The 67092-nt window shown below is 37.4% G+C and overlaps 1 non-coding gene across 1 annotated transcript; it reads left to right on the top strand.

Annotated features, from left to right (window-relative positions):
* The first annotated feature begins 34122 nt into the window (after nucleotides 1-34122).
* Nucleotides 34123-34228, top strand: LOC118489895. The gene has a single exon (XR_004887908.1). It is a non-coding gene; the product is annotated as a small nucleolar RNA R71 (small nucleolar RNA).
* Nucleotides 34229-67092: the final 32864 nt, after the last annotated feature.

Here is a 67092-nt window from a genome sequence, read left to right on the forward strand (position 1 = left end):
TATTTTGCAACAAGGGTTGATTGTTAATTGTTTAATTCTAAATAGGTAATTTAGTTTTAATTATGTGATATTTTCAAAGAAAGCCTGATTATAACTCGATCCTAAAACCCATGACAATCTTCAGTTTGTTGATCATCTTCATCGCAACAACATATCAATCCATAAAATTTATAAAACAAAATCGCTGATATTTTTTTGTTACTTGAGGTGTCTAATTAAGTTATCAACCGTGGGAATGGTAAGTTTAGTGTGTTTTCGGTTTGTTGACATGCAATACCTGAGTTTATTTCTTCGCATAGTGTTTTAGCTACATGTATTAGGGTTTATTTCTTCGTATGGTGATCTAACTGCGTGTACTGGAGTTTATTTTTTGCATAGTGTTTTATCATTTCAGATTTGGTAAATATTGTTTTATACGTATTTGCAATTATCAAATCGTGTTTTATTAGATATGGTAGAACACACCATTCAAACTAGGGTAAATTAGACTTTTCGTCCTTTTTGTTTGTATCGAATTGAAATAGATGCCCTTTACCTTCAATAATTACAATCACAATCCTTTATTTGGAAAACTCATTATACCATTCATCCTTTAGCATTAACTAGGTTAAAATGTGAAGTTAAGTCAGAGCACATAATTATCACGTGAGGGAATTACCCGAAGAATTAAGTGGTATACATAACACTTTCCATGTTTCACATCTTTGAAAGTGTTTGGCCGATGAAACGGCCTACGTACATTATGACGACATTGAAGTAGACGATAAACTAAACTATATCTTAAAGCCTATCGCAATTCTTGACCGAAAGGTCAAAGGCTTGAGGAATAAGGAAATCGACCAAGTGAAGGTCAAATGGGAGCATCGAAAAGGATTGGACACCACTTGGGAGTCTGAAGAAGAGATGAAGCGGCTCTACCCTTCGTTATTTGGTACGTATTCTAGTTTCGAGGATGAAACCTCTTTAAGGGTGGTAGACTTGTAACAACCCAAAAATATTAAATCATAATTAACCAAGGTTAACTAACTAAGTTAAGTTAACTAACATATTAGGATTTATGAAATTCTCTATTTGAAAAGAATGTAGGGACTAAAATTGTAAATAAATGAAACATGGTTTTTATAAAACAAAATTTTCAAAATCCTAAACACACAGAGGTGTGTGTGCGACCAGGGATGAACAAGAACTTCCCCAAGACCTAATTTCTGCAAATTGGTAAATTAAAAGTCAATTAGGAGTTCAAATTCGTGCATGAATCAGTGATTGTGATCATCTAATCCTAGGGATTAAAAGGTACGTCACAATTTGATACTTGGTGATAATAAGAATGATTGTTGTAAATTGAAATTCTGATTTCTTCACGAATTAATGATAACTAAGTAAGCTAGATGATGTAAACAAACTTAGAAACAAACTATTAGGATCTGAGTTTGGATTGATTGTGATTTGTGTTTGGATTTAGATGAACAAATGAAAGAGTAGTGCAGCGGAATTTAAGTGGAAGCAAACTTTTCACAATCAAACAGAAGAAATGCTTTCAATCATACACTTTCAACACTGAATCAAATGATTAAATTTATTTTCAAACTCTGATTACAATGCATGTATGATATGCAAACTCCTCCTCAGCCCGAGCTCAGTGTTTGTTCGTGCAGAAAGAAGATGGTGAAAGAGCTAAACAGAACAGTACAGAGTACTGTTCTATTTATAGGCACTTGCAAACCACTGAGCATCTAAGCTGACGTCACCATGAAAGTGACATCTAACCTCCTAACAAACTCTAACCCCTGATCTATACAAACACTGCTATGCTAACTACTGATATTACATTTCAATACATTAAAGAAATATAAACTGCTGCTACATCCTTCCACTGCTGTGAACCCAGCAGTACTTGTCATGATCAGCAGTGCTTGAACCAAGGCAGTAGATGTTGTAGGTCAGCAGTTTGCATGATCACCAGATAGGAGGTCAGCAGATGTTGAAACCACTTTCAAGGGGAGAGACTTACAACCAAACATCTGCTTATTCTGGATCCATTGCTCTGATCCAGTTTTGGCTTTCATTATCTGTTCCTCTGGTAGGGTTCAATCCCAACAATCTCCCCCTGGAACAGATAATGCCAAAACTCTTCATTATTGTAGATCTTTATTACCTCAACAACAGTTCCCTTATTTGCCCTTTGAATTGTAATTCAAAAGTTAAGGCATCTGTATCATCATCATCCCTGCTAAGTGGAAGATCAAGGAGATCCTGCAAATCTTCAAGACTCAGGCCAAGAGCTTGTTCCCTTGTTAATTTCTTCACTTCGCCATCAGACCTGATCATAGTCAATACGTGGGTCTGTTTGTCAGTTTTCCACTTGTGTACTTTTGAGCCTGATGGGTTTCTTGGGAGATTTTTATTTGTTGAGGAGTTTGGTGATGCTGGCCTATTCATGACTGTCTGAGCAGTACTTGTAGATTTTTCCAGTTCAGATTCTTCTTTCATCATTAACATAAGGCCCTTTTTCACAATGTCATTTTCGGCAATTAGATCTTGAACTGTTTCAGCACCCAACTGGTTTTAACTCCTTCTTTTGTAGATGGCAGCACCAGTAGGAGCAGTGGTTCTCTTGACTTGCAGCTTTGGTGGTCTTTTTGAAACCTCTGCTTTGGAGTAATCAGGTTTTTGTGGAGCTGTTGGATCTTTCTTCCTAAGTTCCTCCAACCTTTTATAGGTGGCCCTGACCCTTGCTTCTTCCCACTTAGACACAGAATTCCTTGACCTATAATCAGCTGTGATTAGCTCTTCTTTCATTCTCTTCAATTCTAGTGCCTTTTCAGCTTCAACCTGTTTGAATTTTTCAGGGGGAGTCTGCTGGACATTATCTTTGATCATTTCATGAATCCTGGCTACTTCTTTTTCAACCTCAGGAATGGTCCAGTTTTTGTACATGTGTTTCTCCCCCTTGTATTTCTTGTAGGTCATGATATTTTCAATGTAGTCTTTTCTTAGGGACTCATTTGCCCTTTCTAAAATTTGTTGACTAACATTTTTGGCAAATTGTTCCATTGATCTTACATGTGTAAGAAGAAACTGATAGTTTTGCTGAAATTCCCTATCAGATTTCCCTTGTTTGTTTTTGTTAGCAATATCCTCTGCTTGCTTGGCCTTGATTTCCAAATATTCTTCAATGTTGTTTGGCCTGGGATATCCTCTAACTGAAGGCAAGCTCCTTTTGGCAGGGTTGTCCTCATAGTAGAAAGATTTGATTTCATCTCTAACTGCTATGAGTTCTAAAGGAAACACAACACCTGCAGGAGGTGATGGCTTTTGAATTTGAGTTGAAGAGAGAGGAATGGGTTTTGGAATTGTGACAAGTGCTTAGGATTTTGAAGCTGTTGGTGGTGGTGATGGAGAATCATCATCTGATATGATAACCCTTCTCCTTTTTATTTTAGGAGAGGCAGATGATGTTTTAGGTGGAACAGTGGAAGTGGTTTGAGTGGCAGTGGTTTGTGACTGACCAACAGCTGTTGAAACAACTGGTGTTTCAACCATTGTTGTCATTACAGCAGATGTTGTAACACCTGCTGTCTTCTGCTTTATGGCAGGAAGTGATGGTGGAGATGTTGTTTTTGGTGGTGATAAGGCAGTGGTAGTGGTGTGTGTTGAAGTGGTGTGTGTTGAAGTGAGAGCAGTTGTTGTAACAACTGAGGTACCAGCAGATGTTGGTACAACAGAGGTTGCAACAGCTGTTGGGGTGGAGGTTTGATGTTGGTGGCTTTTGGATGACGGTTTTGGAGTATGCTTTGGAAAACTGGATGGTGTGGATTTGGGTTTCCTTACTTTTCTAGTAAGATTTCTTTTTGGAACAGGATTTTGATCATCCTTTTCACCAGAACAACCCTGCTCATTCACCCCCATGAAAGCTCTCTTCTCCTCATTCCATCTTGATAAATCCTTTGCCGCTCTATCCCTTTTTACACTTATGACTCCATCATCAAGTGCATTCTGGGTAACATCAACCTTTTTGCTACCATCTGGCAAGGGAATATTTCTGAGCATTGCATCCTTTTCTGGATCAATATACAACCCATTATCCATCCCTTTCCTTGTCCACTCCTTAATTTTCTCCCCCTTTTTGGCATTATCTGTGGGGATTTCATCAATAAACAGAATTGTTGGAGGAGTAGTGCCAGTGGTTGCTAACAGATGGGCCTTGATAGACTTGATGTCATCTTTTGTATCTTTGAACCTAGTCTCCATTGTATTTTTCAAATCTTGAACATGTTTTTCATGTTGCTGCTCAGCCAGTTGATGTTGTTGTTGGAGAAAAGGTTGAAAAAGATTCCAGAGCTCATTTGTAACATCTGCTGGTGGTGGAGCAGGTGCTTGAGGTGGAACAGCAGTGGATGGTACCATTTGAACTGTTAACAACTGTTGCAGCATTTCTTTGATTTCTACAACAGATGTATCCAGTTTTTCAACTCGTTCCGTCAATTCCTGGTACTTTAAATCATCACCCAATTTAATGGGATCATCTGATTTCCCACTAGCAGTGGTTATATCAGAGGTTGAGGTAGGGAGTGTACTCCTAACATCAACAACTGATGCCCCTTTTTCTTGGTACTGGGGTCTTCTTCCTTCAACACTTGATAATCTTTTGATGGAACCAGTGGTTAATACAAACTCACTAGCAGATAACAGAGGTGTTATGGAAGGAATTGCCTCCAAGGAAGTCTTATTGATGTAACCACTGTCCAAGTGTAAACCTGTAGGTTCAACACTTGTAGTGGCTGCTTCTCTTGGAATACCACCAAGAGTTACTTGTAACTCAAGGGGTGTAACCTCCTCAGGTTGTGTTGGTGGGTTAGCAAAGATTGATACATCAAGCCCAGTCTCATGTTGAGGTATTTTCTCATGAACAGGTGAGTGAGAAGGACTGGTTTGTGCTAGGTTCAAATCAATTGCATCCAACAGTAGTTTGGTGTTTGGGGGAATTGGGGATGTGAAGGTAGGTTTAGAAAACGGAATTGCCTCGGGTATTAGGCTGTGGATGATGGAAACGAGTGCTTCCAGAGCATCATGATGTGGTGACCCTATGTGTACAACCTGTTCTTTTTGTGAAGAGACATGAGGAGTTTCGGCTAAGGTTTAAGATATTTTTACCAACTGCTGTGAGGAAGTAGCAGCAGTGGTTTGTTGTCACTTTTGTGCTGTCACAGGCAGTTGCTCTGGTATCTCACCCTCCAGAGTTGCCTTTTTGATGGGTTTGGGGGGTTTTTGATTTTTCTTTTTCTGTGGCTTTTTAGTGATTTTAGGTGTGGGTTTCAAGGCAGTTGTTTGGCTACCTTGATCACCTTGAGTAGTGGGCTCAGCAGCAGATACCTGAGGAGCAGTGTTTGCTGCTAAAGTCTGCTCAGGCACCTCTGCTTTTGTTTTGCAAGGTGTTGGCATTCTTGTAAAAGTTTCAGAAGTTAAGCTTTTTATTTGAAAAGAGTCACCTTGATTTATTACCGCAATATCATTCTTACTGAATTTTTTCTCAAAATAATAACTTAAAAATCTCGGAAACAGTAAGAATGATTTCGTTTCAACATTTTTAACCAAATCATTGAAGATTACCTTGGAATAGTTGAAATTTTCTCCTTGTAAAATAGCATATCCCAAGTTTTGAATCTTCAGTGGTATTTCATTAAAAGAAGTGGTTTTATTTGAAACACACACGATAAGGGTATGGAATAAAAATCTTGTTGCAGGAGGAAAGAAACCTTTTTCTAAGGTATCCCTCTTCATCATTGTATCTGCATACCCTCTCTCAATGAAGTCAATTTTTAACTCGTTTTTAGGGAAAGAATCTGTACCTTCCTGATCAGCGAGCTGAAAGACCTCAGATATGGATTGCGGTGTTATTCGGACTGCTTTTTTCTGCAGAGTAGAGTTAATGGCTATGACATTTTCACCTTGTTTTTCAAGGGTACAATTTTTCCAAAACTCTCTCTGAGTTTGCTGGTAAATGGGTGCATCAGCGGTTAACAAAGTTTTGTACTTTGATGCTTTGATCATATCGAGAATGGAATCAAATGTATCGATGTGGCCGGGTTTTGTGAGAAGACCCAGTAGATTATGAGACGGTTTGTATGGGATTTCTGTTGAGGTAGCCTTTTGAGAGGCCCCTTTGGAAGATTTTGCAGTAGATTTCGATTTTGTCATTTCGAAGATGAGAATCGAAGATGAGTTTGTGAAGAAATTTGATGGAATGTGATGGAAGCTGCTTTGAGAAGAGAACTTTTGAGAATTCAATTCGACAGTGAAACCCTGTTTGGGTTTTGAAAAGGGGTTTTGTAGAGGAAAAGTGAATGCTGACGTGGCAGCGGTTACAAAAGGTCTGACCACTATGTACTGTCCGCATGCCATCCCCTGGTGAAATGAAGGACAGTACTTTTAAACAGTACAATTTGTGAAAACAACTGGTGAAGACAGTTGTTGTAATGGTAATGGAGGACAGTGGATGCTTTTTACTATCAGTAGATAGCTCAGCAGTGGATATGACACCGATTTTGACCATCAGTGGTTATCAAAGGAAAATGAGAGCAGGGGATGACTTTCAGTAGTGGACAGACTTTTGAAGTAGCACATACTTTTGAACCCATCAGTGGTTATGGCAGACTTTTAGGATTTTAATGAAAAATTCATTTTAGCTATTTTTAAGGATGGAATTTTGATTTTCTGAAAACATTTTAATGGTTTTATTCATAGAAAAACAGGATTTTGCCTGTTATTCCATGTTTAGCATGCCAATCCTAGAGATCAAGCTTTCAAAGGTGGATGTGTCTAATGCTTTGGTTAGCACATCTGCCAGCTGATCCTTAGTTGGAACATGATGCAGAGAAATCAAACCTTTTTCATAGCAATCCCTCACAAAGTGATGTCTGATGTCGATGTGTTTGGTGGTTGAATGGGAAACTGGATTTTTGATGATATTTTCTGCTGCCTGGCTGTCCAACATAAGTGGTGTCTTCAAGGCAGTGATACCAAAATCCAGTAACTAATTTTGAAGCCATAGCAGTTGGGCTGTACAGCTTGCAGCAACTATATATTCTGCCTCAGCAGTGGATGTGGAAACAGCTGCTTGCTTTTTGCTTTGCCAAGACACTAAGCAGTTGCCTAGGAATTGGCACCCTCCTGAAGTGGACTTCCTTGTTTTATCACATCCAGCAAAGTCACTATCTGAGAAACCTGAAAGCTCAATTTTACCATCAGCTGGATACCAGATACCAAGTGTGGGAGCACCTTTGAGGTATCTGAATATCCTTTTTACAGCAATAAGGTTTGACTTTCTAGGGGCTGATTGGGATCTTGCACAGACACATGTTGCAAACATGATGTCTGGTCTAGATGCAGTTAGGTACAATAAAGACCCAATGATGCTTCTATATAAGGTCTGATCAACCAAATCATCCTTTTCTTCAGACATGACCAGTTTATTGGTTGCAATGGGTGTACTACATGGCTTACAATCATCCATATCAAATTTCTTTAAAAGTTCTTTGGCATATTTGCCTTGATGGATGAAAGTACCATTTTGCAGCTGCCTTACTTGGAGACCAAGAAAGCACTGGAGTTCACCCATTGCACTCATTTCAAACTCAGCTGTCATGAGTTGCCTGAACTCTTCACACATTTTATTACATGTGCTTCCAAAAATGATGTCATCCACATAAATCTGGACAATCATCAAATCCTTCCCTCTCCATTTTAAAAACAGTGTTTTATCAATCCTGCCTCTGGTGAAACCAATGGAAAGTAAAAAGGTGGACAGAGTTTCATACCAGGCTTTTGGTGCTTGTTTCAGGCCATACAAAGCTTTGTTTAGCTTGTAGACATGATCTGGATTAAATGGATCCTCAAAACCTAGAGGTTGAAAAACATAAACCTCCTCTTGAATCTTACCATAGAGGAATGCACATTTGATATCCATTTGATACACCTTGATGTTGTGGTTGACAGCAAAGGCCAGAAAGAGTCTGATAGCTTCAAGTCTTGCTACAGGGGCAAATGTTTCATCATAATCAATGCCCTCTTCTTGTCTGTAACCTTGAACCACAAGCCTGGCTTTATTCTTGACAACAATACCCCTTTCATCAGTTTTGTTTTTGAAGACCCATTTTGTGCCAATAAGACTTACATTCTCTGGCAGTGGTACAAGGTCCCATACTTGTTGTCTTCTGAACTGTTGGAGCTCCTCTTGCATGGTTTCTACCCAGCTGTTGTCTTTCAGTGCCTCTTGGTACTTGACTGGCTGATGGAGTGATAGAAAGCCAACAAAAAGACAAATGTTTTGGGACTGCTTTCTTGTGAGCACCCCTTCATTGATGTTGCCAATCATTTGATCTGGTGGATGAGATTTCAAGAAGATTAGATCTCCTTGGTATGGAATAATGGCATTGAGTGGTGAGGGCTGCAGATGTGTATCATCTGAGCTAACCACTGTTGGTGACTTTGATGACCCAACAATGGCTTCAAAAGGTGGTGGCATTGGGGGTAAAGGTGTGGACACCTGCTGACTTTGATCCACTGTTTGAGGACTTTTGTCAGCAGTGTTTGATGAGGTGGAAGCAGAGGTTAAAGGGCTACTTTGGTCAACAACTATTGAGGTAGCAGTGGTTGAGCTTTGACAACTGTTTTGAACAACTGATGCTCTTCCTGTAGAAGCAGACTTTTGAGGAATGATGATCTCATATCCATAGTCTGGTGATGAATCTTCTGATGGACCTGCACTGTTAGTCTTGACAGCAGTATTTTCAAAAGTGAATTTTTCAAGATCAAACAATTCTGCAGGATTTGCAGGGATTTTCATTGAAGAAAGTTCATTGAACTTTACATTCAAAGTCTCTTCCACTGCTTTGGTCCGTGTATTAAACACTTTGTAGGCCTTAGCAGTGGTTGAGTATCCCAGGTGGTATCCCATATCAATTTTGGCTGCAAACTTTGAGATAGAATCTTTTAAATTTAGAATGAAACATGGGCAACCAAAAACTTTGAAATATGAGATTAATGGCTTTATTTTATACAGAATTTCATAAGCAGTCTTTTTGTGCCTGGGGTTGATCAAAACTCTGTTTTGGACATAGCAAGCAGTGTTTACTGCCTCTCCCCAAAAAGTTAATGGCAAACCTGAATCTTCAAGCATGGTTCTGGTAGCCTCAATCAATGTTCTGTTCTTTCTTTCAACAACCCCATTTTGCTCTGGTGTTCTAGGGATGCTGTACTGCCTTACAATCCCTTTCTTCACACAAAAGGCATCCAACTCCTTATTTTAGAATTCTGTGCCATTATCACTCCTGAAGACTTTTACTGGAAGGTCAAATTGCTTTTCAACCTGTGTAACAAAGTCTTGCAAAATGCCTGCAGTCTCATCTTTTGAGTGTAAAAAGAAGGTCCATGTAAACCTAGAGAAGTCATCAACAATAACCAAACAATATCTCTTCTTTTTGAGACTCATGACTTGCACTGGGCCAAACAAATCCATGTGCAGCATTTGCAAACACTGGGTTGTTTTGGACTCTTCAATGGACTTGAAAGAGCTTTTGTGTTGTTTTCCTTTTAGACAGGAAACACAGTGTTCAGGACATGAAAACATTTTTTGTGGTAAGCCTCTCACTAAGCCATTTTTTGAAATTTCATTGATTGTTTTGAGATTTGTGTGTCCCAGTCTTTTGTGCCATAACTCTGTCTCTTTGTTGGAGGCAGCTGAGAACAGACAGGCATCAGCTCTGGGACACTCTCTTGACATGTCAACAACATAAACATTGCCACTTCTTTGAGCAACAAGTTTTGTTGTACCTTTCTTGAATATTGCTTCAATCTTACTAACCATTTCTGGTCCAACAATCCTACAACAATCCTTTGTGAAGAATGAGCCAAACCCTTTATCACTCATTTGAGATACACTCAGGAGGTTGAATTTTAGATTGTCAATAAGATTGACATTTTCAAATTTTACATTTCCAGATTTTACTGTACCAGACCCCAGAACGTTTCCCTTACTATTATTACCAAAGGATATATCACCCCCTCCATGAATTTTGAAATCTTGAAGAAGGGCTTTACATCCTGTCATGTGCCTGGAGCCTCCACTATCTACATACCAAAGACTATCTAAGCATGCAGAAGCTCCCTGCACATGAAGTAAAAGGATTAGTTCATAGAGGTCTCCAAAGCCAACAGGGCTTTGGATGGGGTCTCAACAGTGTCTGGGATGGAAGCAGATGCATGGACAGTGGTTAGCACAGGGGTTTGAACATTTTTGAGAATGTTTTTCTCTAACCACCGTTGGGGGTCTTGACCCATCATCTGTTGATAACCAAAAGGATGCCTGTTCACTCTTGGTTTAGAGGGCTTTTTGTAAGCCTCATAAACATGTGGAATCCTTTGGTATGATGCTTTTTCCTTGCCCTTTTTGAATTGATTGGCAGGGGGTGCATCAGTCACCTGTACATCTCTTTGGACAGACGTTTGGTTCAGCTATTTTGTGACAGCAGTTTGGACAGGGACAAACAATGGTTGTTTCTTGGTGAACTTGACAGATGATGTTGATGGACTCAAGGATGTTTTTGCAATGTATTCATTCTTTTTTATGTCAAAGTTTTTGAGATACACACATTCTTGAGTTTTGTGATTATCTTTTCCACAGATGGTGCAGCTTTCAGCAGGTAAAATGATGCTTGTTTTGTTTATATCATATGCTTTTAGATGAAAACAATCTTTTGTTAGATGATTCTTCTTTTCACAGAATTCACAAAACAAGTTTTTGATCTTTTCTCTTTTTTTCCTTTTCTCAGATTCCTTTGCAACAGAGTTTTGAACCTCTGTTGGGAAATCTTTGATAGGAATGACCTTTGCTTTTGGAGCTTTTACACCATCAGTGGTTGTGAAATCCATTGGTTTGAAATTTTCAAGGATATCACACTCATCAGACCATGTGGGTTTAAATTGGTATTTCTCAATTTCTTCAAAAGTTGAAGATCCCACAGATCTTTCCAGAGTAATTTTGTTACCAAGTTTGTCAGTTATTTTAACTTCTTGGCCACTTTTGTTGGTTGGTATGATTTCAGAAGAAACAGCTTGTACTGCAGCAGTGTTTACAAGATCATCATATTTTCTACGTCCTATACCAAACTTGACATTGCTTTTAAGCTGTTTCTCAAGCATAACCTCATACCCTTTACAAGATTCAACCCATCTTTCACAGGTGACCTGTGTAGACTCTAACTCCTTTTTGCAAACTTGGTATTTTTCTACCATACTTTGGAGTTGAGTTTTGGTTATGCTTTGCTCTTCTTTTAAGCTGCTGATTTCTTTATCTTTTTCAGCCAATTTGTTTCTAAGTTCTTTTAATGACTTTTCAAATTTGACCTCATTAGACAAGATTTTATCCCTAAGATTTTCATTCACCTCTTTAATGTTAGCAAATGCAATAATACAATTGTTTGAACACAGTTTTTCAAGAACTTGAGGTGATACCTTAGCAGCAGCCATCATGGCACAATCACATTGATGATTTTCTTCTTCATCAGCTCTCTCTTCTTCCTCACCAGCTTTCTTCAAATCTTCTTTCTCTTTGCCATCTTTGGACCAAGGGTCGGTCAGTGGTTCAACCAGGATTTCTGAATTTTCTTCCAGCAGTAGTTCACCAGCAACTGCAGTAACCACTGCTTCAGCAACTTCATCCACTGTTTCAGCACTTAGCTGTTCATCTTCAGTTTCAACCCCTTCTGGTATTGACTCTAATACCATCAAACAAAATTCATCATCAAAAACATCATTAGAAGCATAGAGAGCAAAATTTTCATCACCAAGTTCATCAGGCATGCTGCTCCAATCAACAAAGCCTTGTGTGAAAAAGCTTTGCTGATCTGGTTGTGTCACTGTTGGAGCAGCTGGTTGAGGTGCAACAGGTTGCACTTGTGCCTGAGGAACAGGGGTTTGAACATACTGAATTTGTGGAACAGTGGTTTGAACATAATGCACAGGCACAGGGGTTGCAGCATAATGAGCAGTGTTAACATGTGCTGCAGGGGCATATTGGGTATAGTGCACAGTGTTTTGTTGTTGTGGTCTAGGGTTTGAGCCAGGGTGAGTAATTATGGGACCAGTGGTTTGACTCCTACATTCCCTAGCAAAATGACCTAGCCTGTTACACTTGAAACACTTGATTTTTGATTTATCCAACCCCACCCTTAAATTCCCATGAAGCCCTGGGAATTTTCTCCCTGTTCTTTTGTAGAATTTGCTTGTTCTAACACTAAGCAAAGCCAATTGATGCAAGATGTCCATCTCTTCTAAGTCAGTGGGATCAAAATGTTGCAAATCATTCAGCTCAAAGCACAAATTATCTGACATCTGGTTTTCAGTATTTGCAGTGAAAGCATAATTCGCAGAGTGAGAATCAGAGTTGGCAAAGTTACCTCCAGCAGTTATGTCAATAAAGTGATCATAACTCTGATCCTTACTACTGCTACCAGATTCTTCCTGACCAAACAGAGCTGTGCTGCCAAATGAATAGTCATTAGCAACTTTACCAGACTCTTGCAACTTCCTTTTCTGCTTTACTCCCTTTCATAGGTCAGGAGTCTACCATGGAGTTGGGTCAGGGTCAGATCTTTGAATTCAGCTGAATTTCTGGTGACAAAAGCAATTGTGTCCCATTTTTCTGGCAGTGATCTAAGGAACCTGCTATTTTGGGTTGCATTCGGAAATGTAACCTTAACAAGCCTTAGTTTACTGATGAGACAACTGAAACGTTCAAATTGTTGGGTTAGTGACTCCCCTTTGATATGACAAAATGTTTCATACTGCTGGTTTGGAATTTCCCTGTTGTTTTCAATAACCTCTTTCGTTCCTCCGAATTGTTCCTTCAATGCATCCCACAATTCTTTGGCACTGTTACAATGTAACAGCCCAGCATATATTTCGTTGGGTAGTCCAGAGGCTATGATGCTAAACGCTTTGGCATCAAGTTCGAACTTCTGAAAATCCGATTTAGTGTAATTTTCAGTTGGTTTAGGAACGAACTTTTTAGTGTCCTCTGCGCTTGGCACCATAGGAACATGAGGACCGAAGACGACAGACCTCCAACATCCAGTGTTTTGTTGAGCGAGGATGTGACACATCCTTCGCTCCCAGATGTTGTACTCATTTCTTTTAAGCATAGGTGGTTTAAACGAAGAGCCAATGTTATTTTTATCATCTTGTGATTGCGACATCTTTCCGGTTGTTTTACAGGCACTGATTAATCAACTTTATCGGTGATTAAACCTTACTCTGTTTTTCAACACAACAAACAAACTATCAGTATCAACAATTTCGAGCTGAACTATTTACGTCAAAATGATTGTTAAATCAAATTTGACTGTCCTAGCTCTGATACCAATTATTAGGATCTGAGTTTGGATTGATTGTGATTTGTGTTTGGATTTAGATGAACAAATGAAAGAGTAGTGCAGCGGAATTTAAGTGGAAGCAAACTTTTCACAATCAAACAGAAGAAATGCTTTCAATCATACATTTTCAACACTGGATCAAATGATTAAATTTATTTTCAAACTCTGATTACAATGCATGTATGATATGCAAACTCCCCCTTAGCCCGAGCTCAGTGTTTGTTCGTGCAGAAAGAAGATGGTGAAAGAGCTAAACAGAACAGTACTCTATTTATAGGCACTTGCAAACCACTGAGCATCTAAGCTGACGTCACCATGAAAGTGACATCTAACCTCCTAACAAACTCTAACCTCTGATCTATACAAACACTGCTATGCTAACTACTGATACTACATTTCAATACATAAAAGAAATATAAACTGCTGCTACATCCTTCCACTGCTGTGAACCCAGCAGTACTTGTCATGATCAACAGTGCTTGAACCAAGGCAATAGATTGAGCAGCAGAGCTTTAGTTCTTCAATCAGTGTTTGTCTTGAGCAGCAGTTGTAGGTCAGCAGTTTGCATGATCAGCAGATAGGAGGTCAGCAGATGTTGAAACCACTTTCAAGGGGAGAGACTTGCAACCAAACATCTGCTTATTCTGGATCCATTGCTCTGATCCAGTTTTGGCTTTCATTATCTGTTCCTCTGGTAGGGTTCAATCCCAACACAAACCCTAAGTGAAAGAATTTGAATCAAATGCCAAAATTACAAGTATTTGAATGAAACACTAGGTGTGTATAAGTGGGTTTTGTGTTTATGTAGAATACATGAACTATAATGTTGTGAGTAAGGTATTTGGTGCTTGATACTTCGAATTTTTGATGTTAGTTAATGTGCATTAACCAATTTGGTAACAAGGAGTATGTATACTTGGTTAATTGATAATGTCTAGACCTAAAAGGATAGTATATAAATCTTGCCCGCAAGATGCTTGATGAAATTCCTAAGTAATCATATGTCGTATTATGAGTTCTAAACGATAAATTAGATTGAACTCTTTGGGAAAAATGTGCGAATCATCAAGTGGTCAAGACGGAGCGGACACTCGCTTGAAAGGAAAGCTTTGAAGGTACGTAGCTCATGCTTCGTAGAAATCTTTGTTTGTTTTGTATTAACATATGATCAATTATAATAGATTAGTTGTAGAATTCGGTTTGTACATATACGAGGCTATTCGTATGTATGATCAGGGAAGTTTAAATAATGAACAAATGATAAGTTTGAATGTTTGAATGTTTGAAAGTGATGGATTCACTAAAACATTTTAATGGGTCAAAATGAATAGTGTTATGGGTGAAATTCTGAGCCCATATCCTGACTTTGTATCTTGATTTTTTATTAGTTGTATATGATCAGGATACCGGATCAGGATACCGGATCAGGATACCGGTCAGGATATTGGTAATATCCTGAGGCAGTATCCTGACTATTACTAACGATTGGCTTGTAAAACGTTGGTTGCAAGGTACCAACGTTAAAAGACTTGATCTACCTGAAGATTCGCTCAAGGTGGTTGAAAAATGGACGTTGATGGTGGAAGAATGGGTCTTGTAACGGTCAGAAAGGCATATTCCGCGAGAATATCGGATGTTGGTCAATGTTATTGACATTGTAACGGTTATATGAGCTAAAGACCCGGTTTTGTAGTCAATAAGCACGTGGAAAATGAGTAGAAGCGGCCCCCAACGTTCAGAATGGAATATTCCAAAGTATCCCGGAATAATAGGATAGTTTGTTGGTTTCTTTTACTATAAATATGGATGGCCAGATCTCGTAGGACACTTCACTTCAACTCACTCCACTTCTAACTCTCGAATTCATACACAATTCACTTGTAATCGCACACTAACACTCATCACTTGCAATCATTGTAACACTTAGTAGAGATCTGAGCTTTATCCTGCACTGTATCCTGGTTATTCAAGCAATAAGAAGAACAAGGCAGCTGCGATTGTCAGCTCCCGAGGTTTTATGCCGGCGATCTAGATTGATCAAGGGCTTTCCTCGTACATTTCGTATCATTTACTTTACTTTTTTGCTCATTGTTTGATCGTAGATACAGCTCAATATCCTGAGCCGTATCCTGAAACTGTTTTAGCAAATAACTTAACTTGAATATTTTTCACACATATTTCTAGCACACTACCTCACTTAACTAATTTGATCACTTAATTACTTCGGTAATTTTTGACCAAAACAATTTGGCGCCCACCGTGGGGCAAGTGGTGCTCTCTTTACTAAAAATCTTTGTGAAATCGTTAATCGGTTTTCTGTTTTCAAAACTTTTTGCCACATTGTTTACAACGGCCTCAAGATCAAACATGAGCTCTTCTACTGTGTCTGCTACAACTTCTGCAACAGTTGGTTTGGTGCCTCCCTCACCTTCACAAGTTCAGACTTTTCAAAGGAGAAATGAAAGCCACACACCGAGAGAAATTTCTGCTGCTCAGAATGTTTCTAGATCCGGAAATTCAGGGAGAACCCATATCCTTGCTTCTAATAACGAAATCCTGTCTTTGTTTGGTAGTATACAGGAACAAATGAAGAGGCAACAAGAAACTAACCAGACAATCATGAAGGATATACAACTCTTGAAGTCAAACTCCAGGAAACCTATGGAGTATACAACTACTCCTCTATAGCCCAGGATGCTAATCTTTAGTTCATCAACATTTACCGAGGATAATCAAGGCAACATGATACCGAGTCTGTCCCGGAGCAACATGCTGGAGATACCATCATCCGCCAGGATATCGACCGTGAGGGATCCAGGATATGGCCCAGGATATGGTCCAGGATATGGCGAAAGCCGACAGGCTGGTAACATGTTTGCCAATATCAGTATCCCTGCTACTAATAATTCTGATTCTTTGCAGGATATAGGTGTAACACCAGTATTGACCAGGGAACTTCAAAAATTGAAGGATATGATATCAAGTGTTCCTGGAGCAGTGCAGCCTATACCGAAAGTATCCCAGGATAGTCACAGGATATCCCGATTTGCTCATCCAATTTGTGATGCTGAAATTCCAAAAAGATTCCAGACTCCCAGCATAAAGTTGTATGATGGGACGACATATCCTGAGGAGCATATTGCCCAGTATAGGGAAAGGATGGAAACAAATCCAATCCTACCAGAACCTAAGGAAGCATGCTTATGCAAAGGCTTCGGTTCAATTTTAACAGGACCGGCCTTAAAATGGCTTTTAAACGTTCCACCTTATTCAATTACATCATTTTCTCATATAGTTAATTTGTTTATCGGTTAATTTTCTTATAGCAGGAGCTTTGAGAAACTAACAAGTGATCTTTACAGGATAACACAAGGATCACAAAAATCCCTAAGGGATTATGTTAAAAAATTTAGTAGAGAATCCTTGGATATCCCGAATCTTGATATTGCTACGGCAGTACAAGCGTTCAAAATGGGGTTACAGAAGGATCGTCAATTTTATCAGGATCTTGTAATGAATCCTTGCAGGAACTTGGACGAAGCTCGAAACAGGGCCTTGAGATATATCAGGCTGAAAGATGATAAGAAAATGCAAGAGAGGATGAATGCATCCTCAACATATGAATCAACTAACAGGAAGTCAGAATCCTCGTACAAACCATACCGCTCTAAGCCGTATGGTAGAAATGATAACAAGAAAGTGAATGCTGTTGAAGACGAGGATCCTGAGGAGTATCCTGAGTTATCTGAATATTGTTTTTCTGAACTAATGTATGCTATGCAGGGTTTAGGAGACAAAGCCAGGTGGCCTCGGAAGAATCAACAAAAGGCTGATTGGAAGGATAAGTCCAAGTGGTGTGCCTTCCACGAGGATTTCGGACATGTTACTGAGGATCGCATTGCTTTAAGGAAAGAAATAAGCTATCTCTTGAGCAAGGGATATTTGAAGGATCTCCCGGGAAGAAAGAAGAATAAGGGTCAGGATACTGAGAAGGATCCTGAACGAGCAGCGTCACCTCCTGCGAATGCCAAGATAATCAACTTCATTTCGGGAGGATCCGACATTTGTGGGACTTCGTATTTAGCAGCAAAGAGACATGCAAAGGAAGCTAAGGCCGAAAGGGGAGACAAACATGTCAGGATGACTACCCTCACAACTGACAAAGTGATCACTTTTGATGCAGATGACAGGGATACTATCCAGGATCCTCACCATGATGCTCTGGTAATAACGTTATATGTGGCTAACCATTTTGTACGCAGGATACTGGTTGATAATGGCAGCTCCGTCAACATAATCCAACTAGAAACTCTGAAGAGAATGAATGTATCTCCAATGGATATCACTTCAAAGTCTACCGTGCTTGTTGGGTTCAGTGGAGAGGCTAGAAACACAGTGGGAGAGATAAAGTTGCCAGTATACGTTGAAGGAGTCAACTCGATACAACGTTTCTGTGTGATGGATTCTCTATCCTGCTATAACATCATACTGGGAAGACAGTGGATTCACGATATGAAGGTCGTGCCATCAACATATCACCAATGCATCAAGATACCTACCCCTTGGGGAGTTGTCAGAGTTGATAGTGATCAGCAGGAGGCAAAAGAATGCTACTCATCCTCGATGAAATCCTCAACCGAACCTAGTGCAGCATAGCAATTAAAGACGCGGGCCCAGCATATCGTGGAAGATCCGGAGCAGGATGTGAAGAAAATTATCCTAGACCAGGATAATCCCGATATTTCGGTGCTCGTGGGAACCAATATCCCTCAGGATATTGAAGAACAATTAATTAACTTTTTGAAATGCAGGATGTCAACGTTTGCATGGAAGCATGAGGATATGACAGGCATATCCAAAGATATTATCACTCACAAGCTTGGAATTGATAAATCATTCAAGCCTGTGCAACAAAAAAGAAGGAAGTTTGCTCCTGAGCGGAACACTATTATCCAGGAGGAAGCTGAAAGACTATTAAAGGCCAGAATGATCAGAGAGGTTAAGTTCCCAAGATGGCTAGCAAACGTGGTTGTAGTACAAAAGAAAAATGGGAAACGGAGAGTTTGTGTAGACTACACAGACTTGAACAAAGCCTGTCCTAAAGACCCGTTTCCTCTTCCCCACATTGATGCAATGGTAGATGCCACTGCCGGGCATGAAATGCTGACTTTCATGGACGCATCTTCAGGATTTCAACAGATCCAAATGGAGCCTTCTGACCAGGAGGATACTGCCTTCATGACACCAACAGGTATTTATTGTTATACAGCTATGCCTTTTGGTTTGAAAAATGCAGGTGCAACATACCAAAGATTGGTAAACATGATGTTCAAAGACAAACTGGGGGATACCATGGAGGTATATATCGATGATATGGTGGTGAAATCTAAAAAGGCTGAGGATCACCTCCAGGATATCAAGGGAGCATTTGATATCCTGGATCAATACAACATGAAGCTAAATCCTGCTAAATGCCATTTCGGAGTGGGGGCAGGAAAGTTTCTTGGATATATGGTGACAAAAAGGGGGATAGAAGCAAGCCCAGAGCAGATCAAAGCTATCCTGGACATAAAATCACCCTCAAATATGAAGGACGTACAAAGATTGACAGGCCGAGTAGCAGCTTTAAACAGGTTTATCTCAAGATCCTCAGAGAAGTGCAAAGACTTTTATGATATCCTGAAGAAGAACAAAAGATTCGAATGGGGGGAGAAGCATGAAGCAGCCCTGCAGGATTTGAAACGATATCTCTCAACCGCACCTCTATTGATGAAGCCTGAAAATGGTGAACCACTATCCCTATACCTTGCTGTATCAGGGAATGTTGTAAGTGCCGTTCTTATAAAAGACCATGAAGGTCAGCAATATCCTGTTTATTATGTTAGTAAAAGTTTATTAGATGCTGAAACTAGGTACTCTCACTTAGAAAAATTAATACTAGCATTGGTCATGGCATCAACGAAGCTTAGACATTATTTCGAGACACATAGGATACATGTTAAGACAAATTATCCTGTCAAAAATGTGCTTAGGAAACCAGAAATGTCGGGCAGGATGGCCAAGTGGTCAGTAAAGTTGAGTGCTTATGATTTAGTATATGAACCTAGAAATGCCATAAAGTCTCAGGCTTTAGCTGACTTTGTGGCTGATTTTAGTAGTGACATTCAGGACAAGGTAGACCTAGAAGTTCAACAGTTAGGAGAATCCTCAGGATCCTGGACATTATATACTGATGGTGCATCTAATGTAAGAGGAGTAGGATTAGGAATACTACTAAAATCGCCACAGGGGGACATATTACCCCAGGCTATTAGGTGTGAATTTCCTGCTACTAACAATAAGGCAGAATATGAAGCTTTAATTGCAGGATTAGAATTGGCTAAGAGTATGAGTATCAAAAATTTGCAAGTATATGTTGACTCTTTGTTAATTACTAACCATTTTATTGGATCCTATGCAGTTAAGGGTGAGAAATTAATCGAATATCTCGATATTCTCAAAAAATTAGCAGGATATTTCGATGTTTTTATACTTGAACAGGTACCAAGGGAGGATAATGCTGAAGCGGATGCCTTAGCAAATTTGGGATCATCGATCAGGATACCTGAAGGGACCCAAATACCAATATTACATGTCTTATATCCTGCAACGAATCCTCAGGATAAAGAAGTAGTGGATATTCAGGATCCTGGAGCAGAGCATCCTAAAGAAGATCCTATATCCTGGACGGCTCCAATCATGAGATATCTCAAAGAAGGACACATCCCTGGAGATGAAAATCCTAAGGCATTTAGGATGAAGGTATCACGATTCACTATTATAAATAATATTTTATACAAGAAATCTCTTGCAGGACCGTATTTGAGGTGCTTGGAGGATCCTGAAGCCAAAAAAGTACTTCAGGATATACATGAAGGGGATTGTGGTAACCATACTGGGGGCAGGTCGTTATTCTCAAAAGTATTAAGGACAGGATATTATTGGCCAACAATGAGAAAAGATGCCGCAGAATATGCTCGAAGATGTGACGCATGTCAGAGACATAGTAACATACTACATCAACCAGCTGAACCACTATATCCTGTAGCGTCCCCTTGGCCGTTCATGAAATGGGGGATGGATATAGTAGGGAAGTTACCAAAAGCTCCGGGAGGAAAAGTCTTTATGCTGGCAATGACGGATTATTTCTCTAAGTGGGTTGAAGCTGAAGCATTTGTTCAAGTTAGAGACCAAGAAGTAGTATCCTTCATAAAGAGGAATATCCTGACCAGGTTTGGAGTACCAACTGAAATTATTTGTGACAATGGATCTCAGTTTATAAGCAAGAGGACTACTGACTTTTGCAAGAGTTGGGGAATCAAAATGATCAAGTCTACTCCGGTACATCCTCAAGCAAATGGACAAGCAGAATCCTCAAACATGATAATTGTCAATAACTTAAAGAAGAGACTTGGAGCCAAAAAAGGAAGATGGGCAGAAGAATTACCCTTTGTTTTGTGGGCCGATAGAACAACAATTAAGAGTGCAACTGGCCAAACCCCTTTCTCCTTAGTATTTGGAGCAGAAGCGGTGATCCCAACAGAAATGGTGATACCTACAGCAAGATCCAATCTTCAGGATCCTGGGCAGAATCCTGAAGCAATGTGTGAAGAATTAGATACTGTGGATGAAATAAGGGATGCAGCAAAGCTAAGGATGGCAGCATATCAACAGTGGATATCCAGGGCATATAACAAGAATCTAAGGACTAGAAGGTTCCAAGTCGGAGATTGGGTGTTAAGGAAAGCTTTTCAGAATACTACGAATCCTGCTGATGGAAAGTTGGCTCCAAAGTGGGAAGGACCCTATGAGATTGAATCAGAATCCGGAAAAGGAGCATACCAGCTTAAGAATATGGAGGGGGGATATACTACAAAGATCCTGGAATGTTATACATCTCAAAGCCTATTTCAAGTGCGTTTAGAAATTAATTTCTAACTCGGGATGGTATGAATTCTATCTATTTTAGATATAATTCTATTGTATTTGAACCCAACACTGACTTAAGCATCGGAGAGGTGCTAGCCAGGCTAACACCCACTTTAGTTTAAAGTTGTTTTGCAGTATATGCCTCGGGATATAGCTCCAGGATACACACTCAGGATACTTCGGAAGATTAGAGGATTGGCCCCCTCTCTCACGTTTAAGGGATCCTGATCCCTTCAAAGGTTTAAAGGTATTCACCTTTCTCACGAATTGGGTTTAAACACCCCGCCTGGAGCGCAAGTTATCCAGGGATAGTTCAAGGTGGCGGGACCAGTTCATGTAAAAGTGGCTGACAATTTCGTTACTGTTGACTATACCCTGGATCCTCAAGGTATATGAGGATTGATCACCCTCTCTCACGAAAGGGTATTTTCATACTCTCTAAGGTTTAAAGGTTTTCACCTTTCTAAGTCTTGGAGTTTATACACTCCCGCCTGTAGCGCACGAAAACAAGAGTGTTTTCGCACTCTTCCAAGGTTTAAAGGTTTTCACCTTTCTAAGTTTTGGGGTTTCCACACCCTCGCCTGTAGCGCACGAAACGTGGGTAAAATCCCCAGTAAAACTCAAAGACTTAAAGGTTTTCACCTTTTCAAGTCTTGAGGTTCTTATACTCCGGCTTAAATGCGTGGAAAATGGGTTTAGTCCCAATAAAATACAAAGTTTTTGGATAATCCCAAAGTATATTTTCAAAAAAAAAAAAAAAACATAATCATTTACGAGTCTACATAAATTTTTGAAAAAAAGATTACTAAGTTTAAACAACTGGTTGAAGAATTGCTAAAGGATCATATCCCGGTACAACATACTAGTCCTGCACAGACAGGGGACATCCGTGATGGAACATGACGTATGCTGATACTATATCCTACTGGGGACATTTATGCTGGAGCGAGAAGGAAACCTATGCCAACATTATATCCCACTGGGGACATTGCGAATGATTCAAAGGTTTACGAATGAAGATTATTGCCTAGGTGTTTCTGGTATGGATTCTTACTTTTCCTAAGTTTGAAGGCCTTATCTGAGTAAGTTAAGTTTTTATGAAAATTTGTATTTAACTAAGTTTTTGTCAAACATTTTGAACAAAGGTGACAAAGCAATTAAGTGTCATACCAGTATCCTGATCAGGATATTCAGAACAAATTTTTCAAAATAACATATAACACGGAGATAAGGTCGAAAAGGTTAGTTTATTGTTATTGGTCCAAAAAATTGTATTCTTGGTTTCGTCTCAAAAAGCGACCCATTCACCAAGAACACAATTAAGTTTTTAAAACATATTTACATAAACAGTTGAAGGCTTCGTCCTGAAAACACAGGATCCCTCCACCTTCAACTGTCAAACTATTCTACTTGCAGGAAATTAAAATTGTTCTAAGTGCAGGACGACCAGATAATTTAGACCCTACAAAATAAAAGTATCACTAAAGACAAACTAACCAGGATACATGTTCAGTATATGTGTACGGGATACAGGATCTGGATACTTACCTTATTAGGGAAGGAGATCATGGGCTCGATGGATTCCATGAAGCCAAGGTCACCATTAGAGAAACCTTCGGCGGCAGCAGCAGAGGGCTTAGAGCTGATGGCAACATATGGCTCCTTTTTCACAAAGGCAGGCTTAGAAAAGCTACCAAGCTCCTCTGGATCAAAAGTAGCAGGGTCCTTGATGGAATTTGCGTAAAAGGGAGTAATTCTAATTTCATTACATGATAGTATTTTGAAGTAACCAAACCTATGCAGGAATATTTAAAATAGATATCCTTACCAAGACATGTTGGAATGACTAAAAAATATATCCGTTGGAATCAGGATATCCAACAGTTATATTTTTGGGGACAATTGTTATGGGTGAAATTCTGAGCCCATATCCTGACTTTGTATCTTGATTTTTTATTAGTTGTATATGATCAGGATACCGGATCAGGATACCGGATCAGGATACCGGTCAGGATATTGGTAATATCCTGAGGCAGTATCCTGACTATTACTAAAGATTGGCTTGTAAAACGTTGGTTGCAAGGTACCAACATTAAAAGACTTGATCTACCTGAAGATTCGCTCAAGGTGGTTGAAAAATGGACGTTGATGGTGGAAGAATGGGTCTTGTAATGGTCAGAAAGGCATATTCCGTGAGAATATCGGATGTTGGTCAATGTTATTGACATTGTAACGGTTATATGAGCTAAAGACCCGGTTTTGTAGTCAATAAGCACGTGGAAAATGAGTAGAAGGGCCCCCCAACGTTCAGAATGGAATATTCCAAAGTATCCCGGAATAATAGGATAGTTTGTTGGTTTCTTTTACTATAAATATGGATGGCCAGATCTCGTAGGACACTGACGTGATGTCGTGGGTCACGCAAATTTAATCCCCAAACAACTATAGTTAGTGGTAGTAGGGTATCGAACTCAGGGAGTATGTGGAAGATGTGTTGATTGTATAGCTTTGTACTTAAACTAATATTAGACTAAATTGCAGAAATTAAAATTCAAGAGTTTGGATTGTTGATTTAGAAAACTAAATTAAAAACTAATTCAAATCAAAGTTGGTTGTAAAACAAATTAGGAGAGAACAATGATCACCTTAGGTTTCAGTTTCTTTAAACAATTGTGTGTAATTCAACTAGAAAGAGTTACATAGACATAACTCGTGTATAGATGATTGAAGTGATAAAAGGGAACAAAGTACTCGGATTATATAAACGCGAGGTTGTTTCCCGATGACCAATTAATCAATAACCAACCCTAACCCTTCTCGTGATATCTCGATTGCCAACGGCACCAAGAACGTACGATTAAGACTAGAAATTGCAATATTGATTAACAAACTACAAACAATCAAACATACACCATGACATTCAAGCAACGCAAGTTATCATTCTAGAAATTCAGAAATTAAACACACAAAAGTTCAAGAAACATTCACCTAAGATGATCACCGAAGAGTTTAGCCGGACATGGCTCGGTGAATCATCATCATAATCAAACTAGTGTTCATACGAATCGAAAATACAAACCGAATGATAAGAAATGTTCACAAACCAAGCAAGTAGCCAAAATTCGCCCCAATGTTCATCCCCAACCGTCCAATGATGAAAGATATCCAAAAGACACTCAAAAACTGATTTAAATGAGGGCAGTTACACTTTGGATCGCAGCCTCCACCGTAAATTACGGCTCCACCGTAATTTACGGTGAACATGGTTCTTTTACGGCATAAACAACCTGTGTTACGGTGGAGGAGAAGGTAAAATCCAGGTCCACCGTAAATTACGGTAGGACCGTAATTTACGGTGGTGAGCTGCCTTGTTTTCTTTGTTGTGTCTCTTGTTCCACGCTCGACCCGTTTATCACCAAAGCCTCCAAAGCTGCGTTTTATCCATCTTTTAACTCCTGAATTGCACCTGAAACATAAACACCGTAGTTATCTAATTCAAGATAATTACACGATTAAGTGGAAGATTATTTCATCTTTTAACACATTTAAGGGTTGTCCAAAGGACCACCCGTCACATCCCCACACTTAACCGTTGCTTGTCCCAAGCAACTCATCAAAATGATTTCAAAACAAGTGATCAAATCAAACCAAGCAAAGCATGCAATCTCTTTACCAACCCCTTTTTTAACACCCAAGCAATGCACCCCTCTCAAATTCTCTCCTCTCGGCTACAAGTGAAAACTAGCAAAGATAAGCTAGACACACACTAGGCAAACGGGTGGTTGCACAATCATAAGCTTGTACCTAAATCGATCATTCTCCTTAAATGGGTCAAACATGAATGCAAATCAAAGGGACTTCAAGGTTGTAACGCGGCTAGGTGTATAGGTAGGGAATGGGATATATATGAAGTAGCGAAAATTCGGCACGGTCTTTTTATTACAAACATAGCAAACAAACAAACAAACTTAACTACTATATACAAGACAATAAACTTCTCTTTTTTTTTTCTTTTTTTTTTCAAGACTAGGCAAACAACTAAACAATAACGCATTAACCATATTTTCTTCAAACTAGCAAACTACTACTACTATCACAAAACACTATAAGACCGGGCCAAATTTGGGTAAATTTTTTAAGTAAGTAGCTAGGGGGAACAAATGATAAGCTTTAAAGGCACAAAATGGGCAACTAAATGTCCAAACCCCCACCCCTCTCACTACCATGCTCATATATATACTTATGAGGTCCAACCCCCCAAATCCCACACTCGCTCACACCAACAACGAGGCTACCTAATGCCCTTATCCTTTCTACATTCATGTTTAACTAAAGATTCAAATCGCATTCAAGCACAAGTTCTAACGCACCCCCACCCGTAGCCACTCTCATCAAAGACAATCATTATTTATGTACAAGTGTGGCTACAACTCTCACCAAGAATGAAAAAGGTATCAAGGGTTGCCGGTGCATCAACTTGGGGTTAAGTTAGGGCGTTCAAAATTTCACATCATTTCGCTTGGCTCAAAATTTTTCAAAAACCTCAAAATTTCCCCCCATCCCCACACTTGGGATACATTGACCCCAATGTATGGCTTTGGGAGGCTTTGATCACTAAACTCAATCACCATCAACAAAAACTTGTTTTCTCAAACCCCAAATTTCTTTTTGTATTTTTCTTTTTATATTTTTTTTTATGTTTTTCTTTTTTTTAAACACGACACCACCAACAAACACCAACCCAACAATCAACCACATGATCAAACACCACCCATCCTCCCAACCATAACCAACATAAAATCAACAAATATGTACAAACTATACACAAGAGAGAATACCACCTGATTAATAGTAGCGCGGTCCCGGAGGTCCAAAGATGGATGACATCATATCATTCCACTCTCCAAATCCGAATGCGCCGCTGCTACTCCCCGCTTGTTGTTGTGCTCCCTCCTGTTGCCTTGGGTCAAGCCATTGAGAATGGTGGAGTGGTGGAGTCGGATATGAAATGCTACCATCATAAGGCGGCAATGAAGCATAATCCACATGTTGTGGATCCTCAACAACCGGCCTTCTGGCATGCCAATGCGCATGCATCCGCCTCATTTGATCATCATGATATCTATTATTAGTATCCACCTCTCGAGAATATGCGAAGGTACGGTTCCATGCCTCATGGCGATCGAAGCTATGTTTTAACGACCGCTCTATGCTTGCACTATTCCTCGTGTTTTGATCATACAACGTCCTCTCCGACCCCGACCATGTATCAAAAATAGATGTCGGCGGACGTTGACTTTCGATCACCTCTTGCATTGAACCACTATAAGCCCACCCCGGCTCATAAGGTTGCTGCGCATAGTCGTAGAACATACCACCATGACCTCCACCAAAACCCCCTAGACCAACATTTGCACCACCATGCGGCTCGTCCGCATAATCCTCGTCCCCACTCGGAACCATTTCTACATCACTTTCCGGCTCATCCGGCTCTCCCGGTAACAACTCTCTTGCACCAAATTTTAATGCCCTCCACCGTTGACCTTCCGATTTCAACTTATGATAACGTTCCGACTGAGTATACGTCCAAACATTCCCCAACCTATCCAATGTAAAAGGCTGGTGCCTTTTTGTCAAACCTCGGTCTTCGGATGTTAGCGCTTTCTGTTGTTTCATCAAACCCGTAATTATGCGGCAATACGGGACGATGTCTCTTCCATATTTGTTCCGGCAGATCCATAAATGGTGCATGATAAGGTAACGTATCGGGAAGCGTGGGGACCCATGCATCAACGAATAAAGAACGGGTATCTCTGGGTACCTCACCTGTTCTTTGTCTCCCCTTCTTGGAATGACATTGAGAAGGCAGATTGTATGCAGCAATTTAGCTTCAATCTTCAAGTTCTTCCGGTATAGAATACCACTGTATCTACCGGGCAAAAACAATGCTGCCAACATGTCGTTCCATCTCACATGCTTTTCTGGTTTAAGCAATAAGTCATCAAGTGTGGGAATCATGTACTCCTTAGCCGGGAGACTGTCATACTTCCCCAGCCTCTTCAACGTGTCGAATGACATCTCCACCGGTACCCCATGTACCTTCCCAATCAACTTCATCTGTGATGGCTTGTTAAAATTGTGACATTGTAAGGTTGCCATCCACTCTTGAATCTCTGTCATAAACAGGTTACTCTTGTCTTTGTCGAAGCATTTAAGCGCCCCTTCCCAACCTAAAGCGCGAAACTTAGCAAACACCCCGAACTGGCCAAATTGGGGCTCATCAACTTCTTTCTCACAAATAAACGCGGCTGCCTTGTTTTTCAACTTATTCATGCAATCATTGTAAAGTGTTGGCTGCCAAATCTCGGGTTGATCATCCAAAGACCCCGAGTTCCATACCGGCTTTTCACTCGGGTCTAACGCCCTCTCTTCTTCGCCTTCACTTTCGCTTTCACTAACCCTACCCATATATTGCCTCTTTCTTGGTGGTTGCTCCTTTTGTTTGCCTTTGCCTTTTGATGATGATGAACTTGATCCCGCTTGTTCCTTTGTCTTAGCCATTACCTACACACATGAGACAAGCAACAAAAGCAAACACCAAATTAAACCCTCTCTTCAAAACATCCCCACACTTGCTTGTTATCATGGTTGTAGATGTTAGTGAACCAAAAGTATCTCAAAAATTTTTCAAAAATTGGGCATGGTGTCTCTACAATGTAGAACATCCCAAAAGTTCACTACTTTAACCACATATCCTACATCTACAACCAAAACCATGCTCAAATAAGCAATTTCATATTCATATCTAAGAACAAGCAAGTGGGCATGAGCAAATAACCTAAATCACCTTACTTTTCACAATGTAGCACCAAAATATAACAAAATAAACTTTCATACCATGTTTAAAGATGGAAGAGTGCTTGTGAAACCAAAAACTCCAAAACCCCCAAATTATCTCAAACTAGGGTTTCGAATTCGGACTCCAAAAGTGCGTTTTCTTTGAAATCTCTCCTCACAATCGACAAGGTTGTGAGAAATTAGTCAAGTTAGACCAAGATTTCACTTGATTTGGACAGGAATTTGGAAAGTTATGGAGGATGGAAGGTTTGGGAAGAAGAAGAACTATGGAAGTTGTGGTGGGTCTTGAGAGAAGGAAGGGATGATGGTAAAGTGAAAGAGAATGGGTGGATGGGGAAGTATTCACGTGACTAGGTTTTGTTTTATTATATTTTATTTGTTTTTTTTATTTTTTTTTTATATATATGCGGAACCCCAAACGACCGACAGCAAGATTCTGCGTACCGTAATTTACGGTCTCACCGTAAATTACGGTGAGACCTGAACATCAATTTTCACCGTAAGTCAGTAGACTTACACCGTAAAACCCCAATAATCCCAACTTCCACCGTAAATTACGGTATGACCGTAATTTACGGTAAACACTGAACCACAATTCTCTGCCGTAACTCAGGAGAATTTCACCGTAAAGCTCAACTTGTTTCAACCCCCACCGTAAATTACGGCCGTACCGTAATTTACGGTGCATACTGGGCAGTTTTGGTTCTCCAAAATTCGAGTTTTTATGTCAAACTTTTTAGATTTTTGTAACTTTTTCGACTTTTTTATGATTTTTAATTTTTTCAAAAACTTGTAAAAATTACCCTACCCCCTCAAAAATCCCGTGTTGTCCTCAACACAATGTAAGAGCAATTCGTGACCCGAACATCCCCACACTTGTTTCGAACACGGACTTCGAGGAACTATGGCAATTGTGCATTTATACAAAACAAAACAGAACAAAATACTACTATGTACACTACCACCAAACCTGGGCCTCTCATGGTTGTTCCTCATCGACCGGGCGTAAGATGTAGCCCGCTTTGTCAAGCTCCAAGTTGTTGATGTCATTTCCCTCCAAGTACGGCTTCAAGCGGTGACCGTTCACCGTTTGTTGTTTCAATGTTTGCTCGTCTTGGATGTCTACATCACCAAATCGCCCAACTCTTCGAATAACATACGGACCCATCCATTTGCTTTTAAGCTTGCCCGCGAACATCTTCAATCGTGAGTTGTACAACCAAACTTTCTGCCCCACTTCGAACGTTTTCTTGCGCAATTTCGCATCATGCACTTTCTTTAGTTTATCCTTATAAGCCGATGCACATTCGTACGCCTCATCTCGAATCTCTTCTATCTCGCTCAATTGCAACTTTCTCAACTTACCCGCCTCATCGTAATCCGCGTTGACTGTCTTGATCGCCCAATGTGCCCGATGCGCCAACTCCATTGGCAAGTGACAACCCTTACCATACACCATCCGGTAAGGTGTTGTGCCAATAGGAGTCTTGTAGGCCGTACGGTACGCCCACAAAGCATCATCCAACTTGCTCGACCAATCCTTTCTATCCGTTCTTACCGTCTTCATGAGGATCTCCTTGATTTGACGGTTGGACACTTCGACTTGTCCACTCGTTTGCGGATGGTAAGGTGTGGCGACTCGGTGGTTCACGCTATACCTCTTCAATAATTTTCCGAAGTTGAAGTTCTTGAAATGTGAACCACCATCACTTATAATAACCCGCGGGATTCCAAAGCGAGAGAAGATGTTGGATTGAACAAATTTACAAACAACCGAGTGGTCGTTCGTTCGTGTTGCAATAGCCTCAATCCACTTCGAGACATAATCCACTGCCACAAGAATGTAAAGAAAACCATTAGAATTCGGGAACGGACCCATAAAATCTATACCCCATACATCAAATATCTCTACAACCAAAATTGGTTGTAGTGGCATCTCATCCCTCTTCGATATGCTACCCATCTTTTGGCAATTTATACAATTTCGGGCGAACTCAATTGCATCCTTGAAAATAGTGGGCCAATAAAACCCACAAGAAAGTACCCGATAGCCTGTTTTATGCCCACTAAAATGACCCCCGCAAGCGGACGAATGGGCATGAGTTAAGATTTCCAACACTTCCGTCTCGGGCACACACCTCCGTATAACTTGATCCGGTCCGATCTTGAAGAGATCCGGCTCATCCCAAATGTATTGCTTTACTTGGACCATAAATTGTTGTCGACGCTTTTTGGTCTAATGAGTTGGAATGGCACCCGTGGCTAAATAGTTGACATAATGAGCATACCACGGTGCAACGAAAGTGGACACGGCTAACAGCTGTTCATCGGGGAAACTTTCATTGATTTCACTCACATCATCGGTCCCTTCCACCGGAATCCGAGACAAATGATCCGCTACTACATTCTCGCTTCCCTTCTTGTCTCGGATCTCTAGATCAAACTCTTGTAATAATAAGACCCACCGAATCAAACGCGGCTTTGCATCCTTTTTCTCCATCAAGTACCGGACCGCACTATGATCCGAATAAACCACTACCTTGCTCCCCCAAATATACGAGCGAAACTTATCCAAAGCATACACCACCGCTAGTAATTCCTTCTCGGTTGTGGTGTAGTTAAGTTGCGCTTCGGATAAAGTTTTGCTTGCATAGTAAATAGCCACCGGTTTCTTGTCAACCCGTTGACCCAAAACTGCACCAATAGTGGTGTCGCTCGCATCACACATTATCTCGAACGGATTTGACCAATCGGGTGGTTGCAAAATAGGCGCCTTGACCAAGTGTTCCTTCAAAACAGTGAAAGCTTGCATACACTCGTTAGTAAAATCAAACGGGACATCTTTTAATAACAAATTGCATAAGGGTTTGGTGATAACACTAAAACCCTTAATGAAACGTCGATAAAAACCCGCGTGTCCCAAGAATGACCTTACACCCTTAACATTTTTAGGAGGTGGCAAAGATGATATTACCCGTATCTTTGCCTTATCCACCTCCATCCCCCTTTCCGAAATCACATGCCCCAACACAATGCCCTCTTGCACCATGAAATGACTTTTCTCCCAACTTAGTACTAAATTTTTCTCAACGCACCTTTTTAAAACCTTTTGCAATTCGTTGAGACAATTATCAAAAGTAGTGCCAAAAATGGAAAAATCATCCATGAATACTTCGAGCGACTCTCCAACCATGTCCGAGAAAATACTCATCATACATCGTTGGAACGTTGCCGGAGCATTACACAAGCCAAATGGCATTCGCCTAAACGCAAAGGTGCCATATGGACATGTGAAGGTGGTCTTGTGTTGGTCATCCGGGTATATGACGATTTGATTATAACCCGAATACCCATCTAAGAAGCAATAATATTTTTGACCCGACAATTTTTCAATAATTTGGTCAATGAAAGGTAGCGGGAAATGGTCCTTAGAAGTGGCGGCATTCAATTTTCGGTAGTCAATACACACCCGCCACCCGGTAACCGGTCGGGTGGCAATTTGTTCACCACTTTGATCCTTGACTACTTGAATGCCGGCCTTCTTAGGCACAACTTGAGTGGCACTTACCCAAGCGCTATCCGAAATCGGATAGATGATTCCCGCATCCAACCATTTAATTACCTCCTTTTTAACTACCTCCCTTAGGTTCGGGTTCAACCGCCTTTGAGCTTCTCGTGTCGGTTTGGCATCTTCGGTCGTGATGATTTTATGCATGACAATGGATGGACTAATTCCTTTGAGGTCGGCAATCGTCCATCCAATAGCACCCTTGTTCGCTTTTAAAACCTCCATCAATGCTTGCTCTTGTGCCAACTCCAAATTAGAGGCAATAATGACCGGTAAAGTGTCATTATCCCCTAGGAATACATACTTCAAATGGTTAGGCAAGTCCTTGAGCTCCAACTTTGGTGCTTCCTCCAATGATGGTTTTGTACCCGAATCGATCTCCACCGGTAAACCCTCGAATTGATGGGTCCATGGTGGTCTACCTTATTTCATTGCCATAGCATCTTGTGCTTCCTCTTCAACCCGTAGTGCATAAGCATGTACCTGTTCAGAAAAGTCACACAGGCAAATATCCAAACCATCCTCCTCATACTCATGCGGGTTGCATCCATCTACTATGTCTGCCATGAAACACTCATCAACACCGTTAGCATTAGAATTGTTAGTAAAAACATTCAAACGCATTTTTCGATTTCCAAACGCCATATCAACTGTACCAAATCTACAATCAATAATAGCATGTGCGGTGCTTAAAAATGGCCGACCCAAAATTATATTTTGTTGCTGCTTAGGGTCCGCCGATGAGTAATCCAAGACTAAGAAGTCCACCGGGTAATAAAACTCATCAATTTTTACAATAACATTTTGAACCATACCCCGAGGCAACTTATGAGACAAATCGGCCAAAACAACCGTCGTCTCCACCCTTGCTAATGGACCAAAGTCATATTGGTCGTATAAGCCCCCCGGTAAAATGCTCACTCCGGCTCCAAGATCTAGCAACGCCTTAGCCATTTGAAAATTACCAACTTGTACATTAATCAATGGCGTACCCGGATCTTGGAGCTTAGGAGGAAGCTCTCCATTCAACACCGCACTTACTTGCCCGGTCAAATCCACCCGCTTAGGCACTTTCTTCTTGTTTTGCCTTTTTTGTGTACATAATTCTTTTAAGAATTTTGCATAAGCGGGGACTTGTTTTATTGCATCGAGGAGTGGGAGATTTATTTTTACTTGTTTGAACATATCCCACATCTCCTCTTTTTGAGGACCTCTCGACACAATAAAATTTTTCTTTCCCGGGTCAAGTAGGGCCGATGGAAATGGAACTTGACTCGGTTCACCCTCAACTTTTTCATTCTTTTCACTTTCACCCAAACCCGGTTTTTTAATAATTGTTTCTTTTGGTTTAACCGGTGAAAGTTCATCATCACTTTCAATTCCCGTGATATCCTCAACCACCCCCTCAACCAATTCGGGTGACAAATTGGCTTTAAATTCTTTCCCACTTCTTAAAACACTAACATGATTAATATCAACATTACCTCGTGACGAACCATGTGAAGGGTTTACCTTAGTGTCGCTTGGAAGTTGACCCTTTCCTTTCTTCAATTCCGCCACATCGGTTGCTAATTGACCCATTTGGGTTGTTAGTGATTGGATGCTTTTATCACGAACCTCATCTTTTTGCATTCGCACTTCGTCAAGTTGGTTCCGTTTTTGCATCTCCATTTGCATGCTCTTTAGCATCTCCATCACCTCGTTTCCACCCGAAAACCCCCTTGCTCTTGACCCGTTTGGTATTGCTTTTGATAACCTTGTTTATTTCCGCCTCGGTATCCACCTTGATTATTGTAAGATGGCCGTGAACCAAAATTACCTTGGCTACCTTGAAAATTTGGGTTTGCTTGATTTGAAGGGTTCCCATATCTAAAGTTCGGATGGTTCCTCAATCCGGGGTGGTAGGTATTAGAATTCATGTTGTTGTAGTTCCTACCACCTCCTCCTTGACCTTGACCTTGAACCGCATGGACTTCCTCGTATTTCCCGTCCAACATCCCTTGGCAATTTTCAGCCGCATGACCTATTTCATTACACAAAGCACAAACATCATATATTTGGTTAGTGGTTTGAACATTACCATCATCTATGGCGTGCACTTGCGGTCGGGTAGTGGTCGGTCGGGCTCTTCTTGAAGCTTGAGCTTTCCTCTTTGACGTAGTTGCCATGCTTTCCAAGAACTCCCAATCTTCATTCTCATAGTTTGTTCCAAAAGTCCCACCGGTGATAGACATCAAATCGCGTGCGTCTTCGGCACTCAACCCCTCATGAAAGGCATTCATTAACTCCCACAATTCGATTCCATGGTGAGGGCAATTCTTTATCATCATATTGAATCGTTCAAACGCTTCATGGAACATCTCACCATGTTGTTGTTGGAAGCTCCTCAACCCCTTTCTAGCATCATTAGTCTTTTGGGCGGTATAGAATTCGTCTAAGAAGGTTTGTTGCATTTCCCCCCAAGTGTAAATAGATGCCGAAGGCAAAGTGTAGAACCACTTCTTTGCCTTATCCTCCAAAGAAAACTGAAATAAGACCAACTTGACTTCATCGGCCGAAAAACCTTGACTCCCAAAAGTGTTGCAAATTGAGTCATAGGCCTCTAAATGGAAATACGGCTCCTCCGTTGCTAACCCTTTGTACTTCGGTAAACTTTGCAACGAGTTTGTTCTTACTTCAAAAGTTCTCCCTTGGTTATTGTGAGGGATAACTACCGGTGAAGGGTTTTGAGTAATGATTGGCCTGAAATGTGCCTCTATTCCCCTTGCTTGTTCCCTAAGATGCCTTCTTGGAACACCCAATCGACCCCTTGGACGAATAGGACCCATTGGTCTTGGTATAGGCCCTTGTGGTGCAATTGGTTGTTGGGGCATCGGTGGGTATTGAATCGGCCTTTGAAATTGTGGTTGTACATGTTGTGGCCGAACTTGTTGCAATGGAATAGGTTGTTGTATTGGTGGCCCTTGTGGTCTTGGCCGAATGTGTTGTGGTATAATTTGTTGTTGTGGCATTCCACCAACACTTGCCATCCCTTGAGATTGACTTTGCAAATACCCAAACTCCCCTTGATCACCATAACCTCCATAACCGTACCCATCATCTTCATAACCCTCATAATCTTCAAATCCCTCATCATAACCATCTCCTTGAATTCCCGAGGTCTGCCCAAATGGGATGGTCGAATACTGAAAGCCCGATTGTTGTTGTTGTGGTCTAAAAGATGAAGTAGTATGCACGATAGTTGAATTGGGTGCAATTGTGAAGGTGGATGATGATTGAACCGTAGTTGGGGGAAAGAAGTGGGATAATGGTGGGATTGTGGTGGATGGATTGTAGGTGATGGTAGGCTCAGTTTGAGTGGTGATTGGTTGGGTAACATTGGATGGTGTAAATTCAGCGGTGGTATTAGGTAATGTAGTGTTTGGTGATGGTTGAGTGGAAGTAGGTATAAAGGATGAGGATGATTGACTGGTTGTAGGTGTAATTTGAGAATCAGCCATTATGTTTCTCGGTGTGATGGGTGAAGTGGGTGAACCAATGATTTTGTTTTCTCGCACTAAAACTCGGTTTTGTCTTAGCGTTCTTTCAATTTCCGGATCAAACGATAGCGGTGATGACCTGTGAGAGCCTCTAGTATGCATACACCTGAAGTACCTGCACACTAAACACAACCAACGTAAACCCGAAAATAACAAACAAAACTATTAAACTAACACACGTTGCACACTACTCCCCGGCAACGGCGCCAAAATTTGACGTGATGTCGTGGGTCACGCAAATTTAATCCCCAAACAACTATAGTTAGTGGTAGTAGGGTATCGAACTCAGGGAGTATGTGGAAGATGTGTTGATTGTATAGCTTTGTACTTAAACTAATATTAGACTAAATTGCAGAAATTAAAATTCAAGAGTTTGGATTGTTGATTTAGAAAACTAAATTAAAAACTAATTCAAATCAAAGTTGGTTGTAAAACAAATTAGGAGAGAACAATGATCACCTTAGGTTTCAGTTTCTTTAAACAATTGTGTGTAATTCAACTAGAAAGAGTTACATAGACATAACTCGTGTATAGATGATTGAAGTGATAAAAGGGAACAAAGTACTCAGATTATATAAACGCGAGGTTGTTTCCCGATGACCAATTAATCAATAACCAACCCTAACCCTTCCCGTGATATCTCGATTGCCAACGGCACCAAGAACGTACGATTAAGACTAGAAGTTGCAATATTGATTAACAAACTACAAACAATCAAACATACACCATGACATTCAAGCAACGCAAGTTATCATTCTAGAAATTCAGAAATTAAACACACAAAAGTTCAAGAAACATTCACCTAAGATGATCACCGAAGAGTTTAGCCGGACATGGCTCGGTGAATCATCATCATAATCAAACTAGTGTTCATACGAATCGAAAATACAAACCGAATGATAAGAAATGTTCACAAACCAAGCAAGTAGCCAAAATTCGCCCCAATGTTCATCCCCAACCGTCCAATGATGAAAGATATCCAAAAGACACTCAAAAACTGATTTAAATGAGGGTAGTTACACTTTGGATCGCAGCCTCCACCGTAAATTACGGCTCCACCGTAATTTACGGTGAACATGGTTCTTTTACGGCATAAACAACCTGTGTTACGGTGGAGGAGAAGGTAAAATCCAGGTCCACCGTAAATTACGGTAGGACCGTAATTTACGGTGGTGAGCTGCCTTGTTTTCTTTGTTGTGTCTCTTGTTCCACGCTCGACCCGTTTATCACCAAAGCCTCCAAAGCTGCGTTTTATCCATCTTTTAACTCCTGAATTGCACCTGAAACATAAACACCGTAGTTATCTAATTCAAGATAATTACACGATTAAGTGGAAGATTATTTCATCTTTTAACACATTTAAGGGTTGTCCAAAGGACCACCCGTCAGACACTTCACTTCAACTCACTCCACTTCTAACTCTCGAATTCATACACAATTCACTTGTAATCGCACACTAACACTCATCACTTGCAATCATTGTAACACTTAGTAGAGATCTGAGCTTTATCCTGCACTGTATCCTGGTTATTCAAGCAATAAGAAGAACAAGGCAGCTGCGATTGTCAGCTCCCGAGGTTTTATGCCGGCGATCTAGATTGATCAAGGGCTTTCCTCGTACATCTCGTGTCATTTACTTTACTTTTTTTGCTCATTGTTTGATCATAGATACAGCTCAATATCCTGAGCCGTATCCTAAAACTGTTTTAGCAAATAAATTAACTTGAATATTTTTCACACATATTTCTAGCACACTACCTCACTTAACTAATTTGATCACTTAATTACTTCGGTAATTTTTTACCAAAACAAATAGAGTATTCAAGGTTTGGTTATATAAAAGCGACGGATTTCGCTAATTAAACTAAATAGGTCAAAATGCATAGAGTATTAAAGGTTTGGTTATATAAAAGCGATGGATTTTGCTAAGTAAACCAAACGGGTCAAAATAAATGGAATATTAAAAGTTTAGCTACATGAAAGCGATGGATTTCGCTAAGTTAGCCAAACGGGTCAAAATGAAGTCTTAATGCATACCGGAATGGTTGCATGATTAATGACTTCGGATTGATACTCGGATAATGAGTAGAATTACAAATAATTGTGTAAACCGAGAAACGAGACGCGGATTAATAGTCAAAAGACTCAGTTGTGAGTTACGACTAAATGATGCACAGTCCCGCATATGGGAAGTGAGCTAAATAAGTTCAACTATTGTAAGTTGAATGGGTCGAATGAACAAATCACATGTTGGATAAAGGACGCACAAAACCCGTAAATAGAACCTCGGATAATAGGAAACCTTATAGTTATGATGCTCATGTAAATTGGAATGTAAACAAATGAGTTTGTTTGATAAATCATGAACGGGTCAGAAATTTTGTAAATAAATATAAAGCCGAGAGTTTGAAAATTAGAGATTTTGATAATCCGGGTATTGGACTTCAAGTCCAAATGATAGAAAATCAAACTACGATCATGTAGGAAGAAACGGGAGGTTAAACGGGTGAACGGTTTAAAAGTTATGCAAGATTTGGCGTTAACGGACAATTTAAACAACACAACAACAAAATTGTCGCAATTGGGGCATCGCCGACGGGATTTCCGTCGTTGAACCCTGCCGACGCCCAAACACCCTGTCTACGGACTTTGTCCCGATGCCACAATTTACACGGCGTCGCCAACGCGGCTTGATGCCATCGTCGACGCGGCTTGATGTCGTCGCCGACGCCACCTCAAATATTGCCTTTCAAATTTTTGTTATTTTTACAAAATTAGTTTTGGTGGTTATCCATTGAACGTTATAACAATGTCTAATTGAAAGTTTCTCAGTTTTAGGATGTTAACAAGTACTTGGGGATGAAGATTAAGCCGAACAAGGAACCAAACACGATGAAGATCTACTTCCGCACCTTTTGTAAACCATGTGTTTATAATTAAAAATCTAAGTTGTTATGGAATTACTTAATGAATCTAAGTGTGTTTTAAAACACTAAACTTATGTAATGACTGTTACTTATATTAGTTTGGAAATTTTGTTTAAACTTCATAACTTAGTTTAAATACTAAGGTTAAAGTTTGTTTTAAATTATGGGTCTTATAACCGGTAACTTCATCGTCGTGTTTACGGGCGGGTGGGTTACCGGGTTTTCTACGGAATTGGTAGTGGAACCGGGTACTCTCGGATTACTCCGTTTGGTCTAGTGGGTGCCCCAAGAGTGCTCGGGATTGATTTTGTTGGTCGTTCAAAAAAAAGTAATGTGTTGGTAGTCCCATATAATAATAACATTATGTAACGGTTTAATCCTGATCCACATAAAGTGGGGCAACTAGATTAGATGCCATAACAATAAGAATAAGGATGACGCGTAATTGTGTCTTAATTGCACAATAACCTCATAAATTCGTATATGTCACGTCTTAATTTGTAAGCCCCTAGCCGTATCGCGGCGGGGACTTACATCTAGTTAGTATTAAATGGAAAATGACTAAAATACCCGTAGATCTTATTATATAATATAGTAATAGTTAATGATGATCTGTAATCAATCTTAGCCCTTGATTCATTTAATCAAAAATCAAGATCTGTTTTCATTATTTTTAGATGAGAAAAATGCAATTTGCGTCCCTGTGGTATGTCCCAAACATCAACCTGAGCCCCTAAATTAAATTTTTGGATGTTTGAGCCCCTGACCTTATAAATTCATAACAGTTTGAGTCCCTGCCGTCAGTGTTCCGTCAGTTTGACCGTTTGACAGTTGTGAAAAGTCCTTTATGCCCTTGAGCCTTAACATCTTCTATACTTAATCTCAGTTCATCATGATTCGAACAGTTTCATCACACTTCTCAATCAAATCTCTCCCATCTCCCAACACCGATTATCACCATCATCATCTGCATCTTCCGAACAATACATCTTCATCATCTTCATCTTCATCATCTTTATCAGATTCATCAGCTTCATCATCTTCATCGATAACAATCCAAGGTAAAATCACATACCTAAATCGCATCGATAACATGATTCTTGTGGGTTTTTGTCTCGGATATCAAAACAGAGGTTTGGTTTTGTTTGATTCTTGTGGGTTTTTGTCTCGGGTATCAAAACAGAGGGTTAACAGAGGGTTATCTTCTATACGGTAAAATCACAAACCTAAATCACATAGATAACATGATTCTTGTGGGTTTTTGTCTCGGATATCAAAACAAAGGTTTGGTTTTGTTTGATTCTTGTGGGTTTTTGTCTCGGGTATCAAAACAGAGGGTACTAAATGGCTGTGTTTTGGTATCAAAAGGTTTGGTTTTGTTTGATTCTTGTGGGTTCTTATAGGTTTTTGATTCTTGTGGTTTTGTTTGATTCTTGTGTAGTTATTTAAACACATCAATATTGATACTTGAAATGTGTTTTGGTGTTGATTCTTGTGTAGTTGTTTGAGAACTGTTTAAAAAGAACAGTTTCGGATTGATGTGTTCCTCAATTGAATGTGTAGGTTTTTGATTATTGTGGTTTTGTTTGATTCTTGTTTGATTCTTGTGGTTTTGTTCGATTTTTGTTTGAATGTGTTTTGGTTATGAATACGGTACTAAATTCAAAACATAGGTTTTTGAATGTGTTTTGGTGTTGATTCTTGTGTAGTTATTTAAACCCAATGTGTTTATATTGCATCAGATTGTGAATACATTGTTCCTCATTTGAATGTGTTTATATTGGATCAGTTTCGGATTGATGTGTTCCTCATTTGAATGTGTTTATATTGGATCAGTTTTGGATAGAATGTGTTCCACATTTGAATGTGTTTTATTGTACAGAATGGCTGTGGACGTAAAGATACTACGCAAAACACCAACTATGAAGGCGAGAACACTTGACAACCTCCTAGAAGATGGCGCGGTGCACATAAGGAAGTGATTAATATGAATGAATACAACCCCAGTGGCAGATACGTAATTAGCGAGCTCTGGAATTTCATATCTACCACTTGGGTTCTATTCATTCATATGAATGAATACAACCCAGTGGCAGATATGTAATTAGCGAGCTCTGGAATTTCATATCTACCACTTCGGTTATATTCATTCATATGAATGAATATAACCCCAGTGGCAGATATGTAATTAGCGAGCTCTGGAATTTCATATCTACCACTTGGGTTATATTCATTCATATCTGCTACATTCCGAAGTGCACCCGTCAGTAAAGATCCACAATTGCTTGTGGATCTTTGACGTTTTGTCTCTGTATTGTATGTTTCGGTCTTTTGTTATCGAGTCTGTAAGTTACGGTCTTTTGTTATCGAGAATTTTATTATGAATGAATATAACCCAATTGCTTGTGGATCTTTGATATATATAGGATACATTTAGTTATTATATTGCATTTATTTAAAAAGAGTTAATTATTAGATTGCATTTTTTAAAAAATAAAAGAGTTAATTTAATTTGAATTATTAGATTTCTTAAGAAAAAAGCAAAAAATGAATTTAGGGGCTCAGGTTGATATTTCACTCATACCATAGGGACGCAAAGTGTTATTAATATATGTCAAAAGACGGTCTTACCCCTGCCTCAAACAGTCAAACTGACGGCAGGGACTCAAACTGTTATGAATTTATAAGGTCAGGGGCTCAAACATCCAAAAATTTAATTTAGGGGCTCAGGTTGATGTTTAGGACATACCACAGGAACGCAAATTGCATTTTTCTCTTTTTAGATAACATGAGGTTTGTACCAGATGTTAACTCTAAAAATTAAAATGCATAATTTGAATTATAATTTTGAATCAAATTGAGCTGAAAATCTCAAATTCGAAATTCAATTCAAGTTGAGTTTTGATTTCGGTTCTCGTATATTGCACACCCTTAGTTAAGGTATTGCATTAACACCATATATACGGTAAAAGATTTGAGTTAAGCATATCAAGACATTTAAAAAATAAATTTTATATATAGCAATTCCCATTCCTTGGCTACATGACGAAATTACGATTTTACCCCTATACAATTATAATACTGCCTTTTATGTTATATTTTTTATTATTTTTCTTTACAAATTCTATCTGCAGTCTACACACACAGATGTCTTGCCTAACGCAACAACCACCGTCGGTGCCGTCTTGGGAACAAGAAAAAAATGTTTACGATTTGACAGGGCATCGTCGTCGCTTGCATCGACCGGTTTTCTGGTCGATTGATGTTGGTTGATCTTACCTTCACTTGTCGGTTGTCGCCAAACCCAAGGTTAAAATCGCCGCTGGTGAGTCTTAATCACTCCATTAGACTTGTTAGTCGTTATCATCGATAAACCCTTTCACCATCGTCGTTGGACGGTTACTCCGCTGTCAGAGTCGGGTAGGCGGCGTCGAAGATGGCAACGTAATCCCCTTCCTAAGTGGGATGCCGGAGATATGGTGTGACGTTGGGAATGGTGGACATGTGATCTGATGGTGGAGATGGGAATAAGAAAGGAAGATGGACAAAGAGGTCGTGTTCTTTTAATCAGCAAAATTAATGTTTGATTTAACACAAACCATTTCCTAATATACTTTAGAATGCGTGAATAATTATTAAAGCCTAGGTGTTTATAAAAAAAGAATATTAATGTAAGGTCCAATCTTACATCATCTAAACGAAGTATTGTTTTTATTTTGATGTACAACTTGATGGGAATTATTCAACTTAGGGACGTTGTTTATATTATTAAAAAATGGGTATTATTACGTTACCAATGACCCTTATTTTGTTGTTACATTGTGGTGTTGTTTATTTAACCATTACTAACATGACCAACTTGTGAATTTTGACAATGTGTGATTTAAAGTCAAACCAATACAGAGTTTTGACTCATAGAAGTCATTTGTTTTCTTAAGCGGACTTCAAATCCATGTACCAATACAGAGATTTGACTCATAGAAGTCATTTGTTTCCTTAAGCGGACTTCAAATCTATGTGCTTATTAATAATTTAAACTTTATAGAACTCTTTTAGTATTAGTTTCTTAAAAATAACTAATTATTATAATCGATTTCCATTACTATCTTAGTCTTTATTTTCCCTTAAAAATGTCTAGATCCATTAAGTTAACTGTAACTTTTACATAATAACTGTAACGTTCACCATGTTTTCCTTGCTTTTGTTTATACTTGGATCTTTGTAAATCCTGTATTAAACGATATACACACACTTTTAATCTAGGGTGTAAAAAAATGGGGGCAAAACTCGCACGAAAAGCAGAGTTCTCTAAATTCTCACAACTCGAAGTGGTTTTCTCTTGATCTTCATTCTCAGTGGCGTCTCTGAGAATTTATGTATCCCGTTCGAGTTTAAAAAAATGTGTCTTTTTTGTAATGTTTTATTATTATTATTATTATTATTATTATTATTATTATTATTATTATTATTATTATTATTATTATTATTATTATTATTAAATCAAATGGGTATTTGACTTACTAAACCTAATGCTAATGGGCTAACTTCGAAACCATAAAAATTGTTTTGTAAATGGGTCTATCTTAGAATTGGTATGAGTACACTATTTTTAAAAAAAAACTAACATATATATATCGGATTTAAAAAAAATAAACATGCCCCTCGAAATCACGGGCCCTGTGCGGTTGACCTCGCCACACACCCTCATCACCGCCCCTGTTCATCATATATATATATATATATATAGGGGGCTGCTAGAATGAGAACCACCCCGAGTTGTAAGAACCGCGAGAACCACACCATCCGGATCGCCGTTTACCATGATTTTTTTTACAACTAGATGTGTGTATTATAAACACAGCCGTAAAAAAAAAATTTAAACGCCGCGGCCGAGGGGGTAGTTTTTTACAGCACAAGTTTGGTGTTTTTATTTTTTTTTCTTTTTTTCTTTTTTTTACACCAAACTTGTGGTGTAAACAACTACCCCCTCGGCCGCGGCGTTTAATTTTTTTTTTTTACGGCTGTGTTTATAATACACACATCTAGTTGTAAAAAAAAATCATGGTAAACGGCGACCCGGATGGTGTGGTTCTCGCGGTTCTTACAACTCGAGGTGGTTCTTATTTTAGCGCAATTCTATATGTATATATATATATATATATATATATATATATATATATATATATATATATATATATATAGGGGATCGCTAAAATGAAAACCACCTCTAGTTGTAAGAAACATGGGAACCACTTTCTGGCCCTTAGATCAACTAGATGGATGGATGTGATTAAAAGTAGTTAATATTAATATTAAATTTTTTATCTTATTATGTCTTTAATATTATAATCAAAAAGGGTATTTAAGTAAAATCACTCTATTTTGTCTTTTTATATATATTAATTTTAAATTACATTTTTGTCCTATTCATTAATTAGTTTTTTTGACTTAATTATTTTTTATTTATAAACAGATTTTTTTGTTAAACAATTTTTTGAAATCAAAATTTTTAATATAATTTTTTTAATTTTTAAGATTTTTATATTAAAACCATATTTTAAATTCAGATTTTAATGATATTTTTTTAATGATTAAAAAACAGATTTTTATATTACGTTTTTTACGCCCCGTTTTTTTTACGAGCGTTTTTTTACGGAACGTTTTACGCCCTGCTTTTTACGCCCCGTTTTTTTACGAGCGTTTTTTTACGGAACGTAAAAAGTTTTTACGTTAACGTTTTTTACGTTTTACGCGCCGGTTTTTTACGTTTTACGAGCCGGTTTTTTACATTTTACGCGCCGGTTTTTTACGTTTCAAGCGCCGGTTTTTTAAACGCGCCGATTTTCACGCCGGGCTTTTTCAAGAATCGTTTTTTTTACGCGCCATTTTTACGATAATTTTTCTACGTTTTAACGCGCCGTTTTTTACGGAACGTTTTACGCCCCGTTTTTTTACGAGCGTTCTTTTACGGAACGTAAAAAGTTTTTACGTTAACGTTTTTTACGTTTTACGCGCCGGTTTTTTTTACGTTTCAAGCACCGGTTTTTTAAACGCGCCGATTTTTACGCCGGGCTTTTTCAAGAATCGTTTTTTTTACGCGCCGTTTTTTACGTTAAATTTTTTACGTTTTAACGCGCCGTTTTTTTAAGTTTTACGTTAAAATTTTTACGTTTTAACGCGGCGTTTTTTTAAGTTTTACGTTAAAAAGTTTACGTTTTACGATAAAAAAGTTTACGGTTTACGGTTTATGTTTTACGTAAAACTTTTTACGTTTTTACGGGTTTTACGTAAAACTTTTTACGTTTCACGTAAAACTTTTTACGTTTCACGTCAAACTTTTTACGTTTCACGTCAAACTTTTTACGTTTCACGTCAAACTTTTTACGTTTCACGTCAAACTTTTTAAGTTTCACGTTAAACTTTTTACGTTTTACGTTCTACGTACAACGTTTACGTTAACCTTTTTACGTTTTACGTTTTACGTTTTTTAGTTTTACGTTTTTTACATTTTACGTTTTTACGTTTTACGTTTTTTCGTTTTTACGTTTTACGTTTTACTTTTTACGTTTTACGTTCTAGTAAAAAATTTTACGTTTTTTTACGTTTAACTTTTTACGTTTTACGTTTTTTACGTTTTACGTTAAACTTTTTACGTTTTACGTAAACTTTTTACGTTTTAAAAAGTTTACGTTTTACGTTAAAAAGTTTACGGTTTAACTTTTTTTTTCACAAAATTTTTTTACGCAAAAACGAACGCACCTAGAAAATCGCAAACTCGGTAGGTGTCTCAGATAGATTGCTATCATCATCGACGTCTCAAAAAAAATAAAAACCCAACAAACAAAAATCATAAGAACGAGTGGATTCTTGAAAAAAACGGGGTTTTGGCTCAGATTTTCAGATAATCAGAGGCTGCAAAGTGGGGTTGCGGGTTCAAAAACCTACCCTCCACCATCCTTGCCGCGCCATCGTCATCAAAATATGCGTTTTTTTTTTTCATCATCACCGCCCAAATCCAAAAACGAATCAAACCCCACATAGTTCACTGTTCGAAAATCTACCAAAGAGCACCAGCAAAACCCACAGATTCAATCATTCAAAAATATCCCAGATTCAAACATTCAAACAATCAAAAAATCACCAGCAAAACCCACTGTTCAAAACATTCAAACATTCAAAGTCACCACCAAAAACCCAGCAAAAATCACTGTTTGAAACATTCAAAACCATTCAAAAAGTTCACAGATTCAAACATTCAAACAATCAAAAAATCACCAGCAAAAAACATTAATAAAGCATACCAAAATATCTAACCAAACACCACCACCGTCGCCGTGAAAACCCCACCACTGCCACCACCGTCTCCGACAGTCCTCACCACCACCGTCTCCGTTTCCATCAAAAACCACCACCCTTTTTCTCTCTTGTTTTTAATCATCATCATCAGCTGCAAATTGCTTCAACCGAAAGTTTCTTCATTACTTTCGGCACCGTCTCCCCACCAACCACCTGCCCTACCACCGAATTCCGAACACACCACCCCCACCACCGTCTTCCGCCACCGGCACCACCTCTACCCACCACCTGGTTGCCCATTTGTTGCTTCTGTTCACCACCGCCATGAGCGACGACGCTTCTGCCGGAGAAACAAGGTGGTGAACGAGTGTGAGAGAGAAACAGGGTGGGTGATGCCGTCGGCGAGTTCATCGGGGGTCGGCGCGCGAGTTCATCAACTCCAGGGTCTGGTGCGGCAGATTAGCTTGTGTTTCAGATCTAATTGTGCTTTGAAGATGGTGGTGGTGAATGTTTTAAGAGAGAGAGAATAGATGAGGCAATTAATTTTTTGAATGTTGATGTGAAGAAAGTCTGATGGCTTTAATGACAGACAAAGTAATGGGACTTGACATTTGCTCAAAATGTCTAAAATACCCTTTAGGGTTTAAAATAATACTGCATATATGGCATGATCTGATTAGTGGAGAGCGGTTCTCATGGTTCTTACAACTGGAGGTGGTTTTCATTCTAGCGGCTCCCTATATATATATATATATATATATATATATATATATATATATATATATATATATATAGGGTAGGGACATGGTAAAAAGTGTCTAAAATGTAACAAGGGTAAGAAGTGTTTTAAACCATTGGATATTTGATCTAATGGTTGAGATCAATAGGATATAAAAATGTAAATTGTGTTTTAATTAGAGGGACCTTATGTAAAATTAAAGGGCAATAGTGTCTTTTTCAATGTTTGAAATATGGTAACCATATCATACACGACCAAAAAACTCCTACATTTACTCCTTTTTCCTTAAATATCGGAATTAATGATTCACCTTAATTGTAGGAGGTCTTTGGTTGCATGTTCGTCATACATTATCATAACGAGAACTTTAATCAGATTCATGGCATGGTGTTTTAAAACAACTGGGTAGATTGACTATGATTCAAGTCATGGTGCTTTATCTGGAGACATTGTTCATGGCGTGGTGTTTTAAACATCTATGATTCAAGTCATGGTATTTTATCTGGAGACATTGTATAAAAATCGTAAACACCATGACTATGATTCAAGTCATGGTGTTTTATCTGGAGACATTGTTCATGGCGTGGTGTTTTAAACATCTATGATTCAAGTCATGGTGTTTTATCTGGAAACATTATTCATGGCGTGGTGTTTTAAACATCTATGATTCAAGGCATGGTGTTTTATCAATACAAAACATTCCCAGATTTTAAAACACCATGACTATGATTTCAAGTCATGGTGTTTTATTTGGAGACATTGTTCATTGCGTGGTATTTTAAACATCTATGATTCAAGTCATGGTGTTTTATCAATACAAAACATTCCCAGATTTTAAAACACCATGACTATGATTCAAGTCATGGTGTTTTATCTGGAATCCAAAAAACATTGTATTGTGATTACATCCATGGTGTATTAACATCTGGATAATCAATACAAAACATTCCCAGAATTTAAAACACCATGAGTATGATTCAAGTCATGGTGTTTTCTCTGTAGACATTGTTCATAGCGTGGTGTTTTAAAACATCTGGATACATTCTGGAGACATTGACTATGACTCAAGTTATGGTGTTTTATCTGGAATCCAAAAAACATTGTATTGCAATTTAAAGATGATGAAAAGAAGATATGAACAATATACGATTAAAAGATGTTTCGATTAAGATGATGAAGAAATGATACGTAGGTGAAAATGGAATTGGATCTTGCAAAAAAATAAGACGACAGTTTTTTTTTTTCAGTTATCTTGAAACTCATTTAATTGATAAGAAAGGTAAATTACTAATATACCCTTTTGAATTAATTAAGATAGAGGACACTTGTCATCACCAAATTATTTCTCACACTTCTTACAAAAGTATGACTTTGTACAGGATCCTTTACATATATATATATATATATATATATATATATATATATAGGGTTAGGTTAACGTACAAGAGCCCTTATCCTACATTACGCACGCGATCATCTCAGCCGTCAGAGCTTCATCACACATTGAATTCGCATGTTGGTTTTTTGTAACAATTTCGCATGCTGGTTTTTTAACATGCGATTTCATCAAAATTACCACATGCGAAATTGTTACAAAAAACCAACATTTCATCAAAACTATCACATGCAAAATTGTTAATAAAAACTAACATGCGATTTCATCAAAATTATCACATGCGATTTCATCCATGCTATTTTATAACATGCGATGTCACTATATCGTACGTATTGTACGTTAAGGGATATTGTATTTTACATTTTCACTATATATATAATCATCTAACTTAAGAACAAAAGTCGATGGTATTTACACTTTTTATTCGTCAGTATGCTTTTTACATAAGGATATATAAGAAAATATGTAAGAAAATATGTCATTCTAGCTTTGGTTAGGTGGTAGATTGGTAGAGGCTCTTGTTTCTTATAGAAAATATCATGGTTTAAATCCTAGCATGTGATATAATTAGTATTTGTTGGTGTATTAGGAGTAGAAAATAATGTAACCTTTGTCGTTAAAAAAAATATAAGAAAATGATCTTTAATTATATCCATAGAATGGTGAAAGGTTTATGTAATATATTATAAACTATAAGATTAATTTAAATGTTTTTATATAATATTTAACTATAAAATAAATACGATACAAATGTTAGTTAATAAATATTTTAGGCAGATATAATACATTTTCATTCGACGGTATAAATTCAAATTATTATATGTTTTGTCGCCGCTAAGTCTTGATGCAAAAGTAAGGGTAACGTAGCGCTTAGGTGAAATCCCACTAAACGAACCAACTAGGTTCACTTCCGTCTCTTTTGTATGGTATAAATTCGATTTACTTTTTTTCCAACCGCAACTCTTATATATGTTACATTAAGTTAGATCGGATATGTTGAGACACACATTTTCATACAGTTAATGTGTAAGATTAGGTTTGGACTAATCAATTCGATGTTTGCAACGGGCCTGCAACCCATTACCCGTGCATCATATTACTAGTATACATATATATATTGAACACACACATGCACAAACACATACACAGGTGTAGAATCCGATACAATCAAAATTAACTTACTAAAATACAAATAACTATAGTAATAATTATTACTATAAACAAGCCAAACTCAAAACGAGTCGAGTTTAATTGAGTTCGAGCCCGAGCCTAGAATAAGCTTATTTGGTAAATGAGTATGAGTCTTAGCTTCACTTATTGAACTCGAGCCGACTCACGAGCCTAGACGAGTCTATTATATATAGGGTCAGAATTTAGGAAAAACGGTGAAAAGTGTGAGAACAGTGAGAACGCTTATGGATCATCAGATAAAAAATCCATAGACTAGATTGGCCCGGTGGCGTTTTCGTAAATAACATCAATTTTATTACGTGGATGCGCTTCATTAAGGGTAAAAAAGTCTTTAGACTTCTCTACACAAAACGCCAAACTCATTAATAAAACGCCATTAAATTCCCCGCCCTAAAATACAATGCACACATCATCCTAATCTAAACGCCATTAGATATAAAACACCAAACTTTGTTTTTAAACGATAAAGCAGAACAAACAGTAACTGAAACGACGGAACTTAATTACTAGAATTTATTAGAATAAAATCTCGCCTAAAATACGCGCCAAAAATATCCTACATAAACAACATCTCAGACTTTCCATTAAACACACCAAACCTAAAACGCCATATTTTACTATATACCATTCATCTTAGAAACGCCAAAAAACCCAAACATCAAATATTCCAATCGACGTTTCTTTTAGATATTCAACATCTTAGTAAAACGCCAAAAAGTTAAAAAATAAAAAATGGCAAACATCGTTTCTTAGATATTCAATATTGTTCTACGCGAAATTTCGCCGAATGGATTGTTAGCTGAGGGGTGTTATTCTTTTTTATTGACGAAATTTAACGTTTTTTTATTAAAAAATTGAACATAAAACACCTTTGCACATGTGCATTCGCAGGCACATATGCATTGGTGCTGTTGTTCAATTTTTTTAGTGACGAAATTTAACGATTTTTAATAAATATATAAAAAAAACTTTTTTAGCATTTAGTTGTGATGTTTATCGTTATAGTTTAGTTTTTAGCATTTAGTTTGGGTGGGGTGAGTGGGGGTTTAGGTTTTTAGGGGGTACGGGTAGGGGTTAAGTTTTTTTTTTTTTTAGGTTTTTGGAGGGTGGTAGGTGAGAGGATTAGGTTTTTTTAGGCCTGTGGGAAGTGATGGGGTGTTAGTTTTTTTTTGGGTTTTTGTTGAAGTATAGTTTTTTTTAGCAGAGGTGGGTGGTGGTGGGTGGGTTTATTTTGTTGCGTTCACATTATTTCTCGTGGTTCTCGCAATAAGAGTGGTTCTCAAATGAATCATACCCTACACACACACACACACACACACACACACACACACACATATATATATATATATATAGGGTTAGGTTCATTTGTGAACAACCCCCTTGATTGTGAACACTAGTGAACTAACCTTAGCTCTTGATTATCAATACACAAGTGTAAATCAACGGCCAGGATTTGATGATGAAAATACACTGGTGTATTTTATGATTTGATGATGTAAATTAATGGTCAAGATTTGTTCACTCAGATCACAAACACAATTTGTGAATACCCTTGATAGTGAACTGGGTGAACTAATCATAGCCATTGATTATCAATACACAAGTGTAAATCAATGGTCAGGATTTAATGATAAAAATACACTAGTGTATTTTATGATTTGATGATCTAAATCAATGGCCAGGATTTGTTCACTCAGTTCACAAATACACTAGTGTTCACTCTATAACCTTCACCCTATAAATATATATATATATATATATATATATATATATATATATATATATATATTAATAAATAATAAACGAGTCGAGCTGAGCATAAATCGAATTTGAAAAACAACCTACGAGCCGAGCTCGGGCTTTTATAAATTAAACTAGCTCGAGCTCAGGCTCAACTCGTTTATACCCCTAGTTATTATTCTAGCCTTAAAGTAGAGTATTTATTATTTATTATATATAATAAAAGAGGTTGTTTCTGAATAATGACTTTCTGTGTTCTAGTGTCTAATTTCGTTTACCCACATGATCTTTAATAATTGGAATATTGTATTTTATTAATCTTAACTATTCGTTATTGGCCGCTAACATTCCCAACTTTGAAAATAATCATTGGCAGTCCTAACTTTTAACATATTGGCCTCCAATAATTGGAGTCCAATGGACACTGACTAACAGAACCCTAACGCCGTTAGTCTCCGGTCGCTGGAAAAACGTTTTTTGGCTGGAAAACTTATTTTTGGCTGGAAAACTCAACATTTTTGTCCCGAACCTCTTTGTAACTTATTATGGACCTTTGGGAATCTTTTTCTAGTAAAAGCCCAAATTATTAAAGTCGTCGGAAAACTCTTTTTTCGCCGGAAAACTTCTTTTTCGCCGGAAAACTCAACTTTTTGGTCGGAAAACACAAGAATTTCGTCCCAAACCTCTTTGTAACCTTAGATCGGACCTTTAGAAACCTTTTTCTAGACAAAAACGGTTTTCCGGAGACTAACGGTGTTAGGGTTCTGTTCGTCAGGGTCCACTGGTGGCAAATATGTCAATAGTTGGGACTGCGGTGGTTATTTTTTAAGTTGAGACTGTTGACGGCCAACGACGAATAGTTGGAACTATTAAAATACAATATTCCTTAATAATTTCAACATTTGACCTTTGAAATTTAATAAAGATATATTTTCCTCTTTTTACTGTTTTACACTACAAGCCCTAACTTTAATAAAGTTATATTTTCCTCGTTATAGGTTTTGTTTTTTATATTAATGCTCCACACGACTTATTTTTATCTTTGTTTCGATGCAAATTTTCGTAATGTTGTTTTCTAAGCTGACCGGTTGTTTTAAACCGTACGGTTTTTTAAGCCTCTTGACGCTCATCTCTAAATACACCAGTGTGACATGTTTTTTACCTACATTTAAACCGACTTGCTCTAATGCAAGGTCCTTGTGTTTATCTTTATTTACGTCTTGGTGTAAATTTTGTTCAATTAACTTGCTTTGCGTATATAATGACGTAACTATTCTGCAACTTTCAAATATACCGTCGCTAAGTGATTTTTTTATCATTCAATCACGAGTTGCTTATTTTTATCTACGGTTCAAACCCGCCACGGAGCGCGGGTGGTAACCCACTAGTGTTAGCATGATTACTTTTGATATAAATAGTAAATGTAGCTCTTTTTGAGCGCGCCATCTAACCCGACCCGCCTTAAACACTAATTTTATTTGAGTATTATTATTGTTATTATTAATAATACTATTGCTATTACTATTTAAATATTTAGTAATTATATACCAATTTACATTCGGTATAACTCTTGATGTATAAAGAATCTGCCATAAATAGTTGGAAATTTTATATATTAAATTAGTCGGTGTGTTACGGTAATAACTTTTGTACGTTATTATTTGTTTTTATAAATTATACTATGAATTTAAGCATTTTTTATCTTTGATTTAAGTATAGTAATGCTATATATAAAAAAACCACTCACATGTAAAAGATTAAGTTTAGTTTGACACTCATGTATAAAAGACCATGTGTATTTGACACTGATGTGTAAAAGACTATGTGCAAATTGACACGAAGATATTAAACACTATGTGTAAATTGGGTATAGTTGGAAAACATCATGTGTAAATTCGCACACAAGTGTAAGAAAACACTAACAACTATGCCATTTTAATTAATAATTTCAAAATACGGTTCACATGTTTGACCCGTTTCATTATAGGTTGCTATATTTGACGTATTTAATATAGTGAATTAGTATAAACAGGTCACATTAATATTAAACATCTCAAAATATAACAAAACAATTATGGATGGAATGGGATATAAAAAATATAGGGATTAAAAGTTGAAACCGGTAAATTTGGTACTAATAAGAATTTTATTCCAATAGAAGAAAATGAACCTTGGTTGTATTTATTCACTTGGCCTGAACATGAATTTAGCAAACAAGTAACCACAACAGAAGTAGAAACCCACACCACAAAATCACCCAAAGCTGGAAGCCTAGAAAAAAAAAAAATAGTTCAAAGATAAGGCACACAAAATCAGAATTTAACATGTGGATAGTATTCAATTAAAAAAGTAGACACTAAACTTAAAGATGGAAAGAAAAAAAAAAGACTAGTCAATTAAAAAAGTAGACGCTTAATTAAAGATGGGAAAAAAGACCCGGCAACTTAAAAGTAAAGAAAAAAAAAAAAAAACAAACAAATTATCCATCCACTTTACAACCTATTCAATGCTTTGATAAACAAAACTTGTCAAACTAAAATTGTTGAAACGTAAATGAACAAAACATACATGACCATCATATGGTCACTTGTACAAACAATATATCAAAATGTACACAGATCATGATCCGTTTTCGATCTTGATATCCCATTTCAAATTAACATGATTTAGGGTATGTTTGGCTAAGCTTTTTAAAACAACTTATTAACTTATTGGCTTTTTGCAAAATTATAAGCTCCAAAATGATGTTTGGCAATAAGGGTGTATGTGAGGGAAAAAAGCCAATAAGTCATTTGATACTGACTTTTCTAAAAAGCCAATAAGTCAATAAGTTGTTTTAAAAAGCTTAGCCAAACATGCCCTTAGTATATCTCCTCCTTTATAATTTTCCTTGGTGTTTTAACGACAAAATCATTTTATATGACATGTTCTCTACTTGCAGAAAAAACAAGAAATTAATATTATTTTTTTGCAAGCAAGATAGATCGAGTAGCGAATTTAGTGTTAACATAGTGAGAACTAGAACATTCAAAATGCTAGCATGTCTGTTGTATTTTCATTCACTCATACACTCTCTTTCTCTAATTATACATGACTGCTTTTAGTTATTATATTTATATATGTAAGATTGTATGTAATAATGTGCGAGATATGTTGCTGTGGTGTGCATTTTTTTGAACAATTGTAACGGTGCAGGAGCATGCATACATATATACATACATACATAATGTGCAATTACAAATATATGGTACGAGAACATACATGAAAGCTTATGCTCCTCGTCTAATATACATATGTCACATTTTAGTGGTTTTCTACTTCATGCAGATATAAAAATTTAATTTGTACACAAAATGCCCGTGTGTGCACACACACGACCTAGATAAAACTTTAAATACGCTTGAATCTTATTTACTCACTATTATCTTTTTCAAATTAAAATTTATGAGTGGTGATACTTTTTAGCTATAATAATAATAATAAATTATAATAATACAAAAAGGTTAATTTTCTCCTTTTTATATACAGATAAGGTGTCGGTTATTTTGAGAAAGTAGGAGCCCTATATACAGATAAGGTGTTAGTTCTCTCCTGGGTGAGGGGGCGTAGACTCAAAACAAACAACACCATGCAACACGTTTATCAGACGAGGACAAACAAATAATCTATATATAATAAAAAGAAAACTGAATGAACAGTAATTTTTTTAATTCTTATGTGACTTTTTTTATATTATATAATAAAAAGAAAACTGAATCAACAGTAACTTTTTTAATTCTTTATTATGTGATTTTTTTATATCGAGCAATACCTTATATTCATTTATTAGACTATGGGGTATGGAGCGAGGGTTGGGGCGTGGGTTGGGTACAAACGTCCAAGTCACCACCTCGGGTGGGCTTGGTTTTCGGCGTGGCCCCTTGGGCGGGAGTTTCAGCCCGGGCGTTCACCCAAGTCACTATAAAACCCCCCAACCCCACCACCTGTCCACATCGCTGCCCCAACCCTTCACTCCACCTACCCGAACCCGCTACCCACACTTGATACCGGCACAACGCGATGAAGGGCCGCCAACCCGGTGAGACCCGTTACTGGCCAGAAGCTTTCGCTAGCTACCGGCACAAAGTGGGGAACGACCGGCACAATTTAAACGCGTGCCAACACAAGTGGCGCGAGCTACGACCGAAGCTCGACCGTTTTAAAGCCTACTACGACAGCGTCCCGGACGGTGATATAAGTCGCGAAGACCGGGTGGCGGTGGCCAACATCGAGTTCCGGGGCAAGAAGCGGAAGCCGTTTGACAAGCTCGCCCTGTTCGAAGTCCAAGTGTCAACCCATGCACCAAATCCCCGCCCCACCATACCCCACCACGGTCTTATGCTTTATGGGAGTTTATGTAAGCTAAAAGTTGAAGTATATTAAATAGTTGGTGCAACTGACATATCCAATAATTAATAAGGGGATATGAATATTTGTCATGATAAGAGCATTCCCATCCAGTCCATCATATCCAGTGTGTAGAGTTTTTATAATATAAAGAGTATAAAAAGTGGTTGTGAGTGGAGGAGAGAGAGAAAATATTACTGTTCATCTGTATATTTGGAGGGACACTGTTCACCCACTATAATTTTTTACTATATATTGAAAGTGGTTGTGAGTGAAGGAGAGAAAAATGTAATATATATTGAAAATGAGAGAGAAAAAGTATTTGTTTTTAGTGGAAATATATTGATATAGGAGTTGTTTTTAGTGGAATGTATGTATATTTTTAGTGGATTGGATGTGAATGCTCTAATACTAAAAAGGATTAGTAATTAGTTAGCTGTATGTGATAGACAACCTATGCTAATTACTTTCTGTTTCAAACTAAACTTATTTCATAACTTTTAATGATCATCATAAAATATATTAATAAAAATAAACTGAATGTAAAAAATAATCTTACACTAAAGTGAGATGATGCAGATACCAGAGATGTCTAGAAAGAGCTACGGTTTGTACCAAGTACAGAGGATGTCAATATTGCATTGCGAGGCCTTATGTTGCTGGAGATGCGCTGGTTACAGGGTCGCCGGCGATGACATCGTGGAACCACTGTTGTGAGAACATGTTAAAAATCCAAATCAGCGATCATGGTTTTGAAAAGATGAATCAATTTTGTTGTCTACAAAACCCATGTGGGATTTGTGGAGTTTGTCTGCTCAAAGTATGGGGTTTCAGTTGAATCTGATTTAGTTTTGATTAACCTAACAAAGGTATATCTGTAATTATACTTCTCTGTTTGAATAATGTTACTTGAATTTGTACTAATTATATAACGAATCCTGTAATTTTTACAGTGATTAAGTGGTGAAACAAGAGTTAGGGTCTACGTTCAATCTTTGCAAGAAGTGAAACAGTTAAAAGAAGAGTTGTAGGATGATGTCGGTCGAAAACACCAATGCCTTTCGCGCGACGCGTGTCATTGAAAAACACTAGTTATATTATTGTTTTGAGATATGTTATTATAAATTATAATTGTAAAATAATAAGAAGAAGAATAGACCAATAGTTGTAGCAACATATCTTTGATACTATGTATTTATTATTTATTTCTAGTGTTCTTGTTTTAACCTTTTTAAATTGTTGCATTTTAAAATTAAAACGAGTTTTTAGGACTCGCACATTGTGGCGAGACCATTAAACCGAACAAAAAATAAACGATAAAACGTTTAGCCACACATGCACGTCGCAAACAGTTACGTAAACGAAACGATAACATTGGTTTGTTATGATACGGGCATTCGCTACAACAGCTAAAGAAAAAACCCAAATGCTCAAAAGAATTTACATCCCATAAAAATGAATGACACAAATCATAAGCGATATTTTAAATAACATATTCAAATTCGTGCTTCAACAATTTGAATTTGATGTTTAACATAACCAAATATTAATTTTCTTCTGATAAGAGGGCTAATCTATCAATTTTGAATAGAACATTGTTTTTAAAACTATGATTATCTTATATATTGATTTATTAGAATTGTTTAACCGAATTAACAATGATGAAATTGTAAGAAAAGTTAATATTGACTAATATTAATTAAAATTTACAAAAGGTATCACATGAGATATCTTCTGAAATTAAATTATGTGTATTAGTGCAAGTATATCGGCCGGTATCTGGATATTGTTTTTTTAATTTTTTTAAAAGGGGAGAATAAATTTTCAAAAAACACTTTACACCTCTCTGTCTCATGATTAACACACAACATCACCATCCATCGCCACCAATCAGCAAATGACCACCACCTTCGGCTCCTCTCCACCACCTCACCTCACCTCACCCATGAGCGTCGCCACCACTACATCCCCTCTCTACCTACTTTGTCTACCTCTCTCTCCTACTCTCTGAAAGAACATATCATAGGCCGCGTACTTCTCCTTTTTCTGACAATAAAGATGGGTTGCAGGTCTCTTTTTTTTGTCATTGGTGATGAGTTGCAGATCTGATGAGGGTGCGAGACAGCCGCAAATCCCTAGCTTACGTCACCGGAGACATCGACTGGGTTGGGTAGCGGTTGCGGGTGGGTAGTGATGGTGTATGGAACCATGGTGTAGGAAGAGAATGTTAGGCGAAGGAGATGAGATAAAGGAGGGTGAAGAGGTGGAGGCGGTGATGGTAGTGATGTCCGGCGACAGTAGTGGTAGTCAGAAGAGGTGGTCTGTGGAGGACGATGAAGTTGGTGGTTGGTTCCATTGAGAGGGTATGCTTAACTTAGTTGTACACATGCTAAAAAGAGTTGTATAAAATTGAACAGTGAATTCAAGACACATCACTATTTTGCTAAATTAAAGAGGGGAAATAGTATATTACAACAAATCAATTAATTTGACTACGGGAAAGAAAATTGTAACACCCGTTGTATTTTTCGTTAATTATTGAGTTAATTATACAAATAGTTCTTGTGGTTTATTAAAAGTAACGTCTTTGAGTACTAACTTATTTTTTAACAGGTTCGAGTTCTATGGTTTCGATTTTGTAACACCATTGAACATTAAGGCTAAAATACCCTTATATAACTTCTGTCAGTACTCAAAGATGTTAATTTCAATAAACCACAAGGTCTATCAGTATAATTAACTCTAAAAAACACATATTGTGATGTATAAAAATATTTATTAATTATATTCCTAAAATTTATATGTATTACCAAATTTCTATAAAAATTACGTTGTCAAAAAATGGCCCTTACTTCAAATATAATCTAATTGTACTTATGTTTAGAAAGGTTACCTATACTTTTGTAACTTCTTTATAAAAAAAAGATTTTTCAGAGTTCTGTAATTATTGTAGGATCGTTTGCACGATCAAACGAGTCGTTCAGAAGAGATCTCGTCCAATACGAAATGCGGAAACAGACGTATCGGAGTTATTTCAGCTGGATTGCACTAAGATTCACTTTAAACTGTCTCTGTATTGATATCAGATCGTTTTACAATGCTGGAGACACTTCGGCAGAGCTTCGCTACCGGAATCAAAAACCTTACTAATGAAATCACCAAGGCACGTATTTATAGGCCAACCATTCCGCATGAAACAGTTCACACGAAATGGCCATCTCCATTTCGTACGAAATGGACTTTCCATTTCGTGCGAAATGATCCAAATTCCATTTCGTGCGAAATGGCCCATTCAACATGTTTTCTCATTTTTCTCGAATATCGTGCCCTGATCTATCTAATCAAATACAAGACTCGATACAAGACGAAGTCGACAGACATATGCACCAACAGACTCCCCCTTGAATGCTGACGAAGTCTTCGGTGTCGAGTCTTTAAGGCTTTCAGTCTTTATCAGTCTTATCGCTCTTTCAAAGTATCTTGACATTGTAAGCATCCTTCAATCTCTTTCTCTTATTCTCTCTCTCTCTCTCTTAAACTGACTCTCTTCACAGGATCAGAATCGCAACCTGGCTCTTTACCATTCAAACTCCCCCTTGAATGTTGATCCAAAATCAGAAGCTGGCTCTATGCATCTTTAGACTCCCTCTTGGCTGTCTTCAGACTCCCCCTTTCGATAAGCTGGGATCGCATTCTAGAATTTACAATCTTCAGGCTTTGGATCGAAAACCTGGCTCTTATAACTCTCATAGGTTCTAAGATCGTAACCTGACTCTATCCTCTTATGCGGAAAATCCTCAGGAGTCGGAACCTGCTGCTTCTTCCTGCACAATCTCTACGTCACAATAAATTTCTCAAATTTAGAATTTGACAAACTTATAGACCACTTGTAGATATCACATCAAACTCTCTGATGAACCTATTTGTAAGAATATCATTTTTATTTTATAACAAACTCTCCCAACCCTATTGTTCATCATGTTTAGTACTTGGAATTTTGAAAATCAGCTTTCCAACATCAGTTGTCGAAAATCTTTTTGGATTTTTCAAAATTTTGTGCTAAAACACACTTAAACTCTTTTTGGATTTTTGGTTTTAGAAAAAATGCAATAAAGAAATATTTACAAGCAATATTTTTGTGAGTTTGTGTAAGAGGATCATATCAGTTTTTGAAACAAATCACCAACACCGTTAAGCTTTAAACATTTTAAGCTCTAAACGATTCACGTAGATTGTCAGTATACTGATCCACTTAAATTTTCACACAAAGTTCAATTGTTTCGAGATACGAATTTGTGTTTTAAGCACTTAAACTTATTCGCGTGTACCACTTCAGAATATACTCCCGTATCCAGACTTCTATATTCAGTCTTACAGGTGAATGTACACTAATGATATCTGTAAACGGGTAATGCGAGACCATGAGAGCTCAGGTTAGAACTTCTGTTCAGACAAAGAGATGATGGCTCGACTTTAGGTGTGTCCCGTTTGGGGATCTTTTCTTCAACAGCACATGATTAGCATTTTTCAATGTTTCATCATTTTTTATGCTGAGGGTGGGCTTTTAAGATTAAAGCATTGTAAAGTATTATACGAGGACTAGGCTATTGCTCCCGCAAAATCAGAAGACCAGGTATAATACCCCAGATATCATCACGCACAAAGACCTAGTATGTTAGAAATAGAAAGTCTTTCAAACAAGATTTCGGGGGTTACCCATATATCCGAGAGATGTTCCCCACAAGATAAGTAAGTATTTGAAATTTAAGTTTATATCTCGAAAACAATCTACTGAATGTATAAAAATCTACTGGCATATCATCAGTGAGATTGTTTATCATATTTAACTTTCCAATTCTTTAGCGTGCTGTGATAGTCCACTGATGTACAATCATTTCCTCTTTTTACAACAAAACTCGTTTTGAATTTTTTTTTTAATGTTTTTGACTTTTTAAATTTTATCATGTTTTAGGCTTTTTCAAATTTTCGAAATTTCTAAAAAATTTTACTCCCCCTAAAATCAAAAATATGTTTCAATTTTTTGATTTTTAAGGAAAATTTGAAAAACAAACTGTACAAATAAAATGACAACTGTTGTGAATTGCTTCAATTCTCCATCCTCTTAGGTTAAACAATCAGAACTCCCCCTGACAACAAACTATTTTCCCATTATGATTTCAAAACACTTAAGTTTGTTTTAATCAAAATGGTTTTTCCGGAAAATAAGTTTTGTTGATTTCACCACTTGTAGGAATGGGGATTCATTCATCATATTGTTCTTTCAAGCATTTTAATGAAAGTTAAATCAAGTCCAACTAAATGACCTTGATTAACCACTTGTAGGTGAAAACCTCTTTTTCAATCACTTGTAGGTTTTCCAAACAAAATATTTCAAGAATGATGCCGCTTCCTGCTTCACGATTACCAACTTGGGAGCTCCGGCAAGTCCAGAGTCTAGTCATGATAGGTTCTATCCCAGTTACTAACCTGGGATGACCCATCTTCATCTGGTTTCTTCGTTTTTTTCTCATAAAATTCCTTTACCCCTTTGACCTTTCCGTCAATCATTTTACCAAAAATATTTTGAACTGTGGGGTTAAAGGTTTTTTCAACATCAAAAGCTTTCTTTTCAGAAAAAAAATTGATTTGAAATTTCAACTTTTCCAGTTTTTGATTTTAAATTTTTAGCCCGCAATGGTGGAAAGTTTGCGTCATCCAATGGCGGCACTGAATTTTCACTTTTCACCTCAACTTGGGGCTCCTTTGACTTTGACAAGTCAGATTCATCACCAAAAAATAGCTCCTCTAATTTTGACGAATCAGAATCATTGCTAGAACTATCATCAGATTTCTTAACAACCCACCTTTGGTTGTTAAGCTTTGCTTTTCTTTTGTAAAAATTCTTTGAACACTCACCAACCTCAAATTTTGAATTTTTGAAAACTTTAAATTGTTCAGTTGGTGATTCAATATCAACAACTTTCTTTTTGAGTTTTTCAGAGACTCCCTGTTTTGAATTGGTTGCCTTAGGACAATTCAAGGCAATGTGACCAAATTTTTGACACTAAAAACAGGTTCTTGTCTCCTTCTTCTTCTGAGCAGCTTCATTCTTCATTCCCTCTTGCTTCTTAGCAAGAAATTCTTTTTTTGATTGCCTCCAGAATGTGCTCTTTTCCTCTTCCTCCAAACTTGCTCCTGAAACAAATTCAGTTTTTGTTTTATAAGTTTTCTCATTTTTATAATTTTCTGATGGAGTAAAACCCAATCCATTCTTTTTGAAATTACCGTTATGGTTTGGTTTCTTTCGATAACCTGAACCAGAATTGTAACCCTTTTTCTTGTTTAATCTTTGTTGAACTCTTGAGGTGTACTTTTTAGGTTTTTCAGAAAGATTTACATCTTTTATTTCAGAAATATTAATTTCTGTTAGTTTGAAAACCTTGTTGATCATTTCAGTTTTAACACCTCTTATTGGAAATTCTTCATCAGAATATAATTTGTCAGAATCATTCAAAGTATATGCCACTTTGAATGTTTCGTCATTCAAATTATTTTGTGATAACAGAAATTCTTTATTGTAAACCCGTTTGCCCTTTTTGACTGTTGGACTTGAAGTGTCGGACTCAGATTTTGACTCTGACTTTGACTCTTCCGTTTCATCTTTATCTAACACCTGATCAACCACTTTCTTTATTAACTCGGACTCATTATCAGTGTCGGATGATGTAAAAGTGACATCAATGCTGTCTGGCAAATTATCTGAAAACTCAGACTCCCACTGTAAGTTGGTTGCCTTTTTGACTCTTTCTGAATTTGGATTTCTTGGATAATATCCATTTTCAAGCGGAGGTGGACACTTATTATAACTGACACTTTGTTTCTTACCAGAATTCTTCACTTCAGTATCCTCTTTTGTCTCGACATTCTTTGCTTCAGATGTTTCCTTTTCAAACGCTTTCATTCTTTCAACTGTAGGATAAATCCTGTCAATCACATAAGAAGAACATGAGTAACTTTTCAATAATTTGTTTACTCTCTCAGTTTCAATTCTCCGAGTTTCCAATTTCTGTTCAAGCTCAGCACACATATCAATGTAATAATTGACCATTTCCTGCTTTATCATATATGCTCCATTGAGTGTCTTCATGGCTGTAGCTTGTTCACTGCTTGATTCGTTGTATTGATTCATTGCTTTGTTTAAGACATCATACGATTCTTTCAACCTGTTCATGTTGTGAATCTACTCGTTGTTGTACTTTTTCATATTCTCACAGTTTTCACAATTCTCAGACATCTTTTCTACATCAGCTTCCTTTTTAATCTCGAAAGCTGGAACTTCTTTAACCTTTATCACTCGAACTTCTTCATTATCATGTTTACCTTTCATTCTTTCTACATCTCTCTCGGCTTGAAATTTTAAAAGCTCTTTCATTCTATCTGCCCAATACGAATTATCATCATCACGATCATCTTGTTTTTTAACCTTCTTCTTTGCCATTCGAGCCTTTTCAGCATCTCTCTCGGCTAGATATTTTAAGTGCTCTTTCATACTATCTGCCCAATACGAATTATCATCATCACTGTCTTTAACAACTTGAGCAATATTTGTCCCAGCTAAAACCTTCTGGCAATCTTTCATCCTCTTGATTAACTAAATATGCTTTCTTTGGTTCTTCAATCTCCTTCCTTGCATGTGAAGTTTGTGGTGATTGTTGATATGGCTGTTGAGCAACTTGATGATAAATCGCTTTCCGATAATAATCATTGTTTCCGAAAGGATTTTGAGCTCAATTTGCTTCGCGGTTTGTACATTCTCTCTTGAAATGCCCTTTTTCCCTACAACGAAAACAAGTAACTTTAGATTTATCAAGTCCTAAAGTAGAAACATTAGCATCGCGAAAATCATCTCTTCCCGTAATTTGTTTAAACTTTTCCGCTCTTCTCAACACACTAGCCAAACACCACTTTATATCCATAAGTTCCATCTCCTCAGCATCAACCTGATTGTAATCCTCTTTTGTCAACATCGGATTTCCGATCCTTCCTGCAACTAAACTCCCATAAGACTCTAACACAGTCACCAACAAAGACATATGACTTTTTGCTACTTCTTCAGAATAATTCTGATCATTCTCAAGATTTAGTGCAATGTTGCATTGTAGAACTTTGCCACTCTTTGTTGTTGAAAAATTTGGATCGAATGATGGATATGAAGAAAATCCAGTTTTGCTACTAGACCCTTGAGATGAACTTTCAGACGAGCTTTTTGCATTAAAAGCAGTTTCAATCTTTGGTGCAATGTTGGTCTTATCACTAGCACCACCTTTGTAATACAAACCAATGTCTTGTTCACCATCATAGTTTTTCATTCTCGCTATCTTTCGTTGTTACATCTCTTGAGCTTCAAGTTGTTCAATAAACGAACTCAGCGTTAGATTATCAAATTCTGCTTTATTTTTCAACATCATAAGATATGTGCCCCAGACAGCATGTGGCAATGCATCAGCCAATTTTTCAATCAATTCATCATTATCTTTATTGATGTTCAATCTATTCATATTCATCATCAAATTGCAATATCTTTCTATAATCTGCTTGGTGTTTTCAGTTCTTAATCCACGGAATAGATCAAATTCTTTCTTCAAAAGCGACATTTTGTTCTTGATCATTTCTTTACTTCCAACAAACTTCTATTTTAAATTTTTCCATATTGAATGTGCACTTCCATTATGTTGGAGTAAAATCAAGATTTCTTCCTTAATAGCTTGCTGCAAAAGACTAACCATCATTTTTTCATTTTTGTATTTCTTTTTCTCATCAACACTTAAATCTTTAATATCAATCTTCTGTCCGTTGTCCTTAACTGGTCTAATATATCGAAATTCAGTATATTCCCATGCATCTAGGTAATATGCTTGAACCCAATTTTCAAAACGTTCGGCCCATCCACTATACTCCTCGATACTCATAAGCTTAGGCGGTTTTTGAGTTGTTCTCGTTTCATTTTCTAGCATCGTATTCTGAGTAATAGTCATTGGACTAGCAAAGGCGTTGTAGAACTCGTTTTCCATGATTCAGTTTCAAAAATTCACAAAATCAGTCTTTCAAACGAAATGAAATGCACTCTCACACGTAATGGAATCTTTCAAACAAACTGATCCAAACGAAATGGACCTAAATCTCCCAATTCGTGCGAAAAGGAGTCCACTCAACCAATTCGTACGAAATGAGATTGTTATTTCACACGAAATAGACTTTTCAAACGAAATGAAACACTTGGTGCGAAATGAGAGCTTATCTCGTGCGGAATGGCTACAAGTTCAAACGACCTGATATCCAATTCGTGCGAAATGGATCTGACATCACACTTTCGGACAGTTTTTCGACAAATTGATCAAGTTTTACTTCGAAATAAAGTCTGATTCTTTCAAGGGTTGGTTAAAACAGTGTTTTGCACGTTATATTTGAAAATCAAGCCATTTTATCCGTGAAATCTTGTTTAAATTTTGAAAAAATGATGAAGAAAGTGAGTAGAAAACTCTTCCTCCTGAGCTCTGATACCACTTGTAGGATCATTTGCATGATCAAACGAGTCGTTTAGAAGAGATCTCATCCAATACGAAAGGCGGAAACAGACGTATCAGAGTTATTTCAGCTGGATTGCACTAAGATTCACTTTAAACTGTCTCTGTATTGATATCAGATCGTTTTACAATGCTGGAGACACTTCGGCAGAGCTTCGCTACCGGAATCGAAAACTTACTAATGAAATCACCAAGACACGTATTTATAGGCCAACCATTCCGCACAAAACAGTTCACACGAAATGGCCATCTCCATTTCGTACGAAATGGACTTTTCATTTCGTGCGAAATGATACAAATTCCATTTCATGCGAAATGGCCCATTCAACATGTTTTCTCATTTTTCTCGAATATCATGCCCAGATCTATCTAATCAAATACAAGACTCGATACAAGACGAAGTCGACAGACATATGCACCAACAATTATTCTATGCAATTTTTTCAAAATAAAAAATTTAGATTTATATTTATCAAACAATGTTGCGTTTAGTTTATGTTACAAATAGGTTAACTTTATATTATTTATAAACTTTACTTCGTAATCGTTTTATGTAAAAACAATACGTTTAATATATATTTGACATTAAATATAAAAGTTACTTTTTAATGATTAAATTAATAATGTTTAACATAGGTTACACAAACTTATTTAACCATTATATAAAAAGTAAATATTTTTCAAATATTAACTACTATTCATTTGTAAATTTTTACGTAAAAAAATAGTTATTACACATTTGACATTAAATAAAAAGTAAGTATATACGATTAAAGTTATTCAATAATATTTAACATATATTACACAATTTGTTTTATCAAAAAATAAAACTTCAATATTTTTTTAATATAAATTACTTATTCATTAATTTTAATTTATTTTTTCAAAATATCAATGGAATCCAAAAAATAGTTTTGTTTCTGATATTGTTTATTTATGTCTGATTATCATTGAACTCATTTAATAGATGAGTTTATAACCTAGTATAATATAATATTTACAAAACAAATTAAAAAAAAAAAACTTTCTTTCTAATCTTATTTATAGGTGTTGAATAATCATTAAGCTCATGTAAGACATGGGTCGATAACTTATCTAAACATAAATACAATTAGATTATATTTGAAGTAATGGTCATTTTTTGACAACGTAATTCTAATAGACATTTGGTAATATATTAATTTTAGGAATATAATTATTAAATATTTTATGTAGCATATTTTATAATATGTTATTTTTATAAATATAATGAGTTTTTATATCTTTTAGAGTTAATTACACAGATAGTTCTTGTGGTTTATTGAAAGTAACATCTTTGAGTACTAACAAAAAGTTATATCAGGGTATTTTAGTCATTTTATGTTGATTTAACAAAAAAACTAACGGAAGTTAGCCTTAATACTCAAAACTGTTACAAACTCGAAACTATACCTGTTAAAAAAATAAGTTAGTACTCAAAGGCGTTACTTTCAATGAACCATAAGGACTATCTTTGTAATTATATTAAATAACAAAATTTTCTATCTTAAGATAGAGGTTTATTTTTATCACACCCTAATCGATGGCGGAAACATCGAAGCGAGACGTAATAGATTGCACAAAGACGTCATGATACTAAAATTGTGTCATATTAAGATTTAAAGTTCTCATTTTCATATGATCAAATCGAAAATTGCATTGATCAAAGAAAATAAATACAACGATCGAAAATTACATGACTAAAACATTAAAATTTCATGGATAAATTCGGTGAATATCTAAATCCACCCTAAGTAATTTTTCTTGTGATAACATCTCAAACGTTTCCTACAACATATATAAAATACTAGTCAACATTAAAATATATTAGTGAGCATACTAGTTTGGTCACATAGCATAGGTAAGAATGAAATCTCAAATCCACATGTTTATATCATACTAAATTATGTATCATACTGGCATGCAATAACTAAAAATCAAATCCACAGTCAACATAAAAATGTGTTTTTTCATAAGTGTTAAGTACCCATTAGAAGTCCAAAATAAGGAATCTAAGACTAGGATATTTTTCCACGTTAACATATAACGTTCAACTATAGGTTGGTTAATATTATGGTTTGGTTTTTGGGACACTTGATATATATGAATTATTACTTATATAGTCAAGCATTTGAGGTAGGGTGGTCCACAAACCTCAAGAGTTTCACCATTGCACAAAATTACCAACATACTTGAGGATTCGGATGGTAATGAGTACAAGGAAAGAAATGCTTAATTAAACTAACTATTCTGCTAGGTAATCAAGGGAGGGATGGTGAAAGTTTAGTTGTAGAACGAAGGACCTCAACATCACCATTTGTACCTTAACACAAGTCTTCCAACATTGCTTGTTTAGAGACTTGGTTTAGTCTCACTCACATAGATAGTTGTGGGTTACTTAGAGACTTAGAACATATGAAACGAAGGCATATGAACCTCAAAGTTTCTGGAA

Source organism: Helianthus annuus, chromosome 2, assembly GCF_002127325.2.
Source record: "Helianthus annuus cultivar XRQ/B chromosome 2, HanXRQr2.0-SUNRISE, whole genome shotgun sequence".
Classification (NCBI taxonomy): Eukaryota; Viridiplantae; Streptophyta; class Magnoliopsida; order Asterales; family Asteraceae; genus Helianthus; species Helianthus annuus.